The 72089-nt window shown below is 31.6% G+C and overlaps 3 protein-coding genes and 1 long non-coding RNA gene across 5 annotated transcripts; 1 reads left to right on the top strand and 3 right to left on the bottom strand.

Moving 5' to 3' along the window:
- Positions 1-5563: 5563 nt before the first annotated feature.
- Positions 5564-10324, top strand: LOC133038794 (uncharacterized). The gene is made up of 2 exons (XR_009688305.1): positions 5564-7343; positions 9810-10324. It is a non-coding gene; the product is annotated as an uncharacterized LOC133038794 (long non-coding RNA).
- Positions 10325-14523: 4199 nt separating this feature from the next.
- LOC115694798 (ubiquinone biosynthesis protein COQ4 homolog, mitochondrial) lies at positions 14524-17503 on the bottom strand. Of its 2 annotated transcripts, none has more exons than XM_030621890.2 (3): positions 17015-17503; positions 16142-16331; positions 14524-15234 (listed from the first exon to the last, which is right to left on the bottom strand). In XM_030621890.2, the coding sequence occupies exons 2-3, from the start codon at positions 16322-16324 to the stop codon at positions 14743-14745; spliced, it is 675 nt and encodes a 224-aa protein (XP_030477750.1). In that variant the 5' UTR covers positions 16325-16331; positions 17015-17503; the 3' UTR covers positions 14524-14742. The 2 variants fall into 2 exon arrangements, with proteins under 2 accessions (XP_030477750.1, XP_030477751.1); XM_030621891.2 differs by having other exon boundaries at positions 17019-17452.
- Positions 17504-32745: 15242 nt separating this feature from the next.
- On the bottom strand, positions 32746-35297 carry LOC115694951 (uncharacterized). Its single transcript, XM_030622054.1, has 6 exons — positions 35285-35297; positions 34939-35192; positions 34765-34844; positions 34359-34695; positions 34137-34253; positions 32746-33252 (listed from the first exon to the last, which is right to left on the bottom strand). Exons 1-6 carry the CDS (start codon positions 35295-35297, stop codon positions 32746-32748), a joined length of 1308 nt encoding a protein of 435 aa, XP_030477914.1.
- A 9971-nt stretch (positions 35298-45268) lies between these two features.
- Positions 45269-49021, bottom strand: LOC115725304 (serine/threonine-protein kinase PBL35). The gene is made up of 6 exons (XM_030654770.2): positions 48523-49021; positions 47386-47705; positions 47131-47266; positions 46699-46832; positions 46454-46577; positions 45269-46065 (listed from the first exon to the last, which is right to left on the bottom strand). The coding sequence occupies exons 1-6, from the start codon at positions 48680-48682 to the stop codon at positions 45611-45613; spliced, it is 1329 nt and encodes a 442-aa protein (XP_030510630.1). The 5' UTR covers positions 48683-49021; the 3' UTR covers positions 45269-45610.
- Positions 49022-72089: the final 23068 nt, after the last annotated feature.

Raw genomic sequence — 72089 nt, 5'->3', positions numbered from 1 at the left:
TGGTGACTGGCTGTTCCTTGATGATCCTCTCTTTGGACTTCTTCCTCTTGCAAGATAGGCTTCTTCTTTCCTAGTCTCCTTCTCGAGTTGCAATTCAAAGTCTTTTGACTTTAATGTCGCATGAACACCCTCCAACGAGATCCCATCCCTGCCATACTTGATTACTGCTTTAACTTATTGATGAGCAATATGATTGCTTGACTTTCTTCGTCTACCTTATGATCAATGTTAGCTAAACAAACAATTATTTCATTAAATTTATCAATATTATCATCTAAAGAAAGAGAAGAGTTCATTCTAATCCCGTATAATCTTCCAAGAATATTAATTTTGCTCCATATTGATGGTGTCATGTACATCTGCTCTAGTTTGTTCTACAATTCTTTTGCAGTTTTTTCTTGAATTAGCTTTCTTCTAACTCCATTGGACAGGTACATAATGATGGTATAGTATGTCATCTCCTCTATTTATGCAATTTGCTCTGGCTTCTTCTCAGCCAGTAACTTTTCATCTCCGAGTACCTTTTTCACCTTTTGGTGCCCTTCAAACTCTCTTGCCATAGTGCGAAATTTGTTGAACCATCGAACTTCTCTAGTTCGAACCTAGCCATCGACATCTTCCTTCAATCTGTGTTTTTGTAGAATTCCTTGATGAATTCTTGATGAGTTCTTGGTGCGAAAGAAAGTGATATTTGAATTTCCCCCTTTGAACGAACAACCAAGCTTTGATTTGTAAGAAATTTAGCTCTGATACATAGGAATTAACCTCTGTAATTTCAAGTCAAGATCACACTTAAACAAACAAATGTCAAATCAAAACAAACAAATGAAGAACAAAAAATTAGCAAACACATATTAAATCAGAAAGATAAACACAGATAAATCTAGATAGCTTCCAAACACAACAACACGCGAGAATTAAACTGGTTTCGATCTTAAGTTCAATGTGAACTTGGTTATATTCCAGTTTGAAAGCATTGCCATCAATCTTTATTGATAATGAGAATTAGAGATATCAATCTCAGGAGCTACAAGGAAATATTCACAATAAGACATCCATGGTGTAATCCCTCAGCACTCATTAACTCACTAACTCGAGCCAACATAATCGACAATGTTGCTCAATACAATTTTCCAATCCAAGCTCACTCTCTCAATTTCTCACTCTAATTTCTCTCTCTACTGTGTTATATCTCTCTTGTTATTACTCTTTCTATTCTCTAATGAAAATGAAATGAGTAGTCCTTTTTATATAGACCAAAGGATCCAAGATACTTGCTATCATATCGGTTAAGTTAGTTAATGAACAACTAACTAACCGGATCTTGATTGAGGGGTCTAAGGAATAATACCACAAACTAATATCAGTCATCCAATCGATCCAAATTGGATATTGGATTGGTTCATAACTATCTATTGGATGTATTTCATGTATATTTATTGGTTTAATTTAGATTTATCTAATATTTTAGACCTAGTATTTATTGGATCGGATCGGATCCATCCAATATTTTAGATTCAGTATCTATTGAATTAAATTGGATTTATCCAATAATAATAAAAAAAAAATTAATGTTAATTTTCATATATACATTTTTTTTGCGTTTAACAACATAAATATAATTACTAATTCAAACTAAGTGAAAATATTAATTTGTTCGATTGGATGTTTGATGTATTGTATTTTTGGACACCCCATCCAACATTCGATCTGATCAGATTGGATATTAAAAAATAACATCCAATCCGATCACAATTGGATATCTATTGTTTTTGATCAAAAAAAAACAAATTAAATATCTAATATTTGACAGTCGGTTGTTATTAAATTAGATCGATTTATGCAGACACCTAATCATATGCTTGTTTTGCTATCTATAAATGAATGTAACATTTTATTTTTTTCTCCAATTAGTGACACACTTTGCATAATATATATTTTCTGACCCCTCCTCCACTCATCCCCAGAGTTTGGTGAAGAAATTTCTGGAGCCTTTTATCTTTGTTAATAACAAACTAAAGTCCTGCATTGCACTGTGAGCTGCCAGCTGAAATATTCTAGTCAGCTTTCTTTCTTTTTCTCATTGAAGTAAATAAATTATAGGCTTTTTTTTTTCTCTTCAATTAGGCAAAGGCCCAATAGGTAAGATTGTAACCTTTGGGGAAAAAAAGAAGAAGAAAAAGAGGCTTGAATATAGAGGGTCTATTTTGCAATTTCAAATGGTCATTTTCCTCTCTCTTTCTCTGTCCTTAAAATTAAGATAGAATATATCTTGGCTCAGTCAAATTCACACTAAGTAGTCCACTTGTTGATTGGCATAATTTTTTTTTTTTTTTGAGAGTTTCTAGGAGGAAAGCCTGGCTACATGTGTGGACAATGAAGTTTCATATATGAACAGAATACTGCCTAATTGGGTGTAGCAACTCGAGTTTTCTGAGAGAGAGAGAGAGAGAGAGTGAGAGTTGTCTTTCTTGTCTCCACAAATTGACAAAGGACATTGGCCTAATTGCCTTACATGATTAAACATACCCCATCATACCCTCTTGTATTGTTAAAAAAGTTCAAACTCCACTCGGCACATTTTCTCTCTTGCTTGAATGAACTGTTTTTTCCTCATTCCATGCTATGTAAGTTTTTTTTTTTGGCTACACATGAAAGAGAAAGAAATGATAATAATCTTATTCCACCTTTTTTTATTATTATTATTATTATTACTATTGTTATTATTACCACTGACCCATTTTCCCATTTGATCTAAAAAACAAAAGGGTTATCACACAATCCTCAATTTAAGTTACTAAAAGGTCAGTTACTAACTTCTAATTTGGTTAATATAAAGAAAACAGAGATTGATATTATTGTTAAGAAAAGGTCATTCATATATAGAAATGTAGATGAAATAAAAAGTGTAATTGCTTTTCTGATAATGAAAAGGCCAACAACATGGCCCCCTCCATACATGTAGTAGCACTGGCATGAAAGAAAAATCTCATTTATTATGACTAGAAAACATTCATGTTTCTTTGTTCACTTCTTTAATCAAGAACCCTCAAGAACAAATTAGACCGTTCATTCTGATTTGTTCTTTTCAATTTCAATTCTTCATAATTATTATCCATACAAATTTGTCTTGAAATATCAAAATTTAAATATAAAATAAAATGAAGAGAGAAAGAAAAAAAAAAGTAGAGGAAGATGGGTTTGTTGAGTTTTGACCTCTTTGAGTCCAAGAAAGAGAAAGTAAGTGTCATAGGATCTGGTGAAGAAAGAAAAGAAGGGTACGTGCTAAATGGTGTTGTTTGGTTTAAGGCGTGGGGGAATCTGTTTGGGTAGTGGCACGCGAACTTATCGCCCCAAATCATGAGTGAGAGAGAAAGACTAACTAACCCAAAAAAAAAATTATATAAATAAAAAAAAGGGGGTCTTTTTACACATCCCAAAAATCATCTATAAAAAGAAGAAAAAGAAGAAGAAGAAGAAGAATAGTATGTGAGTATGTGTGGCCCTAATAGAGAGAATATAATAAAAGAAAAGAAGTGAAAATTGATGAGTAGTAGTGTATGGTGAAATGGGAAAAAGGAGTAAGCAAAACCCAAGGAAGGTGTCCCCTAATGAAGACCCAAGGCAGGCTCCTTTAGCGCCGGTGTCTCCGCTTTGGGTTGGTTTTGTTTGGTTTTGTTCCTTTTTAGTATCATTATTATTTGTGCTAATTAAGTGTGCTCTCCTCTCTTTCTCTCTCTTGTCTCAAACTCACAAATTTTTGGGTACATCAGTAACTGTAATAATAATCTTTATTAACTTATAATGTGTTTATATGTCTCCCTAGTTTCATTAAACTATTTTTTTTTTACGTACACCCTTCACACACCTAAAAATAAAAATTAAAGAAAGAAAAAAAAAACTTCTTTCTAGACAAAATCCTTTCGCTGACATTCTGCACTCCTGTTCCCAAGATTTCTCTCTCTCTCTACAATTTTTGACCACCCTTCTTTTAGTTTCTACGTATAGAATCTTAAGTAATAGAAAACTTATGGTGTACTTATCCGAAAAAAAAAGAAAGAAAAAAGAAGAAGAAGCTATAGTTACTATACCTACTTGTTTGTACCCTAGCTAGCTACAAAAGTGGTCACATTTAGGTTAAGCACGAACCATACAAGTCCACTGAATATTCAAGTAGTGGAATGAATAATTAATGGTGTCTTAATTGTTTACGAATTTGCAAGTGTTGTTATATATAACTTTCTTAATAACTGGTTTTTGTCTCATAAAACAAGGTAGGAAGTACTATATTTCCATATAATTTTTCTTTTTCTTTTTTGGCACATTGATAAGATGTAACCTTAATTCATTTTTCTTATATGAAGGTGTTTATTAATTATAGATCATGTCATAGAGACTTTCCACAAGTTTTTTTTTTTTTTTAATCCAAATAATTTAGAGTGACAAATTCTAGATTAAAACAATTTTGTTGTCCGCATATTCATTTACTTTTTTTTTTTATCTGTGTACGAACAGATTGAATTCTAATTTTAACATTCTAAATTATTCAAAATATTTCTTAATAACTTATTAAAGCAACTATATAACTATACTATACACGCCATCCTATAAAAATCAAAATTACAATTTGTGCCGAAAAGAAATAAGAACTATTTCACAATACCTGCATGTATATATAATTAAGCCCCTTCATATATAATAATGAAATTATAATTGTAATTATTCATCAAATTAATATATGTTATGTAAATTTAATGGCATTAGTGAAGACACATTAGAAGTTTCCTGTTTTAAATATATATATATAAATACATAGGCATCAATATATATATATATATGGAGGCCTCTATATTAATCATATCAAATAGTAGTTAGAAAAATATTAAATAGTTTGGAGTGGGATTAGTAATAAGAATTATATATACAGCTTTAATTGTTTATACAAGGTACACATATATAAGCCAACTATCTTATTCTCTCTTTATATATAAATATATATATAGATATTACTTTAGGTTTTTAATCAATTACTAATGCAAGCATGATATAATTGAAAAGGTGGGAGATTATAATAATAATCCTAAAAGGAGAGAGGGGTACAATCAAAAGGAGTTGTTTGGGGTTTTTGGTGGAGAATATTTCAGGTGCATGCGCAAGAGGTCAGGGAGAGAGAGACAGAGAGAGAGAGAGAGAGAGAGAGAGAGAGAGAGAGAGAGAGAGAGAGAGAGATTGATTTGTATTTGAGTACAAACTAAGCATGGCAAACCCTAAAGTTAGTGTTGCTCCCTCTTGACATCATTCCACTCACCATCTTCACCTTCCCATCCCGAGGCCAGTACTATACATTCTCACACTCTCATCCTCTAGCCCTCTACAAGATCACTCTTCTCTCCCTCTGTATAAACACACACACACACATATATATATATAGCTATATAGTTTCGCATATTATTCTTCATGATCATCACAAAGATATATACATATTTGTCACTATTGTTTTTGTTGATCCCATGTTTGTGTCTAGTTAATATATAGTTCATCTTTTGTAAGACAATGACTCTTAAACGGTTTGCATATATACATATATATCTGCCACTTTTTACTACCTTTCTCTCTTATATATCTTTTTTTTTCACACCTTCATCTTTCTCAATCTCTATTCTCTCATGTACTTTATTAATTTCTTTTTCTGTTTATTATATATATATATATGTGTGTGTGCGTGTTAATTAGTAGGTCCCTTGTGATTTGATTGATCATATATCTGAGTGCTTAATTACATGCATAACCATTGCAAACAGTAACAGTAATTGTTGTCCACTTATAATTACCACTGTTTGATATACTTTTATATATAGTTAGCTATATAGCTAATTCACTCATTATATATGGACCCCTCCGCCAGTCAATGGAACAAATTGCTGAGGGGGCATATGCTTAAATTTATCAAGTTATTAGGTTTTGGATTTTTGGTTTTTCGTTATTTATATATATATATATATATATCTTACATATATTATGATTATATATATAGTTAGGTTTAAGATTTTTGGTTTTTTGTTATCTGTATAAATATCTATACATATAACAAATTTATGATCCTCTTCAATGAGCTTGCTAGCTACTATTTTTTTTTATTTGTACGTATATATATTATAAATATGAATGATTATTATTGTAATTTTTATTTTGGTAATAAGATAATATATAAAATGGAGAGAATGATATGATTTGATTAGCTAAGATAATTTGACCCACCATTATATATTAGCTAGCGATTCCAACCACCAAATAAAGAAGGGAAATTAATAAAAAGCCACCACAGAGCAGCAGAAGAGAGGACACAGCCTTTTGATATTCACCTTCTCTACTCCTACTCCCACCAAGCTAGACACACCTTTTTCCTACATTGAAATTGAATTGCCTAAAAAATCTAACTGATTATTCTCTTTTGGTCCATGTTTGGGTCCATATTTGCTCCCTTCTTTAATTATTCAAGTAGTTTCTTTTTCCTTTTTTGTTAGGTAAGTGGCACCAACCTATAGCTACCTGTATTATAGCTCATCAAAACCCAAAATCTTCTCTTTAAAACCCCTATCATCATCACCATGCCCATCCTCACCTCCCTTTAAAACAACCACCATTTGCATTTGATCCATCTCATCATCTTCATGACCATCTATCTCTACCTCTTTTATATATATATTTGCTTTCTTTATATGTAGTAGTACAAATATATGTGTGTGTTTGGGGAATTAATTAAGGGGAAGCAAATATAAAGAAAGCGATGTTGGTGAGGTTCAATCCGAAGACGGATTTACAACGCATAGTCCTAATAATAATCTCGTAAAATACGATCTCAGATTGAGCCGCGCCAATATCACTTTCGTAGTTTTCATTATTATTATTAATGATCATGAGTTTTCATTTCTCATGTATTATCATACATATATCTATATATAAATATATTAATGCTTCCCCTTTAAACTAATTGCACACCGCATATGTACTTTCACTTTGACTTGATTTAATTTAATGATCTTCTGATATCTATTCCATTAATCTCTCTCCCTATATGTATATATATATATAAATAGTACATGTAATATGCTCCGTACTCATTATATGCTAAATATTTGCATGGTAATATATATATATATATATATATATATATTTAACCCTTCTTTTATTGTGTTCATGTCAAGTACTGTATCATTAATTAAGATATGTTTCTGAATATATGTGGCTGTCTTGCTGGTTCATCAAGGATTAATTATTCGTTTCAACATGTCTACAACTGCAAACTAATTAGATCAACAGTCACTCTGATCAGCAGATCGCTCGTAAGTGTACTCATCTCTCTATCTTTCTGAGTTTCAGTTTTCTTATATAATGATTCCTAGAAAATCTCTGTATCCTGCTAACTGATCGAACATGGATACAATAATTTAATTTCATGATCATATTGTAATTAATCTATATATATTTATGTAGACATACATTTTTTTCTAATACATATAAGTAGATATATATATATATATACATTTTCATTTACTAATTAATTCACTGTGTGTTATAACAAACATACATTAATTACGACATATATATAAACGAAACAAGAGATTTGTAGGCTTGATCGATCACATATGCATAAATAAATAAATTTAATATGTTTGGGGGTGTATGAATTAATAGTTTAGTTAATTTGCAGCATTAGTAGAGTAGTAGTACTGTTTAAGATTTCCCTTTCCCCAATCTTTTTTTTTTCTAAGATATTAATGGCTATATATTTATGGCTAGCTAGTACTAAATATATATTATATACCTAAGTCTAACATTATTTTGACATTTTGATCACCTTAATTTACGGAGCTGTGTCCTCACTTATATCTCAACTTTATGCAATTAAGAAGAATTGTGGGGATTTCATTTCATTTCTTAATAATCATATCATACCCCAACACCTTTTTTTCAAAAAAAAAAAAAAAAAGAACAAAAACAAAAAAAGTTAACACTTTTCTGTTTGCTATTGTAATTAAGTTTTAACTTTTTTTAATCTAAAAATGTGTATATTTAAAGCACGGCCGTATATATATATGTATACATACATAATTTGTCCCATATAAAAGTAATTTGTTTTTGTCACATATTAATCTTGATTAATTTCTGTTAAAAAGTAATTATTATATCATAATGTAATGAATATTAATCAAATATAAATATAATTAATTTATAATGCTAAATATAAATATAATTTTTGATATAATGTACGAAAAAAAAGATTTTTTTGATTAGCAAAACTAAGTACAAAAATTTAAATTTTCTTTTATTATCAGTATTAAAATCTTATTTTTAATAATTAATACTTTTAAAATTGATAATTAATTATAATTAACATGGATAATATGCGCAGCATTTATGTGTTATTAATATTGTATAGATTAAAAATAATGAAGCAGTACTGTTTTATTGATGTTAGTACGTACTCTTCGAAATATTGAAATAATATGTATTTGTATTTGTCTAAATTAATATATTGAGTTTTTTTTTTTCTTTTTTGGAAATGCAGTTTGAGCTATTTAAAGGAAATAAATTATCTTCATATATAATTAATATAATAATTTTTCTATGAAGTGGAAAATATTCATTGACACATGTATATAAATATCTATATTTGTATACGTATATTCACATTCTTATATATAAAAATTCGTTTGATGAAGTTAAAGAAAAGAATGGTCCCATATATATTTTCCGTACTACTGATTCCTCCATATATATTGGACTTTCCATGCACACCCAACTCAAAAGCAACACTGAATTATGATGTTCTAAAAGCTATATATTTATACATTTTGAATGTGAGGAAAATTGATGATAATCTATAATTAGTGTAAAAGTTAATAAGGGCTTTTTAAACAAGTTCTAAGTGCTGACTAATTACAATTAAGGTATCTTTTTAAGGATTTGATTGCATTAATTGTTCTATTGTTTTATTTAAAAATAAAACATTATAGAACCAAAATCATTTTCATTTATGAAGAAAAGATGAAAAAACATTTTGATTCCATATAACATTAGACAAAAAAAAAGTTTTTGTAATTGATAAAATATCAATTTACTTGTAAAAACCATCCAACCTCATATTTTGGTGGGAAAACCCTCCAAAGTACTGTTTTGTTTACATTTTTAAGGTGTCGTCTATTCAGCCTCATTAAGTCCTAATTTTGCCCACGTGGCAATGACAGGTCACTAAAAAATTATCTTACGTGGTCATATTTTACAAAATAAAAATTAAAATAAAAACAAAAAATTTAAGAGTAATTTGCGGCAAAACTCCCCCAACAATCAATTTACTTGCAAAAAACCATCCAACCTTAAAGTTTTTTGAATGATTTTTTGCAAGTAAATTGATAGTTGGGGGAGTTTTGCTGCAAATTACTCTTAAATTTTTATTTTTATTTTGTAAAATATGGCCACATAGGATAATTTTTTAGTGACTTGTCATTGCCACGTGGGCAAAATTAGGACTTAACGAGGCTGGACAGACGACACCTTAAAAATATAAACGTAACAGTACTTTGGAGAGTTTTCTCACCAAAATATGAGGTTGGATGGTTTTTTACAAGTAAATTGATAGTTGGGGGGGTTTTGCCGCAAATTACTCTAAAAGTAAAAATGTATTATAGAATTATTCCTCTTCTTTACCCATATTATAAATCTTAAGGCATCCACCATTTATCTCACTCTCTCTCTCGCTTATTTACGGTTTATCAATAGTTGAAGATGTGTTTTTTTCTCTCTGCTAGGATGAACGACGTCCGTCTGGTCATGTGATTTAATTGCTCTAATCGAGAAGATATAGGATATTTTTGCTGGTTCGTGGTTCTCAAAGACTAGGAATAGGGTTGGGATGTGGCTCTCGAATTAGGAATGGTGGGGCTATTTCTGACCGTGTGAGCTAACAATTTGGTTTGGTAGGAGGTGGTGCGACGTAGGTCAAATTTAGTTGATAGGGACTAATTGGATGGCGGCGTGAGAAGATCTGGGATTGGTGCGGTGGTTCATCTCTTTTGATGGTGGTGATTCGCTTTGCTAGTGGTATTAGAAAGGATGACATGTGGTGGTTTGGGGGCGGTTTCTCACCTATTGTGCCTTATTATTTTATTTTGTTTAATTATTTTAGTTTGTTTTTATATTTTGAAAATTAGACTCAATTAATGTTATGGGTTTAGGTGGTCTATCCTTTGTTTGGTTCATGTCATCACTGTTTCTAGTGGCTATGATAAAGATTGTTTTTTAAAAAATATATTATTGGAACTTATTTTATCAGGATTTTAATTTATAAATCATGTATGTTTATTATAAACTTTATAATCTAACATCCTAAATATGAATAATCCTAAAATGATAAATAAACATGTAAAAGTATAACATTAATTACAACGGAAATAACATGACTCCTTTCGTTCAGCACTTTAACCCTTGTTTTGTTGCAGAGTAATAACAAGTACGGAGCTTGGATCTCCTTCCTTAACCTGAAAAGGAACAGTTCTTCATAATCTTCCACAAAGGTTTGAGTATCACCTTGAATAGTGTGGGTTCATACTCAACTCACTTTTGGAACACATTTTGAAAGAGAAATAGGCAGTGTTTTCGAATAAGAGAAAGAAGAAGATGAGAGCTTTTTTGACATAGAATTAGGGTTATCTAACATTAGGAAGCTCTCTCTCATCACTTTATGTATATAGCCTTCACTTAGGGTTAAGTTAGATGAGATGGGCCAAAATAAAGACAATTGGGCTTAAAATCAACCCTAGGGTCGAATTCCACATAAGGAAACCCATGGATTTTATTTTTGCCACTCTATTTCAATTTAATGAAATAATTTATCTTTTCCTATTTTACCACTTATCTCTTCTAATTATTTAAATAATAATTTTAATTTAATAATTATAAATAATTATCAAATAAAAATAAAATTTAAATATATTTATTAATTAGACTCACAAAAATAATGTAACATCCTCGCTTCAAGCTTTTACTAGGCCCTCCCCACAAATTTATGGCTCTTATACACGACTACATCACTCTGGCTGCTTCATGGACTGACGGTTGGCCCTACAGACCAACACGAGACTTTCCAGCGAGCTTTATTCTCACTCGCCTGCTTCTTGGGAAAACTTCCTAGAAGGTCATCCATATTAAAATTACCCTTGGTCAAACACGCTTAACTGTGGAGTTCTTTCGTGATGGGCTACTAAAAAAGAAGATGCATCTTGTTGATATAGGTAGTACCAATCAATTCATTTAAGCCCTCTTCAACTGTGTAGTCCCATACCTACACAGTCTTAGAATCATCACACTTGACCTTCCCCAAGCGATGTGGGATTACACAACTAACCCGGCGGTATTTCCCCTTACGGATCACGGGACTACTGACTGTCATAGTCACCCCCTTATGGGGTCCGACATCCTCGACGACCACACTACCATTTTGTAACATCCCCACTTCATGCTTCCATTGGGCCTTCCTCCATAGATTTATGGTTTTTATACACGAGTGGGTCACTCTGGTTGCTTCCTCAACTAACGACTGGCCCTACAGACCAATACGAGTATTTCTAGCGTGCTTTGTTCTCACTCGCCCGCTTCTTGGGAAAACTTCCCAGGAGGTCACCCATCTTGAAATTACCCCAGGTCAAGCACGTTTAACTGTGGAGTTCTTTCGTGATGGGCTACTAGAAATGTTGTACCCTTTAATCCACAAGTACTGGTAGAGAACCAAGAAATTACCTGCCCCCGTACATCTGTAATGGTTACAATAGTATTGTTGAAACTTGCTTGAACATGAATAACTCCCTTTGGTATTCTACGTGCATTTTTACGTGAACCCGCATGCCTATTCTTTTACGTGAACCACTTCTGGGTATAGCTTTTCATATTTTCTGGTAACCCATCACAAAAGAACTCCATAGTTAAGTGTGCTTGACCTAGAGTAATTTTAAGATGGGTGACCTCCTAGGAAGTTTTCTTAGGAAGCGGGCAAGTGAGAACAAAACATGTTGGAAAGACTCGTGTAGGTCTGTAAGGCTAGTCGTCAGTCCAGGACACAGCCAGAGTGATGTACTCGTGTATAAGAGCCATAAATCTGTGGGAGAAGGCCTAATGGAAGCTTAAAGCAGGGATGTTACAAATAACTAATTAACAAATTAACCCCTATTTCTCTTTTCTTCTCAAAATTGCTCAAACTTGGTGAAAATTCTCAAATAAGACATAGTTTAGTTTCAAATTCTAATTGACTTATTAAATAAATTAATTGAGTCTACAAGATGTTATTATCCCAAAAAATGTGGGGAATATGGGCCTATGTAACCATGCTCCTAATAAGTAGATCCAAAATTTACTAAGTAAATTTCCTAGCTTATTAATTCCTCCTGACACCACTATAGATTTGGAATTGCACTCTTGATTACATAGAACGCTCTATACACCAAATATAGATACGCTATGAATTATCTATTGTTTCAATCCAAACAATCAATGATCCTCTATAGACGTTTTACATTGAGTAGGGAAAAATTACCTTTTTACCCTTTAATGTATTTTATCATTAAAACACTTAGCTAATTGTAAATGATATTTTAACAAACTAATGTAATTAGTGAAATGAGCGTTCTATCATTTATCATGTTTAGCGAAGCTCAAAGGAAACCATCATTTCACTTCTAAATAATTGTAGAAGCTATAAATTTCATATCTATAATTAACCTCCCACTCAATTGCACTACCGAATTCCTAAGATGTAAGTATGGGCTAGTCCTACAGGTAAGCAGGTAATGAACAAGTCAAAGAACCCATATAATATAGTTAAGCTAGAACCTAACCATTTCAAGATTGAGATCATTTGACCTAAGATCAACTAAGTGACATCGACTTAGAAAAGACTTAACAATATATTTATGATATATTTCCTACTTTCAATATTGGTCAAGTTTGATGTATAGACAATACATCCAATACAAGTTTACTTTCTTAATACCCTGAAAAGCACATTTCACTTATCCAAATATAAGTAAACTACATCGTAAATTATCACCAGTACTACAATGATAAATCCTGGAACTAAACAGTTTGAAGCATATAATCATGATTATTTTTCACTATGTTGACAATACTATAATCACGAATAACAATATGTTCAGAATTTAATAGAATTTATATATTGAACATATAATCATGAAAGTAATCGTGTAAACCATGAACATAAAATGATTTCTAATCTTTTATTAAATAGTAAATGAGATTATATTGAAACAAGTTTTATTTGGGGCATAAAATCTCAACATATGTATACATATATTGCTAAGGATAAAAATTATTCTATCTTTTTCTTTTCATTTCAAAAACAAATATTCTAAACTAAAATTACTTTATAACAAAAGTATCTATTATTATTAGTGTTTTTGGTAAGGTGACAGGTGTAATTCCAAGTATTCTTAGTCAACTTATGGGCCCATTTACTAAGCCCAAGCGAATCGATGGATTGACCCAGAAACAAAGCCAAACAAGAAGTTCATAACCAACCTCAACTGTTCCATGAGTAAGCCAGATGTATAGATCCAAAAAGATGATTCTTATTCAAAATTAATAAGTAATCAAAGAAATGAAGACGGATGCCTGTGTGAGCGCCGACCGTCTGGGATCAATCTTACATGGAACATCCCCAAAAAGAATCTAAAGAATCAAGGGGTTGTCCCTTGTGTCAGACCTTGGAAAAGTGCACACCAAAAAGGAAACCACCTTTTTGCCAATGTCATCTACTTTGACATCCACTCCTCACGACCGATAGCTCATGCTTGGTTGTTTATTATTCTTTTTTTATTTGTGTTGTTTTACGGTTGTTTTTCATAATTTATTTTTTTAAGTTGTGTGATTCTTTTATGTTTTTCTAAGTGACAGTATAATATATATATATATATATATATATATATCTGCTTATTGTTTTTATAAGTGGTTATATTTACTCTTTGTTTTACATTTGTTTTTGTGTTGTCTTAGTAGTTTTTTGGTTCTGATTTTTTAAGATTGGGCTTACAAATATAACTGCTATTGCATTGATTATTGAGGATGTGCAGAACATGTTGTAGTTTTTTTTAATCATGTTTTCCTTTCTTTTTTTTTTTATTTTTGATTTATTTTAGTGTTGTTTTACAGTTGTATTGCCATGATTATTTATTTGACGTCGATTTCACTTTGTTTTTTTCTCAATCTCACCGGAATTAATGGTTATTTTCTGATTGTTATGGTGTTCCTGTGGTGGTTCTGTCCATGAATATGGAAGATAATCGCCTCATTTTTTATTTTTTTGGTATTTACAGTATAAAAGAAAAAAAAATTGACAGTATAAAAATAATTTTTGCCCTATGGCAGTATTTTTGTAAAGATTGGACCAAAAATCAGTAATTTTGTAAATCTCCCTTTAATAATGTTAGATGTTTAGGAAACAAAAATACTAATCACTTCTCAAAATAATTAAGCTTAAATATTTTAAGAGTCACTTCGGGCGTGCAATCCTACTAGTATCTTACAAAAGGACAATTTAAGTGTAATTATTTATCGAAGTCCAAATTTTATTTCCAAGCAGGGGACTTTGATATAATACTAATCCTAGTCCAATGAGTCCAAATGAACATTAAACCATGGGGCAACCTAGCCAATTAGACATCATATCTTTGTTGGTCAGGCTTGTTTAGGAACAGGGACTATGCCCCATTTTCTCCTCACCTCCTCCAAATCCTCATGAAAGTGCTGCTCATAATACACACACATAAGATCGGTTGCCTGAGCACCAGCCCGAATGGCCCAAGGAAAGTAGTGCTGGAAGAACAGGTTCCTTTGCTTCTCATTGAATCTAGCTGTACCCCCAATGACTGACATTAGACACATTGGAAGGCACATTTGCTCAAACTCAATCACCTTGAGGGCTGACTCACCAATCAAATTGGTTGGAAGATCAAAAAGGGTGTGCCAGAAGTCATGCACCTCTCGAGCTCGCATGGCAACATATGCAAGCTCATCTGTCTCCATGAACCGCACTGGTGGTCTATCATCAGGGGAGAAGTTCCTTGATCCCATGAATTTTGCATAGGCTGCACCAAATGTGTTTTCTGGGAGATCCCAAGCGTGCCCCACTTTTGAAGATATGACTCGCGGTTGGTCGAGAAGTATTGCCTGTAAAAAAACGACAAGCATTATCTAAATCTGCAGTAAAACAGATAAGAAGAGAAAATTAGAAAAAACTTGAGAAAACAAAATCCTATAAGCAAGATATTTCAGTGTATCCACTTTACTATTGCAAAAATTTCTCAGCAATGAAGGGATCTTATATTGAAAACCAAAGGATAAAACTCTCATTGTCAAAATAAGATCAAATTATGGACAAATTTGGAAAAAGATTAGTTTTTACTGTGAAAACAAATTATTGCCAACTCTATGACACCACTCTGACAAGTTTTCTCAGCATTGCCCTTAATTTTAACTTAGAAGAATGGGATTATTTCAGAAATACCCAAAAACAACAAAAAATTTACGTTTTTTCAGAATACTATTTTTTTTCTTACAGGTTTCTAAGTTGTTCTAAAAAATAAATTTTCACATTGTGAAAATATAATATAATGTTGCGGCAACATGCAAACAATATTTTTTTTCCTCCCTCTGAAACAATATTTTTTTTCCTCCCTCTGAAAAAAACACTAGTCCGCAAAAATGTAAAAAAAAAAAATCCGTAAATACATAAAAAAAAAAAAAAAAAGTGTGAGTCTAGGTATTTTGTGTAACAAGAATTAAAATATTAAGACTGTCAGTCTTTAGAGCATGACAAATATAACATGTTTGTTAATACATAATTACATATCAAAATCCTTTGAAAGTTCAGACCTCCGACTTTTTTGTATTGCATTAACACAAACCAAATGAAATAGTAGCCAGAGTAAACCCCAACGACAACACAAATTATGGATTATACAAGAAACTAAAGTGAACGATTGCAGAAATATCAGGTAAATATATTTTAAAAAGTTATAATGAATTCATCATGATTGACATAGACAAATGAAAATAGATGTGGGTAAAGGGTTACCCTGCCTTCTGGGATTCGCTTCATTCTTTCGAGAACTCTTTCAAAAGCAGGTTTCCCTGTTGTCTCGCCGAGAGCCGCAATAAGGTCTGCTCTTCGTGGGTCTAGCAATGCTCCAACTGCAGAACCAACTGCCACAGCTGCCTGCTGCCACCCATTGAGCCGAATTCGAGCACCTCTTATCATGGAACACCTATACATTGATATAATGACACACATCAAAATCAAAATCAAAACTAATACAAATTATCAAAGATTATAAATAAATATCCAAATTGAATTAGACAATCAAGCATTTTAACAAGTAATTAAGTGAATCATAATAATTTGTGAAGTAAACAACTAGCCAATTAGATCTTAGGATATAGATTCTTTGATTAGATAATTGACACTGGGAGCATAGTTGTGATTGAATTCAGTTAAGTATGAAATAAAATACAAAATGAACAAATAGAGTACGTTTGAAAAGTTTTCTTTAATTTTTTCAGAAAACAAACACATTAGTTTTATGCAATTCAACATAACTACATTAATTTTTATTTTGCCGAAAGGCAATTGAATTTTCAATCAAAATATTCAATAGATAGAAATTCACAATGTTTCAGTAAAACCACTCCAATTCAGTATCATTTTCAAGACTTTTAAAGAATGAAAATTGATAGAATCAAACAAGTCAACTTATGAAGATTAATAGAATCCCAAACTTATAAAACCAGTTTATAACACACACACATATTATACAATATCACAGAGACAAACCCGATTTCACAACAGTAGATAAAACCCAATAAAATTTACAATCGCATATATCAATTGCCTAACTCGCAATTGACTTTCACTAATCAAACAATTTAAAACGGTGTTACGAAAATATACCCACACGCTCAGGATGACAATATTGGCTCCGGATGGGTGTGTAGGGTGAGAACCTCGTGGTTCAGGGATTTAAGAGCCCTCGAGGCGCGCGGTGGTCTCGGACTATGAGACGGCGAACGGAGATGGAGGTGTGAGAGAGAACAAAACGGATCAAGAGATCGGGTTAGAAGGAGAACCTCGAGCTAGACGTTTCGGAATGCAGGGGAGCCCGGTCCGTGGTCCGCCTCGTCCGTCAATGGCAGAAATAGCTCCACCGGAGCTAGCGGCGGTCGCGCGCGGGGTTATCACGGTGGTGGTGAGGTTTTGCCGATTGGCGACCGGAAGTAACCGATCATAGATTGGGCAGAGGCTGCTAAGAAAGAGAGAAGAAAGGGGTTCCCATTCCTTTCCTGTTCTATTTATTTACTCATTTCTGTTGTGTCGCAAGTAATTAATGCCGCCAAAAATAAACTTGTAATAAATGAGTTTTATATAGTTTTTTTTTTTTTTGAAAAATGTATTTATAAATAAAATTAAAATTAGACCTCATGGTCATTATAAAATATATTAAAAGGTATAGTAGATATCTCTACCATACCCATAACATTGTTGGCAAACGCTCATTTGGCCACATTATGGTCCGCGTAGTTACAGTTTCTAGCAATACAAGAAAAATTACAATTAGTCATAAAAGTAGAGAGGAGCTTGCAATGACGCACATAGTTCTCAATTCCCCAAATAGAGTCATCCCCTTTTAAGTTCTTGATAACAATCTTTGAATCACTCTCCACCAAAACAAAAGGATGATGCAATGAGACCGCCGTCTCCATGGCTAAAAGACAGGCCGCAGCTTCTCCAGTGAGTGGGTCAGAGAAGTTTAGTCTTTTTGCCACTACCCACAAAACTGATTCACTATGGTCTCTCGCAATTGCTAGGGCTGCACACAAGTCAGATTTTTGGGTTTTCGAGTGTTCGGGTTCGGGTTTTCAGATGTCGGGTGTCTAAAATGTGCAACCGAACCCGATTTTCGGGTGGTCGGGTCCAGCAGATTTCGGGTCGGATATGGCGGGTTTGCTGTGCTCGGATTCGGATTAACACCCGTATCAATATTTGCATAAAAAAATCTATACTGAACAGTTTAAATGTCTCAAGCACTTTTAACGAAAATAAAATAAAAAGTTTGACTCCTATTTACTGTGGATGGAAAGTACAAATAAAAAAATAAAAAATAAAACAAACCAACAAACTCATTTCCCAAGCAAAGTGATTTCAATAGACATAATATTGAATACAAAATAACTATGTGGCATGAGACTCTCGTTTCCCAAGTAAAGTGACATATTGAATAAAAAATAACTATAGCCTACTCTAGTAGGTGACACAGGTGAAGATAGACTCTCTCACACCTTTTTATTTTATAATAAATATAAAACTGTCCCTTCAACTTTTGTAGTACAAAAATTTGTACCTAATTTTCGAGTTTCGAATTAACACCCGAATTAATATTTGTCTTTTTTTTAAAACCCGAACTCGAGACCCGTGTGGAGCATTTTCGGGTTGGACCCGACCCGACCACACGGGTTTTTAATTTTTTGGCTTTTTTTGGCAGCGGGTCGGGGCGGGTGGCCGGGTTTTCGGGTTTGCGGGTGTAAATGTTCAGCCCTAGCAATCGCCACAGCACACATAGTTTCACCTTCGACTTTGACATCGCAGTTGATTTTAACCCAATCTTCCGGCAGCGGAGACCAAGCCTGAGTCCCAACAGACTGTGGAGGGGAAAGGAGGCAGGAGCCATAATCTGTGTAACAAGAAGAAATAGAGTCAATATAGTCTTTAATGTTACCCATTGATTTATTATGTACCTTGTCGTTGAGGGCCCTCCAAATCGTATCTACCACAATCGAGGCATAGAGGAACAGCTCATCAGTATCAGCTCCTCTGGATTTAAGATTCCATATAAAAGTAACACAGTCCCACATTCAGGCTCCTGAATCCAGAACAGGCATAACCCCCCCAAGGAGAAGATCGCCAAAGGTGGAAGGCAAAGTTGCAATACAGGAACAACTGCTCTGTGGTCTCCTCAGCCTCCCCACAAATAGGGTAGGAAACCTCCTCAAAACCCATTCTCTTAGCAAGAGGGGCTCTTAAGGATAGAGCATTGGAAAGGATACTCCACCAATGGACCTTGTGACGCTCCAAAATCTTTGAGTTCCAAAGTTTGTTCCATAGAGCGGGCGCAATGTTGCACAAAGGAGCCCGATCAAGGGCTTGAATAAGATAGGCAGACTAGGTTGAAAACAGATCATTTGATTCTTTTGTCCAGACCCATCTATCCCTTCCCTCGCCACTCGGATTACCGCCTCTTAAGATGTTACTAATGTTGGGAATTATTTTACCAGGATCTTAGATCTACTCATAAGTATGTTGTTTAAACACCCTAAATATGAACTTTCTAAAACGATAAATTAAACACATATAAAGTTAAGAAAACCTTACATTGATGCAGCGGAATTAATGTCTCCTTCCACTCAGATCTCTAACCCTTGATTCCTTTCTGTAGCAGAGTATAATCAAGATCTGAGCCCGAATGTCCTTCTTCTTCAAGTTTTGATCCTTCACAGTCTTCCAATCTATGATTGAGTTACTGCTTGCTGTGTGTGGGCACTTACTCTTTCACTAGGGTCACGAAAAAGATGAAGGAGAAAAGAGAGAGGGTTTCGGCCAAGGTGTAGAAAGTGGGGAAGGCTCAGTTTTTCTGAAGAGAGAAATTTCTGTCAGAAAGACTTGTTGAAAACTTGTGTTTTGACTGAGCCATCACTTTTTATTTATAGGCAACTACTAGGTCTAGGTTAGGATTTATTTGGCATTAAAATAATGAAAATATTAATTTGAAAAATCAACTTAAGTGGCCTGCCATGGTGTTGTAATGGGCCTCACTTAATTTTGCAATTTTATCAAATTTTATCTCTATTTTCTCAAAAACGCCAATTTTCCAATTCTAACCTTTTAAATGCCAAAGCTAATTATTTAATAACTAAAATAGATTATTAAATAATATTGTCATTTAATTTAATTATTAATTAGACATATAAAGTCCATTAATAAATAAATAAACCTAGAAACTTTTTTCTTTACAATTTTACCCCTGAATAGTGAAAATTCATAAAATTAGACATAGTCTAACTTTAGAATTATAATTGATCAATCACGAATCAATTAATGAGTCTTACAAGCAGAATGTTCTCAACTAGAATGGGGACCATGGATCTATATGCTGAGCTTCCAATAAGTGAACCAAATTTACCAAGTAAATTCCTACTTATTAATTCTTCGTTGAATCCACTCTTAGAACTTAGAATTGCACTCTCACACTTATATAGAGCATATTGTATGTTCCACAATATCAATATACTATCTCATTTAACCATTGTTATAATCTTATTGTGATTTAAAGATCCTCTATATAGATGATCTACATCGAGATGGGATTTCTTTACCGTTCTCACCCCTCAATGTATTTTGCCCCTTAAAACACTTAGCTACCTGTAAATGGTGTTTAGTGATCTAATAATTAGTCAGTTAAACAAGAGCTCATCCATTTACTTCTATTTGCTAAGCTCGAAGGGAATCATCACTTGACTTCTATACACCAGTAGAAGCTATAGATTCCATATTTATGTTCAACACTCCCACTCAATCATACTATCATGTTCCCAAAATATACGTATCACCCTGACCCAAAAGTAGGCTTAACTAATAAATCAAAGAACATGAATAGCACTCCTGAGTTGAGCCTAAGCATATCAAGATTTAGATTCTTTTAATCTTAAGATCAACTACTGATATTGACTTGGAAAGATATGTATAACGGTAAGTTTGTAATATCTTAACTTAGTTGCAATATCGGTCCAGTCCAATGTATACTCCATACATTCGAAACTAGTATACTTTACTAATGTCCTGGAAAGAACATAACACTTACTCCAAGTGTAAGTACACATCATCGCTGATTATCACATTAGTGTAAATCCAATAACACTGATGAAACAGGGACCAAAACTTTTGATTCATATGATCACAATCACATTCCACTGTGTTGACGATACTGTAATTGTGAATAAACATATGATCTGGATTTGACTGATTTTGTGTGTATGAATGTAATAAACATATTAAACATATTAAACCATTTGCATGTAAAATTCATGCAAACATCAATCACTTCAAATTTCTTATGTTGATAACTAATCAGATTGTAAAGAGTTTTATTTAGGGCATAAAACCCAACAAACTCCCACTTGCACTAATATAAAACAAACTGTGCAAATAGGTCAATCTGATGTCTCGATCTTCAGATCAAGTGTAGTATATTTGAATCCACCCAAACTTCTGGAAACTAGTTCATAAATACTCTTATGAAACATCCTTTACTATATGCTTTACTCATCAAGGGATACTGAAATCTTTACTGTTTTAAAAGTACATCTGGATTAACAGAAGACATATCTCTCATATTTTAAAATATGTAATTGAGATATTACAGTGTAGACTTTTCTTCAGTGATATAACTTTCTGGTATTTTCGAATAGACCAAGTTATAGTTCTTTTCTGGTAGAGCTTGAATTATTTTACAATAATTCCTCCACCCCCAAAGTAAGCACCATCTTATAGAAATCGAAATTAGATGGTGAGATACAAAGACAACTGATACACAGTTCCTTAATATCTGACATATAGATCACTTTCATAAATCCTTCTTGAATATCTTCTAATGTTCCCTATTTGATTACATCTCAGGTAGCTCCCACTCAATAGCAGATGTCTGGTTAAATAATACTTTTAACCTCTGATTGTTTAGAGAGTTACCTAGTTGTGACTTTTGTATTAGTCTGAAACTTTAAGTCAAGACTAAGTCATCAACATAGCAGACTAGTATTTGAAGTGAAAAATACATGCCAGAGATTAAAGTAATCAAAATTAAGATACCATCAAATTTTATGAGGATTAAGAATTCTTGGTTCAAGTCATTCGAATGGACTGAACTAGAGTTCTTTATCTTATTCTCATAATTCTGATAAGCTATTCCTATCCATGTGAATGGTTAGATTTGCTTTTCAGTAGTGTTCTTAAGTACCTATCACAATTATCAACCTAATGAAAATGGGTATAGAATTTTAAAATTCTCCCACTCAATTAAGGTAGTGTGAAACTTTAACAAAGAACTTTCAAAGGTATCAAACTTTTACTTACAACAGTAAAATCGAAATGGAACATACAATCAAGATCAAGAATTTATATTGACAATAGCTGACTCATTATATTACTTCCATGTTTAAACAAGATATGTGTTTCATAGGGAATTGTGGAATAGACTCCACCCCTAAGAATATACATGTAGGGTACTATGGATAACCTCCACCCCTAAGTATATAGAGATTATGATCCACCCCTAAAGGTTGTAAAGATCATGATTCTCTTAGTGTGATAGAGTTTATGTGTAGTTGAATACTATCCAGAGTTCATTAGATATAAAAGATCGTTGAACTGCATAGTTTTCTTAACTTTTCTCCACCCCTATCAGATCATAAGATCCTTTTATTAAACAAATTCTTAATAATTGTATGAGAATGAACAATTATTGATAAACATAGAAATAATTTCTAGTGTTTATATAATATAACTCTATGAAGAGTTGTAAATATAATAGAATTTGCATCAATAATAAAAATACTTACACATACAAACATACAAATATAATGTGGTAATAATTGATGAAGATAAAATAAATGAAGCTCAATCTCATAATTTGCAATGGTGATTTCGAAAATAAAACTTTATTAATAAAAAAAATGTATTGCAACAATATGAGATAAACAGGGATTAATATCCCTGACTAAAATTTGAAATCCAAATTGTCTTTAAACTAAAACAATTAATTCAAAAAAAATTGAAGAGCTTCATCTTCATCTGGACGATTTCACCCTTGGTCCAGCTTTCTGATCCAACTCAATTGAGTTCAAGTAGCTTGGCCTATAAGAAGAAGAAAACAAATAAACAAAGTTAGTCCAGAATCATAAATCCAATTGGATAACAATTCACTAAACTCTTAAAGTTTATAATTTGAAATACCTTGTTTCTTTGCAAGAAGTTTAGGACACTGGGGTTTCCAATGACCTTTCTCATCGGTAAGAGAAACACTTTCCTTTAAGTGTAGCATCACCAGAAGGAGCAGCCTTTTTCATGGCTTTTGTTCGCTTCTTGGTGTTCTTCCACTTCTTCTTCGATTTGGGCTTTGAAGCAGAGGCAACATTTGCTTCAGGTTTCATCGTTCCATTACCATTTCCAAGATTATGAGGTTTACTCCCTTTCTTCTTGGGTCCTCCAATCAAATTTTCATAAGTTTGAAGGTCATTGACTAATTCATGAAAGTCAATTTCCTTCTTATTCATGACATAATTTGATGTATATGGTAGAAATGCTGGAGTCAGGCTATTCAAGATAAGACTAACTTGAGTAGCACTGTCCATTTCAGCACCATGATCCTGGGCTTCTTGGAAATAACTGGACATGAGGAGAACATGGTCACGCACGTTTTGATGAGGTTCCATCCGTGCATTAATGTACTTCTTAGTCGCGTCAAAGCGTGACTGAAGTGATGCCTTACCGAATAGCTCATTCAACTTCGTCATAACTTCAACAGCCTTCTCGGTTTTAGAAAACCGAGTTTTGAGGGTGTCAACCATGCTAGAAAGCATAAAGTATAGAGCCTTGTCATTTGCTTTCTGCCAACGCTCATACTTTTCTTTCACAGCTTTGGATGCATTATCCCCAGGCACTTCAGGTGACGGCTCAGTTAAAACAAACAAGGCACTTTCTCCTATGAGAGCAATATTAATGTTCTCATTCCATTTGTTAAAGTTAGATCCATTCAGCTTATTTTCAGTCAACAGTGATAACATGGGATTCATTTTGACAAAACAGGATACTACAAAATAATAGAAATCAACAAATAGAAATTAATAATGGTTTAACACAAAATCAATTCAGAAATTATAAGCACATAGCAAGTAGGAATGATATGAGAAAATACTTAAAAAATTCAATCCTAAATAATTTCCAAGGTTTTCAACAAGGCGATATCGTTGTCCCGTTTAGGCGAGAGTCAAAGCTACCATCCATTGAATAGAGTTGTCAGCTCATCTAAAATGTTAAACATTCTAGCAACCTTTTATTCGATCAAGATTGGAATCCAGCGTTGTCCCGTTTAGGCGAGAGTCAAGGCTATTCTATCTTATGAGCTTCTACCATTGTTTCGCAATTTGCAAGTCAAATATGGTCGCCACCATTAGGGTGATCTATACCATATAAAACACTTACAAACCACTTATCATGCGAGATTAAACGGTGCGAAATTGCTAATGAACGTTCCTCCATTAGGGAGGATTACTCACTAAAACAAACGCGGTGTAAAACCCACAATGGAGATCGAATATCTTAATAATAATAAAGCTCATTATTTAAAATGTATTTTCTTTATTATTCTAATAAATAAATCTCATTAAATTCTATTTAAGAATTAAAATTCAAAAAATAAGAATTTAATATAATATTTATAAAATTACACTTATATGGTGATTGAAATGAAATAAATTATTTCCATCTTAGTAATAATCTTAAATATAAATATTAAGGAAATTAATTTAAGTTGAATTAAATAAATAATTAGCAACTTAAAAATTTCCTTTGAGAATATATTTATTGGGTTCGAAAATTTAAAGTATATAAAAATACAATTTTCGAAAATAATAAAAATAGAAAAGAAATACTTCAAGCAAAAATATCACCTATCTAGATATTCTTTTGACTAGTTAATTCAATTTCTAATAATATATATATATATATATATATATATTAAATTCATTTATTTTAAATTAATCAATTAAATGAAAAAACCATTGATTGTAGTTGGTCCAAGAATTAATTAAAATAAATAATTAATTTACAACTCAATCTATTTTTCAAAAAAAATTCGAAAAATATTGCATAAATAAAATACAATTTTCGAAATTGATTAATAAAATAAAGAAATATATATATTGAAAATTATTTAAATTTAAGTTGAAAAATTAAATTTCAACCTAAAAATAATTTTCTATTTAATTAAGTGTCAAGAAAGATCAATAAATATTTAAGTATCATGATGAAAATCAACTTAGATATTTAGATTTTTCAAGTTAATTAAATGTATTAAATTCAAGAAATAATAATTAAGTGTAGAGAGGGCTTAATTATTTATTTCTAGTTTAATACTAGGAAAAATATACTTAATAAAATTGTACCAAAATTAATTATTTAAATAATTAATTTCACAAAGTATAATATTCCTATTTAAATATTAGAAATAATAAGTAGTCTAGAAATTACTATCTAGAAAATATCTTATTTGACTAAGTATCTTTTCAAAAAAATTTGAAAAATATCTAATTTAAGTTAGATAGAAAAAATCTAAAACTTAAATAATTTCAAATTTAGATTTAATTAAATATCAAAAATTAAGTTGTAACCACTTAATTTGAAGATATCTTTTTAAAGTTAATATTAACCAAAAAAAAATATCTAAAATATTCCATTTTAAGTTAATATTTGAAAAGATATTAACTTAAAAAATATCTTAAGAATCTTTAATAACTAATGCCTAGGATTCCTCAACTTGATTTAAAATTTAAATCAAATATTCAAAATTAAGTTAGATAAGAAAAATCAGTTGATACAACTAATTTATAACTTAAATATGAATATTTAATTAAATAAGTTCCAGAAAGAATCTTAGTTAGTTAAAATTCTATATTTAATTAAATACAAGAAAAATACAAATAGTTTGTCTAGAAATAATATCTAAACTAAAAGTGTTTTTCTTAAAATTAACTTTAAAATATTAAAATGAAAATAAATTTTCATATATTTTAAAAGTTAATTATGTTGCTAATTCAATTTTATTAGGTCAAACTAATATAATTAACCTAGTACAGTTATTCAAATCAGGCAAATGGGCCTTCACAATTGGGGTAATTCATGTGAGGGGGTGCTGGGTTCAGTATGTCGTACTTACTTCTATGGCTCCCAACTCTCACACAAAGCCCAAAAGAGAGGAATTTAACCTTAAAATGAATAACTCTTATTAATTGAATAGATCCATTAACTAGATGGACCTAAATAAAATCTATCATGGTGTGACATTTTATTTAGCAACAACCTATATGCATCTATATTAAAAAATAAACATATAGGCTCACACAGGCACACTTTGGATGGATCCTATCATGTTGCTAGGTCATACACAGATGAAAGAAGATTGTAAAATTTACCTGTTACAAATTATTAACTTGACCAAGTGAGCCATCAGTTCATTAGATCTGGCAAAAAGTAACCATGGCTATTTGCAATCAAGTAATAATAGGTTTTTAAAAAACTTACACACAAGCTAAAACCATATATTCCTGCAACAAGGTTAGCTGGATAGTTGGAAGTAGGGTTTATTTAATTTTAAATAAATAATTTCGAAAAATAAATAATTAAAAAAATATATTTTAATTTTCGAAAAAAAATAAAATTTAAAAAAATTTCGAAAATAAAATAAAAAGTAAATTTAAATTTCAAAATTATAAAAAAAATAAATATTTAAAATTAAACCTACTATTTTGAAAAATTAGGTTTCAACCAACCTAAATATCATTTCAAAATTTGCTAACTACTTTTAAAAATTAAATGTTATTTTAAAAATAAAAATTAAATAAAAATTAGAAAAGATAAAAGAAATATCTTTTCAGATTTTAAATTTAATTTAAATAAATAAAATAACAAAAATTTAAAAGTTAGCAAAATATCTTACATCTATTTAAAATTACATGATTATAAATATCTTATTTTAAATTTAAATAAGGTCAAAATATCTAAAAAGATTTGATTTTTTAAAAAAAAAATCTTAAAAGATAAGATATAATTAAAAATATCTTAAAAGATACGATATCTTAAAAATATCTTAAAAGATTTTATAAATATCTTATAAAATCTGAGCTTAAATTTAAAAAAAATAAGATATAATCAAATTTAAAAATAAGATAGATATTTAAGCAAGAAGATAGATACTAATTCTATTCAAATTCAAATTACACTAATATCTTGAATTAAATTTAAAAAATATTAAATTAATTCAAAATGATAATTAGAATTGAATTAGGAATAGTAATAGTATATATACAAAACTATACAAAAAATCGGAAGTTAATTCCATGAAAAAGCATGAAAAATCGAAGAAAAACAAAAAAATTCGAAACTGTACGGACAGATTTGCGATCGCAGGAAAATATCAATTTCCCGATTTTTCAAATCTTCAAAAAATCATAACTAATTCAAATAAAGTCCAAATTGAGTTCTGTAAAAGGCTAACTTGCTTAATGTTTTCCATACTATCCAATAAAAATAATTCCAGAAATAAAATCGCAATTATTTTTCACGAAAATTTACAAACATCAATCAATCATCAAACAACACTCAATACAACATGATACCATCCAAAGAACATACAAACAATCGTTTTAAAGTCCAAATTTCAAGTAAGTAAATCAATTACCATGGCTCTGAGGCCAGTTGTTGGGAATTATTTTACCAGGATCTTAGATCTACTCACAAGTATGTTGTTTAAACACCCTAAATATGAACTTTCTAAAACGATAAATTAAACACATATAAAGTTAAGAAAACCTTACATTGATGCAGCAGAATTAATGTCTCCTTTCACTCAGATCTCTAACCCTTGATTCCTTTCTGTAGCAGAGTATAATCAAGATCTGAGCCCGAATGTCCTTCTTCTTCAAGTTTTGATCCTTTACAGTCTTCCAATCTATGATTGAGTTACTGCTTGCTGTGTGTGGGCACTTACTCTTTCACTAGGGTCACGAAAAAGATGAAGGAGAAAAGAGAGAGGGTTTCGGCCAAAATGTAGAAAGTGGGGAAGGCTCAGTTTTTCTGAAGAGACAAATTTCTGTCAGAAAGACTTGTTGAAAACTTGTGTTTTGACTGAGCCATCAATTTCTATTTATAGGCAACTACTAGGTCTAGGTTAGGATTTATTTGGCATTAAAATAATGAAAATATTAATTTGAAAAATCAACTTAAGTGGCCTGCCATGGTGTTGTAATGGGCCTCACTTAATTTTGCAATTTTATCAAATTTTATCTCTATTTTCTCAAAAACGCCAATTTTCCAATTCTAACCTTTTAAATGCCAAAACTAATTATTTAATAACTAAAATAGATTATTAAATAATATTGTCATTTAATTTAATTATTAATTAGACATATAAAGTCCATTAATAAATAAATAAACCTAGAAACTTTTTTCTTTACAATTTCACCCCTGAATAGTGAAAATTCATAAAATTAGACATAGTCTAACTTTAGAATTATAATTGATCAATCACGAATCAATTAATGAGTCTTACAAGCAGAATGTTCTCAACTAGAATGGGGACCATGGATCTATATGCTGAGCTTCCAATAAGTGAACCAAATTTACCAAGTAAATTCCTACTTATTAATTCTTCGTTGAATCCACTCTTAGAACTTAGAATTGCACTCTCAGACTTATATAGAGCATATTGTATGTTCCACGATATCAATATACTATCTCATTTAACCATTGTTATAATCTTATTGTGATTTAAAGATCCTCTATATAGATGATCTACATCGAGATGGGATTTCTTTACCATTCTCACCCCTCAATGTATTTTGCCCCTTAAAACACTTAGCTACCTGTAAATGGTGTTTAGTGATCTAATAATTAGTCAGTTAAACAAGAGCTCATCCATTTACTTCTATTTGCTAAGCTCGAAGGGAATCATCACTTGACTTCTATACACCAGTAGAAGCTATAGATTCCATATTTATGTTCAGCACTCCCACTCAATCATACTATCATGTTCCCAAAATATACGTATCACCCTGACCCAAAAGTAGGCTTAACTAATAAATCAAAGAACATGAATAACACTCCTGAGTTGAGCCTAAGCATATCAAGATTTAGATTCTTTTAATCTTAAGATCAACTACTGATATTGACTTGGAAAGATATGTATAACGGTAAGTTTGTAATATCTTAACTTAGTTGCAATATCGGTCCAGTCCAATGTATACTCCATACATTCGAAACTAGTATACTTTACTAATGTCCTGGAAAGAACATAACACTTACTCCAAGTGTAAGTACACATCATCGCTGATTATCACATTAGTGTAAATCCAATAACACTGATGAAACAGGGACCAAAACTTTTGATTCATATGATCACAATCACATTCCACTGTGTGGACGATACTGTAATTGTGAATAAACATACGATCTGGATTTGATTGATTTTGTGTGTATGAATGTAATAAACATATTAAACACATTAAACCATTAGCATGTAAAATTCATGCAAACATCAATCACTTCAAATTTCTTATGTTGATAACTAATCAGATTGTAAAGAGTTTTATTTAGGGCATAAAACCCATCAACTAACAGTTTCTCGGTCAAAAAGGTTGCGTAGCTTGTGTGTGTCCCAATTTCCGTCAGGTAAAAGTAAGTCTGACACTTTCTCCAAGCCCTGCTATTGACGATAATTGGATTTAAGGTAAAAATCCGTACCATGGATAACCCAAGGGTCATCCCAAATACTTGTCTCTCTCCCATCGGCTATTAGCTTGTACGCCCCTTTTCTTAAAATCTCTTTATATCGCACCACATTTCTCCAAAATCAAGAATCAGAGCTCTTAACCTCACAATCAAAAAACTGTTTACCCTTAAGGTACTTAGATTTGAGAACTTTACAGTACAGCGACTGTTCCTCAGTAAGCAGAGCCCAACCCCACTTGGCCAGCAATGCCTGGTTTATCTCCACAGCCTTTCTAAAGCCAAGCCCCCCACGGGACTTGGGAAGGCACAACTGATCCCAGGCTTTAAGACAGATTCCTCTATTACCTTGTTCACAGCCCCACCAAAAGTCCCTCACCATAAATCCTAGATGCAAGCTTTTTAGAAAGTTTTGTCATCTGCATCGTGTAGACAGGCAAAGCAAGCCCCACTGATTTGATCAACGTAGCACGACCAGCCTTTGATAACGATTTTAATTTCCACCCACGGAGTTTTGACACCAAGTTATCAAGGATGAAGTTAAAATCCGCATCCTTTTGACGAGATCTAAAAAGCGGGAGGCCCAAATAGTTTATGTTACCCATTTCACACTTCAATCCCAGAGCCTGTCTGATGCCTCATTTCATACCTTCACTTGTGTTACCGCTAAAGAAAATGAAGGTTTTGAGCTTATTAATTCTCTGACCAGACCAATCACAAAAATTTTCCAGGCAATGCCACATACCCCTTGCTTCTTCAAGGTTTGCCCTGCCAACAAGGATCAGATCATCGGCAAAGAAAAGATGGGAGAGTTTGGGGCCCTCTCAGCTTAGCTTTATACCACTTATGGTACCGTTATCAAGGGCATGCTCAAGGATGCGCGAGAGGATTTCAGCAGCCCAGATAAAGATGTACGGAGATAGGGGGTCTTCTTGTCTAATGCCACACTCTGGGGTCAAACTGTTAAATTTCCTCTCGTTGAGAAAAAGGTTGAAGGAAGCTGTTGTGATACACTGGCGTACCCAGTGGCAGAACTTGTCCGGGGCCTTGAAACTACGCAGAACGTGGTCAATAACTTGCCAACTAAGTTTGTCGTACGCCTTAACCAGGTCAATCTTAATTGCAAAAAACCCCTCTTTCCCTTTTTTCCTCTTGAAAGAGTGTATGATCTCCTGGATTAAAACGTTATTATCTTGGATGTTCCAGCCCGGGACAAAAGCTACTTGAGTAGGACAAATCAATCTGGGCAGGAACACTCTGATTCTATTTACAATGATTTTCGAGATCACCTTATAAATCACATTGCACAAATAGATGGGTCTGAACTGGGATACTTTTTTGGGGTTAGGGACCTTAGGAATGAGAGTAATTTTTGTAGTATTAAAGCCTCTATGCATATTCTCTGACTGGAAAAAGTCTACAACTGCATCATAGAATTCTTGTCCCGCAGAGTTCCAATAGTGTTTGAAGAAGAGAACTGACATACCATCCGGACCCGGAGCCTTCAAGCTTCCCATAGAGAACAGTGTTTGTCTAATTTCCTCGTAGCCTGGGATCACCTCAAGCTCAGACTGCTCCAAAGGGGAGAGATAATCATGGATTAGGTAGTCTAAGCTTTCTAGAGGGCCCTGAGGTGGGTTTTTGAAAATGTCACCCAGAAAACCAGTAAACTCATTACCAATCTCTTCTTTATTAGTTATCCACACACCATCCTTGTTCAAGATACTATCTACCGAGTTTCTTCTATTACGAATCGTGGCGGAAATGAAGAAAAAATAGTACACTTATCACCATCCCTAATCCAAGAAACCCTGGATCTCTGTTGCCAGTAAATTGCTTTCCGCCTTAAAGCCTCATTAAGCTCTTTCCTCACCTCAACCTCTGTAGCCCAATTTCTGTCACGAGTAGGCAAACTTTGGATAACTTGTAATTGACCCTCCAACTTAGAGATGCAAGAATCCAACTTACCAAATTGCACCCGGTTCCAATTACTCAGGGCCAAGCGGGTCGCACCAACTTTCTTAAACACTCTAGCAGGGGCCTAATCATGGGAAACAGACCCCCACGCTTGATCCACCACCAAGGAACTACGAGGGTTGTCCACCAAGCTTCAAAGCGGAAAGGCCTTTTGGCATTAGAGACCAAAAAGTCGGTATTAATAAAGAGGGGTCGATGGTCAGAATTACAGGTAGTGAGAGACCGAACGACCGTCATAGGAAAGCAAACTATAAAATTTAATTCTATTTGCAATGATTTTCGAGATCACCTTATAAATCACATTGCACAAAGAGATGGGTCTGAACTGGGATACTTTTTTAGGGTTAGGGACCTTAGGAATGAGACAAAATCGTTTTCTTTTTCTTATCTTAAGAAAAATACATCACGAGATAAAATCGTGTCCCTATATATATAAGAGAGATTTATTCACTGGTATAAGAAAATAAAAAGCAAACCGCAAAAGTAAAAAAAGAAAAAACTATTCACTTTTATAGTCTTTTCTTCTCTGTTAAAGTTGGAAGGAAGCTACCCTTATATTACGTATCACTATAGTTGAGGTATTTATATTAAATCGTATGTATATTATATATATTTGTTGGATATGTGTATAATATATAGGTGTATATTAGTGATCTAGTTAGGATTAGTTGTTTAACTAGTTTGATTGGGTGAGCAATCCCTGGCCCCGCCATGCCCCGTTTACGTCCCTATGGGTATCCGATGGGAATCTTTTCCCCGTCGGGTAATCCCCGCCCCGTCCCTACTTTAATTTAAATGGGTGTTGGAGCGGGTATGGGAGTGAATTTAAAAGGCGGGTTGGATTTAATGGAGAGTTGAAACACACTTGTTCCAAACATACTCTTCATTTAAGCAAGATTTTGTGCAAATTTGTTGTTGCTTATGGGTTTATAATGAATTGTAGCATTAGGAAAAGAGAACAAAGAGTCAATGACTTTCCAAACCAGGTCAGACAAGGCTGAATGATCTTAAGTCTTTTTAAAAATTATTGAGACTAAAACTTCGCAATCAGAAACCACAAGGTTGATGGGAAAGTGGACTGCCTTACACCAAATTAAAGCTCAAAGAAGAGCCTCAACTTCAGCAAAGATTGGAGGAACACCTGAAGTTGTAGAAGAATAGATTTCTGCTATGACTCTGTCATTCGAATCTTGAACTACAACCCCATATCCATGTTTGTTAACCTGCCTTTTTATTGCAGCATCTACACTAAGCTTGTATTGCTCTAGAATAGACAATGAGGAAGTTGGTCTCGATTGAGCTGCCTCTTGGTTTTGGGTGGAACTATCTGATTGGAGAATGATCATTGCTTGGGCTACTTTGTAGTCTTGCAAATAAGAAACAATAAAAGGTTCTATATCCATATAAACATGCTTCTTATCTGCAAACAGAAACTTGTTACGGTGGTTCCATATAGCCCATAAAATACCAAAAAACACAGCCAAATTGTCTTTCCGAAAAGCATCAAAACCTCTTAATAGAATTTCTTTAATATCACAATTCTTCTTATTATGGAAAAAAAATTGAGAAACTAGTGTACTTCCAATATTTACATGCCCAAGAACACTCTAAAAGGGAATGGGAGTTAGAATCAATACAGTTTAAACAACAGGGGAAATAAGGGTCGTGAAGGATCTTTCTTGAGAAAATGTTAAGTTTAGATGAAAGAAGGTGGTTAAAAGCTCTCCAAATAAAATGTTTTATTTTATGAGAGATATTTAAAGACCAAACAGATTTCCACCATTGTTTAAAGGCATCAGGATTAGAGGAGCTAGGGTTGGGGTTGTTTTAGTTTGCAGGATAGTAAGTAGAGTTGACAGTGAGAGTTCCAGAAGGACTATGTCCTCAAATGAGACAGTCCTTGGTGGTGGGGTTAATCGGGATCAAGGTCCTCATCAAATTTTTTTTTGAGTTTATTAATGTCCCAAAGACCATCTTCCTTGATAAAATATGAGACAGTAGGCTCATGAGAGGTAGAATTATTTTTAAAGTAAGTAAAGTTGGACCCTGGAACCTAATTTGAGCTAGTGATTTGGACAAATTTACCATCCCCCACTTTCCAAGCTAAGCCTTTTTAATGAAGATCCCTTCCCCAAAGAAGACTTCTCCAAGAAAAGGATGCAAAATGACCTAATTTGGCTTGAAGAAAGTTATTATGTTTGAAATATTTTGCTTTTGAAAGGGAAACCACTAGGGAATCTAGATTAGTGTATGTACGTCAAGCTTGTTTTGCTAAAATAGCTTGGTTGTGATGAACAATGTCACGAAAGCCTAAGCTCCCAAAAAATTTAGATTTACAAATAGTGGACCATTTTTTCCAATGGACCTTGCGTTCATTATTACCCAAAGATCCCCATCAAAAGTTTTCCATCAGTTTCCCAAAGTGTTTGTAGATAGATAGGGGAATTCTATAGCTGGACATAGCGTACGAAGAAAATGCTTGGATAACTACCTTGAGCAAAACTTCTTTACAAGCTTTTGAAAAGAGCTTTTGATTCCAAACAGAAAGCTTACTACTAGCCTTTTGAAGAAGGAAAAGAAAGGAAGATTTCTTAGAGCAATGAAAACACTGAAGGACACCCAAGTATTTGTCAACAAAAGGTTTATCTTACATGTGGAGAGAATGGAAGAAAGAGTTTTTTTCCTGGGGCGTAGTGTTAGGAGAGAAAAGAACAGAAGACTTGGCCAAGTTAACAGATTGACATGTGGCTTTATCGTAGATGTTGAGAATATCATTGATAGCTTTACAATTTTGGGTGTTAACAAGAGTGAAAAGCAGGCTATTATTAGCAAACAAAAGATGGGGAATTGAATGAGCCAATCGACATATAAATATGCCCTTAAACAGATGATCTTGAGTTTTGGAAGGGATTAGGGTAGAAAGACCTTCAGCAACTCGAAAGAACAGGTAAGGTGAAAGAGGGTCGCCTTTCCCAATTCCTCGAGAAGGAAAGATATGAGAGGATAAACTATTATTAATGTAAAGTTTGGGAGAAACAGTGGAAATGCAACTGGAGATAAGGGAAATGAAATTGGCAGGGAAACCAAGGTGAGAAAGAATGTGATTAAATAAACCTCACTCAACTTTATTAAAAGTTTTCTCCATGTCAAGTTTAAGAGCTGCCCAACCAACTTTTCCACTTTTCCTATAGGTAATGGCCTTAATAATCTCATTGGCAATAATAATATTATCAAAAATGATTCTATTGCTAAGAGAGGCTCCTTGATTGTGAGAAATGAGATGAGACGACTACCTTCAATTTATAAGCTATGGACATAGCAACAACTTTGTAAATGGTAAAACAAAGACTGGTGGGCCTAAAATCCTGAACCCTGATATCATTGTTTTTCTTTGGGATAAGGATAACAAAAGTCTCATTTATGGGAGCAAGGTTGGCCCCATTATTTAAGACATCAAGAATAGCATGACAGAGATCTTTACCCATAATAGGCCAATTTTTCTGATAAAAAAGAGGGTTAATGCCATCAGGACCAGGGGCCTTATCCCCTGAAAGCTGAAAAAGAGCAGTCTTGACCTCAGAGAAAGTGAAAGGGTTGGCCAAAAATTGAACTAATAATTATCTATGCGCTTAGTAATACCCCTAAGAGCCATGTTGATAGGGCCTAAATCCGTGCCATTAGAGGTAAAAAAAATTAGAGTAGAACTGAACAAAACTATTAGTAACGTCAGTACGGATACTGATAGTAGAGTTATCATCAAGAGTAAGACTCTTAATGATATTATTTCTTCTTCTAGTAGAGGCTTTATTATGAAAATATTAGTGTTCTTATCACTAGCTTTAAGCTAGTTAACCCTAGATCTTTGCCTCCAAAAAACTTCCTCCTTAAGCAAGGGAGCATTAAGAGAGGTTTGGTAATTATCAACACTTCTAATGTCATGTCAAGAGATGAAGGAGTGAGAGTAAATCCTATCAATGGCAGATTGCATATTATTGATTTTATTTTTTTAATTCATTTTTATCCTTAGACCAAGACTTCATAGCCTGAATACAATTATCCTGCTTACTAAGAAAAGAAACAAGAGTGGGGATAACACTGCTACTAACCCTATTAGATGACCAACATTCTTTAATGAGATCAAAAACCACAGTTCTATTATCTAATAATTTTCAAAGAAAAATATTTTATTATTTTTATTAATATGTGGAGTAGAATTGTAAACCAACTTGAGTGCTTTATGATCAGAGCCATAGAAAGGAAGATGGAAATTGTTAGCAGTGGGAAAAATATCGTGTCAGGCCTGGTTAATAATGCCTAAATCCAGATGTTCAAGAAGACTACCATGCTTCCAAGTGAAGTGATTACCAGTAAAATTTAGAGGAAACATGTTGTATTTAAAGATAAAATGCTAAAAAAATATGGATAGCGTGCGTAGGGACAAATTATTACTGTTGCGATCATTATAGCCTAAATAATCATTAAAATATCCTAAAATAAGCCAAGCAGAAAAAGAGGCAGCATCAAAAAGACAATCCAACAAGATCCAAGAGTTAGACTTATCATTATTATAAGGAGATCCATAAAAATATGAAAGATGATAATAAACATGGGAGTTAATAGAAATAGTACAGTTTATATGACATAAAGAGTAAGATAAAATATTAACATTGACAACATCATTCCAAAAGAGTAATAAACCACCTCCTAAACCATGTCTAGGGACCTCAAATACATTATCAAAAGACAGTCTAGCTTTCAACAGAATACTTAAACTAGCTGTCAGCTTAGTCTCCATCACAAAAAAAAAATTGAGGTTGATGTTGCTTGACCCAGAAGGAGAGATTTTGGAATGCTCGGGAACTCCCTAATCCATGAGCATTCCAACTGATAATACTCATTTTTCTAGGCAGGTTGCTGAGCAACACCCGCCTATTCATTAGAGTCGGATAAAGATGGGACCACAACAAAATCAGAGTTGGAAGATCAAGCTCTTTTCAGAATACTTCTAACAGAAGAACCCACTTGACAATTTTGTCTAGTAAAAGATCTCTTTGTTCTTGACTTGGTACCTGAAGCCACTTTAGCCTATGGAAGGGGTGAAACAAACGATGGAGTCTTAGGCAACTCAGGGTACATAGGGCCCCTGCCCTTAGAGGTAGCAGTAACAACAGTCGAGACCAAGATATGGGTGGGGGCAATGAGAGAAGTAAGAGGGTTTGTGACAACTTGGCTCGAGACTACAGGCAAGATGGTAATTTGGGTGGTGGTACTTGAAGAGATAGATATAGGGTGGCAAGCTGTGGGGGGTATTAACTAAAGTCGTATTGGAAATACTAGGGACAAGGAATTGGTCAACAACATTTCAAGGCCTTAGCTGGAAGTGTTAGCAAGTGATGACTGTTCTTTAAAAGGGATGGAGTTGGATAGTTCAAAAATGCTTTTTTTATAGGCAGATTTAGCAAGAGCCCTAAGAGAATCTTTTTTTTGTGCTTTTAAAACTATAAATAAAATTACTTTTAAAACTTATATACATTAATGTTTATAATTTTGATATTGGAGGAGGTTTCAATTGTTACATCAAATACGTAATCATCATGGTTACATTTATTATTATTTTTTTTAAAGCATGGTTACATTTATTTTTAGTTATTGGATTATTGTTGAATGGTTGTGATTAATTTAAAAATTAAAATAAATAAATAAATTAATAACTTGTAACCTGATAGTAACAAGATACTTTATTTCCATATAAAACTTTAATTAAAATTAATTATATTTAAAATTTGTTATAAATATTAATAATTATGTGGATCTCCAAATCTTTTATTTATTACCATTAATTGTAATCAACATTCCTCTTTTTCTTAATTTCTTAATATGTCACTCTTGTATTTGTATAAATAGGGGTTCACCCCATTGGAATAAACAACTTATAAATTCTCATTCACTTTCTCTTTCTCTCTTCATCTTCTTCTTCTTTCCTCTCATCTACTTTATATTATTTTATAACACGTTATCAGCACGAGTCTCTGCCTAAGCTTCAAGCATGAGTCTCTGCCCAAGTCCCAATGTAAGTATCTTGTTAAAGTTCTTGAATTGTTTCAAAGTCAAAATACACTAAATATATATTTATATATATAACTCCTCTGACTGAAATAATTTCAAGAATCATTTGGTTTCTTTTTCTTTTTATCTATATATCTATATATTATATATGTATGTATATGTTTTTATATATTTATTATTGATTTCATATATATATATATAATGTTCTTATCATTCATAATATTTACAATATATGTGTGCCTATGATATGATAGAGAAAATCTATATAAATTATACATATATATCCAGAAGATTATGTATCATCGATAAAATATTGCATATATCCTGAAGATCATGCATCATCGATAAAATATTGCATATATCCTGAAGATTATGCATCATCGATAAAATATTACATATATCCTGAAGATTATGCATCCTCGATAAAATATTGCATATATCCTGATGATTATGCGTCCTCAATAAAATCTTGCATATATCCTGAAGATTATGCAAACGTAATATTCATTATATAGTTGATGGATATATAATGAAAGAGATGAATACATATTTATATATATGTTCTTGTATTCTTTGAGGACAATGAAAAGTAATCTAATATCGATATAGATTTTGACAAACATTTCCTGAAGTAAATGTTTTATATTTATCGAAGAAAAAAAAATGATTGTATTTATGTGAATACAACTAAAGAATCATTAAAAATGATCATTATTGATGCAATTTTATAGTGGGTTTTGAATACCCAAAAAGAATGTTAAGAAAATTGCATTGAAACATTAAAGTATAAGAATAACAATGAGCATGACTAATGTTATTTAAATACATGAGGCAGTATTTATTGTTCATCATTCCCTGTAGAGAATGATACGAATTGAAGTCAATCACTTTTAAAGATTCCTCGTATTAGTCATGTTATTATACATTGTTATTACTTGCAATGTTGGAAATTATTGAATCTGACATATGTTAAAGATTAAATTTTGCATACATCTTGGAGACTATGCAAAAATTGCATTCATATATTCTTTGAAATATCGTAAAAGAAATTGTTGAATGATTTCTTATATTTTTTATGGATGAACAAGTAATAAATTTTTACGAAATTTATAATAATGTTCTACTTGTTCAACGTCATTCCCCGAAGTGAATGTAATGATTTTAAATAATCAATGACATTATTTACTACTCAAATATTTCCAGAAAAAGTGGAAACAACTAAAAGATGAGATACCACACATAATCAAAGTGCATGAAATTTATATATCATGTGTGGAATTGAATAATAGTGGTCGCGTACCTGTAGTACGTACATACTTATAATCAAGATAAAAGTATACTTGATTATTTAATAGAATGTGAATTGTACAAACTTATTGTACATTTAGAATATTTAAATACCATTACCTAAAGAGAATGAATAGACATGAAATTCTATTTCAAAGAATATAAATTTCACATATATTGGTAATGCCAGAAGCAAATTAATATATACATATTTTATTATTTCTTGAAATCAATAGTTTCAAACTATTGTTAGTACAAGATATGTATATATATAGCTACTATATAATTCAGTTTGCATATTCCCAAAAGTGGATATATAATTTACTAATATTTGTTAGTGATCCAATATAATCAAAGTGATAAAGAATCACAAAATGATTATTTGAAAAGCTTCCTGAAGAAGTCTTACATACAATTGCTACTTTGAGTAGTAAAATATCTTTGTATGTACCTAGATGTATAACTTTTATCTAGTTATGAAAGTGATAATAAATAACTTATTATATGTACTTGTTGTACATTTAAATATATAATATATCAAGTCATGATAATTAGACTGATGAATAGTCTATTAATAAATTAGACGACTTGTTAAAAAGATACCAGGAAAAATGAATGATATATTATGGTTATATCTATTTGACCATTACAATAACATGATGAAGTTGTCATGTATCTTTTAAATTATACACATCATTGAATTGATGATAGTGATTTCTGACGAAATATAAAGTTTGATAAACGTAATAGTGACTCCTAAAGAGTATATGTTTTGGAGAATAATATAATTATATTATTCGTGTATATAAAAATGAAACTTGTAATGATTATGTTGTAATGAATTTACATTACCTTTTGAAAGTTTCATTGAAATACAAATTATAGTGAACTTGAAGTTCATGAATTGAATTATTTTGACATGATCAATCATATGCAATAAATTATCAAATGATTTGACTAAATTTTGTTGAAGAACCAGAAGATTCTTCTCATTGTTAATTTATAAAGCTCAAAAGAAGAATGTGCATATATTTGCACATAGAAAATATTTAAATTATATTTCTTTAACAATCTTGAGCCATTGTTATATTTTTATTGCATAGTTTCTTATCGATGTGATAAGATTATATGATCATGCATTTACAAAATGTGTAAATTAATGTATTTCTAATTATACACGTATGACTCATTCTTAGAAATGAATTAAGTTCATAAGGATTGAACTTAAAACTGAAGTTTATTGAACCTGAAGTTCAATGTCATATAGTATATATGAGTTTAAATAAATATTGATTCATTGTGATATATTGAAATCCCTACAGGTATATGAATATTAATAGATATCACAATTTTTTAAAAAAAATTCTCTCGATCAGGGGGAGAGAAGCAGTTGGGATCGATGATAATTTTTGAAAAATGATCCTTGCACAAAGTATATAAGAACGATATAGTTCAAAATGATATATACCAACTGCAAATCAATATTATTCAAAGTTGAGTTAGAATGAGCTGAAAACGCCTGAAGCGTAAATGAACAATATAGAAATTATTAGTACATGTTCATTTGATTTGCCCTGAAGTTGTTAAATCTAGAGGTACTCATGGAGATACCTTAATGTTATAAAGTATTAAAATGATAACCGTGATGAAAACGGTACTTGAAGAGACTCCCAAAAGAAGTTAGACATAACACATATTATCATAATTGAATCCTTGAAGTGATTCTATATAGGTACCTATAAATCATAAACATATTTGAAAAATATGTAATTTAAAAAGATCTCTATAAGTTATGTCAATATGGGAGGAAATTATCATTTATTGAAATTTTTGTCGACAATAAATATTGAATGTGTGCATATGCAATAAACTAACATGAGATAGCAAGGATCATTGTATTAGATTTGTCGAGAATTATCGACATACATTTTGATTTTTGGCCAAAATATTATGACGCAGTCCAGGCAAATTTACTCACATAAAGTGAAGTAAGACCTGTAGGGTGCGCAAATAAATATTTCTAATGAGAAATTTGCATATATGTATTTGTACATAATGAATTGTTGTACAAAGTTTGCATAGACATGAGATTGATTGAAGTAAGGCTTAAATATTGAGAAAATATAATCATGATTTGATTATAGCCTGGAATATATTTTATGAGAATTTATAAGCGTCACATAAATGTTGCAACAAAAGGTTATTTATTTGGAGCTCCTAATATAGTGAGAATTTGAAATAAGCCTTATCTAAAAATTCTAGAAGAATTTATTAAATGTCTTAAGTGATATAAATTCTAAGTCGCGCGCACTATATGACAAAGATCTTTGTATGAAATAAAGACATGTAAGTAAATTATTGTTTGAAAAATACGTATGGTTGTCTATGCAGTATAAATACGTAAATTATACGTTGTGATAGACTCTTGAAGAGTTTTTGATTAATTGCAAAACAAACTTTTATTTCTTTTGTATATCGAGAAATATTAAATGTATAAAGTTTGTTCATTAGTATTGAAGTCCTGAAGTACTTCATATGTATTAAGAATTATAGATATATGATCATTTGATATGGAAATTAAGATCATACAACAAGATGGAACAAATATATGGTCTTGGAGTACCATCATTGTTACAAACGAAAATTTATATTATCATTAATGTGTTATGTTCATATCTACTTGAAATGTTAAATTTTAGTATGAACAAAGTTGTGTACACACATGAATGATACAATTGCTTGGATAAAGACTAATGTTCCACGAACCCCTCATCTATAATTTAGAAGTCCATACATACTCTGAAAGAGTTATAGAAAATATATGATCAAAGATTGTATATGGTAATATTTTAAAAGTGATAACAATAATCTTATGAGATCTATTATCACCAAAAGAATTATGGATCATATGTGCATGAGGGGGAGACATATTCATGTTGCACTCTTTTCCCTTAGTTCAGGTTTTGTCCCACTGGGTTTTCCTGGCAAGGTTTTTAACGAGGAAACTTGCAAATAGTTATGAATATGAAATATATGTTGTACTCTTTTTCCTTAGCTCAGATTTTGTCCCACTGGGTTTTTCTGGCAAGGTTTTTAACGAGGCAACTATAAATCATGTTAACATACTTGCATTTTATGAAGCAAGTAGAGAATGTGTGTGAGTGAGATCATTGACATAGCATATTCGTGAAACATATGGATTGCACTCAATAAAGAAGTATCAACCCAAGCAATTCTCTATGGATAATATTGCTTGCATCGCTCAACTAAAAGGATGGTACATTAAAGAAGATAGAGTTAGAACACATTTCACCAAATTCTTCTTTATACGTTTCAAGAAAATGCATATTGGTGTTCAACATATTCAATCAAGTGTCAATCTTGCAAACTTATTCACAAAGTTATTACCAACATCAACATTTGAGAAGACGGCAGACAAGATCGAAATTCGTCGATTAGAAGATCTCCACAAATGCCTAAATGAGGGGGAGTTAGTTTACACTATACTCTTTTTCCTTTGATCAAGTTTTCAGCAAGATTTTTAATAAGACAGTTATTATGGACATCCAAGGGGGAGTGTTATAAATATTAATAATTATGTGGATCTCCAAATCTTTTATTTATTACCATTAATTGTAATCAACATTCTTCTTTTTCTTAATTTCTTAATATCTCACTCTTGTATTTGTATAAATAGGGGTTCACCCCATTAGAATAAACAACTTAGAAATTCTCATTCACTTTCTCTTTCTCTCTTCATCTTCTTCTTCTTTCCTCTCATCTACTTTATATTATTTTATATTATTTTATAACAAAATTAAATTACTAATAATTATTAATTAATTTTTTGTAATTTGTTACTAAATAAAAATCTTTTAGAAATTAATTTTTTTTGCACTTAAATTATTAAAATATTTGTAATAAAAATCTTTATAATTTAAAATTATTACACCTATAACTTTAATTAATAAAAAATAGTAAGAATGACCTCTAATAAAATGTAATTCTACACCAATCTTATTATCAATACTTTAAGTGCCAAATAAGTGTATCAGTCCATGATTAATTCAAGTATTTATTTTTTTTCAAAAAAAATTAAAATCTAATATCAATTATAAAATTTAAAATAATTTTTTTGCCGCACTTGGCACATCTATACTTCATTCCACTTCTATCATGTAATTCTATTTTCTCAGAGAGACGAAGTCGCTTTATTATTCCTTCTTTTCAGTTCTAAATATACTATATATGTGTCAAATGATGAGAGTGAAGTTATGAAAAAGAAAAATTGCAAAAGTTTGAAAATTATTGATCATTATTGGTTATTGATCTTGAATATATAAATTATTGAAATGTTTGAAAGTTACTAATTGTTATCGGTTATTGATCTTAAATATGTGTTATTGAAAAAATTTAAAGTTAATAATTGTATTGGTTATTGATCTTGAATATGTATTATTGAAAATATGAAAGCTATTAATTATTATTGGTTATGGATCTTGAACATGTGTTCCTCATAAATTTAGCAATCGATGTTATTGATTATTAGTAATCATTGATTTTGACTATGTATCGTTAACAAAGTTACTACAATTTACTGGTTATTGATTTCGAATATATTGATAAAATATACATATATGAAGTTGTTGATTATTTTCAAGTTGTCTCTAAAACATGTAACTTGAAGATATGCAGATTAAATGGGAGTTTAGATAATATGTATAAACCATGAATTCTCATATTCTATTATATTGCATTATTCTCGGACTTAGTGATTAATTATTCAAAAATTTATTTTCGAAGGGGTAGAAGTTTATTTTTTAAAAAAAGAAATAAAATTTTATTATAAATATTATAATTAAATGGCTTAACTGTTAAAAAAATTATAATAGAGACTTATTAATATTAATTGCTAAAAAGAATCTTATTAAATATTTAAATTAAAATTAATTGTTTAAAAAAATAATTAATTATAGTTTATTTAATTCTAAAAAAATTTACATGTAACTGCTAATATAGGTCAACAAAAATATAACCATCATAGTTATAATAAAAATATACCCATTTTAAATAGTCACTCGTATATATATTTTCGTGTGGACCTATCATTACTCATATTATAATACTTATATATGAAGCATGCTAGGTAGAGAATATTGTGCTAAAGTTGCGGCCTAAATTTAGTATAGAAAGATATAAAGCCTATATACGCAAATGAGTGCCAACACATTGTGCTACTGCAAAATCAGAGTCAAGAAAGCTACAAACCTATAAAAACAAAGAGACCTAAGCTTTTTGGTCCTCTTTAAAATACTGAATGAACCAAAATTGATGCCAACAAACAAGGTTGTCTAGCACCAACCATGTATAGATTATGCTTATATAGCTTTAACTACCTCATGAAATTCCTTTTGAATTGCTTTATTCAATTTTAGGCAAATGTGTCAATAATCTACTTATTATTGTTAGGAAAGTTAAAAGAGGTGTCGCTTGAAAGTATGTCGACTAATTAAAATCCTGGAAGGAAACTATACAGATTTCTTTCACTTATTATGATTGAATAGATTACATGTGAATTTCTAAATAAAAAATCCACTTATTGATAAATATAAAGAAAAATTTACATAATAACAGTCTTGTAACTTATGACAAATAGTCTTTGCTAATGACAAACAACATATACTCTAATTAAGGAATGGTATATTATATGTAATAACTTAGCACTTACTACAAGTTAATGGAAACTAAAATTCAAACCCTTTTTTAATATACCCTTTTGAAGAAATGGGTTATGGAATAAATTAAAGCTAAAGATAAGATTCGAATTAAGATGTGATATATATGAAAACAGTCAATTGTGAAATGACTGTCATAGATACTTATGCCAAGCAGAAGCCTCATACTTGTGTAAGCTTTGTCAAAATCATTTCAGGGAAGAGAATTTGCTGATTTTGATGGAAACTTGCTGAAATATAATTATGGTCTTGTATGACCTTGATTGATAGAGGCTAAAGGGCCTCGTGGGCCAGCCTAGAACAAGGTTCTCCAACAAAATGAATGGATTATTTGTTATATGTTGATAAATTGTTCTATGACACACTAGTGAATATTAAATGTTTGTAGCTGAAAAATGGAGATTTATTAAGAAAAAGTATACTCTTAGCTCATTTAATAAAATAATTAAAAAGAAAAAGGTATACTCTTAAGTTAACATGAAGAAAGATTGAAGGAAGAACATATGATAATGAGAACTGGAAAACAGTAATAGCATTCAGGAAGAAGCAAAAATGAAAATTGAAAAGGTTTTAATCTAATTACAAGAGATATATCTCAATTACAACACAGGCAAATCGTGAGCAATGTTCCAATTGATGGTTAGCTCTCTAAATGTAAGGGTCTAAAGAGAAAAAGGAAAATGCTGTAGCATATTCCTTTTCCATTGTCCCAAATCTCAAAACACCCAAAAGAAATTATACAAGCTTGAAATACTCTCTTCACACAACCCATTAAACCAAGAAGTGACTAATCTCGATTCCCAATTCTCAAGTTCCAATATTTGTTTCATTTGATGTATTTGAGCCAGTCAAGAGAAGGGATTTTTGACTGACTTTTTCATCTTTTTTGCTGCTTTCCAGTATTCCTTGGTGAGTCTCTTATGCTTTTGGATTGAGTGTATGTGATCTGCTGAGTTCCATCAGATTTCTTCTTGCGTCTCCCTTGCTGAGATAAACGGGAGTGATAAGATAAGATAGCAAGGTCATTGAGATCAAGCAATGGAGTAAGAACCTTCACAACTTCATCCATGCTAGGTCGCGATTTAGGGTCCCTACTGAGGCAGTTGTAAGCTAACTGAGAGACCTTCTGTACCCCTTTAAGGGAGTAATTCAGCTCCAACCGAGGATCCACTAGTTGGTAAAGCTTTCTCTTTTCAGCCAAGTATGGACGAGCCCATGCCACTAGGTTCTGTTCCCCACTAGGACGTTTCTTGTCCATTGATCTTCTTCCTGTTAAAATCTCAAGTAGCACTACTCCAAAGCTATAAACATCACTTTTAGATGTCAAGTGTCCTGACAAACAGGAAGAGAGGTCCCATTTTATACAACTAGTTAGATCTAAGATTTTTAATGTAAGGTAAGCATTGGAATGTTGAGTAGGAATTCCAATAAGATGATAGTGAGAATTGTAATCTGTAACAACATAATGACAGGTTCCACATAGATGGTTTGTGCATTGACTTTCAATGTTATCTCTTTAACTAGCTAGCTAACTATTTAAAACTGGATTCAACGTTAGCTAATAAGGATTACTCATAATGCAGATTTATTATAGATCAAAATTGAATTCAAGTGCTAGCTCTTCCAAAAGGGTAAGGGACTAGTCAAAACTACTACTCTCTATTAAAATATAGGAGAATGGTCCCAATGAACCATGGACCGGCTGCAATGATTTTCGTACCTGTCATAACATATTCTGGAGCAGCATAACCGTATGTCCCAACCACTCTCGTGGAAACATGTGTTTTGTCTCCTTGTGGCCCAGCTTTAGCTAAACCGAAATCTGAAAGCTTTGCATTGTATTCCTATAAAAGGAAACCCCATTGTGTTTAATGATTCATTAAAGCCAAGAAATTTATGGTAATAATGATGAAATGAACAAAGTTACTATATTTTCTACTAGTTAATAAACTTATGAGCACGTACTGAATCCAGCAATATGTTGGACGTCTTAAAATCTCTGTAAATGACTGGTTCTGGACCATTGTGGAGGAAGGCCAATCCTTTTGCTGCTCCAAGTGCTATTTTAATCCTATTGCACCATGGAAGAGGTATATTCCCTTCAAAATTTGGGAATATCAACATTTATTTTAGAAAACAATGGAGTACTAGTAGGCAAACACTAACAAGCATCATAGTATATATACATGAATTGGGAAGATAAGGAGAAGAGAACAGTGAATTAATGGAGTTTTCGGGTCGTTGCATATAATGTGAAAAGAATTATTATCTTCAGAAATCCAAACTGCCACACTTAATGAACAAAAAAGTAGGAAAAACTGTTTTTACTTAATGAACAAAATATATCTAATAGAAAGGGACAAGAGAAAAAGAAGTCAAGATATTAGGTACACTCACTTCTAAAAAGATGATTTTCAAGACTCCCACGAGTCATGAATTCATAAACAAGCAGTCGTTGATCATCTTCAATGCAATACCCAATAAGCTTAACCAGATTGGGATGGTGAAGCTGTCCAAGGAAGTCAACTTCAGCCTGCATCAAAGAAAGTATTACAATTCACATGTTAGCATAATATGTTTTCTTTAGTGCCTCATGGACAGTCCCTTTCAGTATCAATCCTACTAACCCAAGTCAGATATATTCTTACTAACCACCCATTCTCTGTGACCTTGTAGACCATCTGGCTTTAAGCTCTTAACAGCTACTGTAACTCCCGAGCCAGGTTTCGCCGGTGCCGTCCCATTTTCCTCTATCCATCCTTTGAAGACAAATCCAAATCCACCCTCACCAAGTATGCTATCCGGCCTAAAGTTCCCGGTTGCAGATTTTAGCTCTTGGAAAGAGAATTGAAGCAACTGGCAATTGGATTTCTCATCTGAGGGTGGTGGGGTGGGATTATCAGAAGATAGATGAGCTTCATTAGGTGGGCATAGCTCTCGGTTGCTTGCGTTTAGGTAACGTGTCTCAGTGGCTGCAAATGAGAATAATCTTTCTTAGAGTAAAGAAAAGTTGTTAAATCAGATTTCCTTTCATGTATCCAGAAAACATAATAGAGTCTAATCACTTACTGGTTCCTGACATTTTAAGAAGAAAATAAAAATCATAAAACTGTTTGCAACAAAAGAAGAAGAAGAAGAAGGAGAGATTTTTCAAACCAAGCTAAAACATAAAAAAAAAAATAAATAAATAAATCATCATTGTCAATTATTAAGAACAAGATAAAGCTGAAACAGCTACTGAGAGGCATATAGCATTAGAAAACAATAAAGTTTTTTTAACTTTAAGAATCATCAGATGACAGAATTGCATTTTCTGATGCTTAGAGCACTGAAACTGGTATTGGTAAGAGAAACCACAAATTGCCCAGCTTGAGATCTGTCCTTGAAATTACAAGAAGTCCAGTGAGTCAGTTATGAAGATATGATTGCAGACCTTTTTTCCTTGAAAACAAAGGAATACTGAGCCAGAAGGAATCACAATGGATTGAGGATCACAACATCATAAAAGTTGATTAACTTTGATTGAAAATTTAGAAACAAAAGAAAAGGATTTATTAACATTTTTCTCAGAGTGTAGCAAAACAAAAAAAAAAACATTTTTCTGAGAGAAAGAAAGCAGAAGAAACACATGGTACCTACTTTACCATAAACCATATAACTCAGATCAACCTTATTGATTTAAAGTCTTTATATGAAAACTAAAAGCAAGAAATTCTGACCCAGATTGAGAGCATCCACAAACATAACAAATTGACATAGATATAGATATAGATACATATATATATATACCTGCATCGTAAACAAGGCTAGTACGAGGAATAGTGTTAGGAGAGTCTTTGGAAGTAGAAGTGTTGCAGGCACCAGTAACGCTGCGTCTAAGGACAGACCAGCAACCGCACTTGGCAGCCATAGGTGTATCGAGTTGCAGGGATTCATGGGAAGTGGCCATAAAAGTAGTTGAGTAGTAAAGTAAAGAGAGGTGAAAAGAGAGAGAGATCACCCATGGTTAAGAGTTAAGGCTAAGAGGGTAAAGAAGAAGAGAAGAGAAGAGAAGAGAAGAGAAAGGAATTTTTGTTGGGTGGTGGTGCTGGGTATTGGTGTTGCTGCTGCTGTTGGAGATTGCAGGCATCATCATCGCCATCATCGCAGTGTGTACAAAAAGAACTTTTTTCCCACCACCTTTTGTGTGGGGATGCTTTTCTTTCTCTCTCTTTCTCTCTCCAATCACCTCTTTTAGACTCTACTCAAAATTTACTAAAAACAAAAGTAAATATTTAACCCTTTCTTTTTCTTCTTAATTTATTCAATTAAATTAGGATATTTTGATCACTCCTCACCATTTGTGGCGAAGCTGGTAACCACTTCTCAGAGATGTTGCTGTTTTATAAAAATAAGAGACTCAAAACTCTTCATTTCTGTGTGAGCTGGAAATGAGAAATGCAAAGTTGTAAATTTTACTTCTCTGACTTTATAGATCTTTGTTATTGTGAAAAACTAGATAGATGGTCAAAACAGAATCAGAATTAGAATCGAATAAGCAGATGCCAGCGCACTAGTCCTTTTGTCAATCTATGTGCTAGGTACTTACTCTCGAACTCCTGTGATCTCATTTTCGATACTTCTAAGGCTTCTAAACTTTAGGATGAGTTCTCTCACCTTGTTTTTGACCATTTTGAATTCAATAGTTTCATTAGATTTGACATTTGAGTAATTGAAGGCAGCATCCCAAGTTGATTGTCAACCTGAGCAATGGGCCCCATTTCTAAGGGCTCGAGTTTGTCATTTTTCTCCGAGTTTTCTTGAATCTTCATTACTTACGATGATGGAAAAAATTCTCGGAACAATTTTTGATGAAATGGATCAGAAACAACCCAGGTTGACAATATATCAACCTAGGTGATGGGCCTAGTCCCAAGTATCAACCTGGGTACCAGGTCCCAGTTTTGTCCCTTCAGAAACTCTGTTTGGTCCTCAAAAATAGTTGAATCTCAATATTTTCTAAAAATAGAGAAGATGCTCGAAAGGATTCTTGAAAAACTCTATTTAAAATAGCCCAGGTTGACAAAATGTCAACATGGGCACAAGGCTAACCCTAAGGGTCATCCTGGGAACTATGCCCTATTTTTTGTACCCAGTTTGTGTTATTTTTTCTTCGAAAGGACCTATTTTCCCATTTTGATGAAGACAGTGAATATGCTAAATTCGAATCTCTAATCTGATACTTGGAATGCGCCCAGATTGACAGATTGTCAACTTGGGCGCTGGGTGCTTGGGGCCCTGGGTGCTAAAAAATAAACTTGCTCCGATTCTAATTTTGATGCCTCATATGTGTCCGTGATATGTCTAGTTTACGTCCCAATATAATTTTTGACCCTTTTGCACTAAGACGATCCCAAAAACTAAAACCCTAGTTGGATATGTCAACTTGGGTGCTGGATGAAACCCTAGGTTCCCAAGTTGGCTTTCGGGTTGCAGGTTTTGTGTAATTTTAACTCCTATGACTTGGATTAGGTTGTTCCACGTCTTCATGGTATAGAATAATAAAAGATACTGAATTAGATTCAAGCTATTAAAGTCTAAGCTTCCATCCCGGCGATCTTGAAGTCAACCTGGGCGCAGGGCTAGGGCCCCCTCCCAGGTCAACTACTATGACTCAGGTCTACTCAACTTTGTTACGTCATCCTTCATTCCAAGTGTCAAACATTGATGTCTACATCACCATGGAATGTTTTTGGGTTAGCATTTGTCCTCCAAGTCAACTTTACACATTTGTGAAGTTGACTTGATGATGTGAACTGAGCTTGTTTGCTTGAAACTACCAGATGGGCACCAATTTTAAAATTCTTAGGCATTTGTATATGTTCTTCAAGCATTCTCAATTGAATTAGGACTTTGAGCACTTTTGCTTAGTCCTTGAGAATTTTGAAAATTAATTAACAATGAAAAAAAGGAAAAACTTATTTTTTTTCACTTATCTTTTACCTTTTTCTTTGAAAATTTTGAAATTTGCTTATTTTTGTCATGGCATTAGGATTAATTAGATTGGAATCTTAATCTTATTAGTAACTGCCATTAGAAATTAGAGAGAGAAAAGAAGAAGAGAAAATATTGTTAGCCTTTTGCTTATCATTTATCTTTTTCTTTTAATTCTTTAATTTTTCATTAATTTTAATACCATTAGAATTTCATGCTACATTTCTATTCCTATTTGCATAGGAATTTTGAAATTAGCTTAAAAAGGAGAAGAGAAAAGATATTGTAAGGGTTGTACATAATTTTTTGTAAATCGCCCAATCTGAACAACCCACCCAAACCAAACTGAGATAACCCGATGAAAAATGCAAACCGAAAAATCCGACGAAAATATAACCAGCTCAATCTTTATATTGGACGGGTTGAAAATAATATCAATCCGCCCAATCAATCCAAACTAACCCGACCAACCCGATTAAGACAGTGTTTTATACATATGTTTTTATTATATATAATGTATATATTATATAATTTATATACATATTTTTAAAATAAAAAGTTCAAACTACTATATTTTTTTATGACGGATGATTTGAATTTTAAATTCAATCTTTATATTTATCTCGTTATCACAATAACTAAAATATAACAATTGAATGTGAAAAAGAAATAAATATTAGTGCTAACCCGACTAAACCGACGAATTCATTGGGCAGGTTGAAACTTTTTTTTTCTTAATTGGATGGGTTGCACTTAGATTTTTGTAACCCGATGTTTATATTGGATTAAATAAAATGTAACGTAAATCGATCAAACCGACCGACATACACCCCTAGTAATGACCACTTAACCTTATTTTGAGAATTAACAGATATTTAAGGCTTATTATCGAAGTAGGTTTTAATATTATTTTTGCAGTTATGGAGATTTATTTGAATTTTAGGTGTATTAATTATGTCAAAGATAAAATTTTATGATTTTTATATTTTATACCCGATAACAGTGAAATACGACATTTGGCCTATATAGTCACTTATATATTGTTTTGAACCTTAGAAATAGCAAGAAAATATACTTAGACATTTGGAATGTCAAGATTATTCGGGATTGTGGTTTTGGACTATGTTTTCCAGATTATTTAAATTACTTCATATTAAAGGAAGGGGTAAATTGTCATTTTACCTTAGATTTTTAGTATTTGATTTTAAGTGGCTTAATATTAATTATTTAGTTGTTTATTATTAATTAATTTAAAATAGACAATTGTTATCATTATCTTATGTTTATGAAAATCAAGAAATAGAAAAAAAAAAAAAAAAAAAAAAACCAATTTCTCTCTCTCTCTCTCTCTCTCTCTCTCTCTCTCTCTCTCTCTCTCTCTCTCTCTCTCTCTCTCTCTCTCTCTCTCTCTCTCTCTCTCTCTCTCTCTCTCTCTCTCTCTCTCTCTCTCTCTCTCTCTCTCTCTCTCTCTCTCTCTCTCTCTCGGCATCACCCTAGGACAAAAGAACCAAATTTTTCTTCATCCTTTTCTTAGCGATTCAGAGGAGTTTTGGCTAGGAAATTCATAGGATTTAGAAGATTATAGCTTTAAATAAACTTGTTCTTCTTTTTATCTTTGAATTTTCAAGTTTGAGGATAGGTTTGCATGCAAGTTTGAATTTTTATTGCTGTAAGTTTTAAGTTGTGTTGTGGTTTGATTCTGAGGTTGCTTATGAGTTGTTTAAGCTTTTTTTAAGCTGATTTTGTTGTTGTTGAGGAAGACCAAAGTTTGAGATTTCAAGCTCAAGCTTATGTCTTTAATGGTGAATTTGTATCCAGGGGTTTTAACTATTGTTTTTGGTTGGATTATGCTTATTATGTCTTGATTAGGTGTTCTGGAAGTTTTGGCGCGTTTTAGGATATATTTGACTTAGAATTCAAAATTTGGTCTTTTCCAAAACGATGAACTGGTTTTTCTAGCAGAACCCCAAAAAATGGCGAACCACTTTGGGTTTTCGCTTAATTGGATTTTTTAGATTTTAGACCTTAGTTTTTTGTGTTTTATCGATATTTAGGGTATTTCTACGCTATCTATCGATAGGGAAACTTAAAGTTTTGACTAAAATCCCTGAAAAGTTATTTAGCGTATCACTTATCAATTTTACGTATGTTGTGACTTAAGGGCCTATAAATTGTTGAGCAGCAGTTTCCAATCAGATTGACCAGAACACCTAAATTCAAAATCAAGGTAAGACTAGTATAATAATTTCATATGTGCTTACATGTTTAGCATGCATGTTTATGAATGTCTAATAGATAACATATCATTAAAGGTGGTATTAGTACATAGAGTTGCACTGAATACCGATGGATATATGTTTGGCAGAGTATAAATTGATGCTATCACATTGGTATGATTAGAGTACCAAATATAGGTTGATATTATGGTCAATCGTACTATTGTACGAACGTTTCAAACTCATTATGCGTGGGACGCGGGATAAGATTGTAATTGGGTGTATGGGAACCTAATTATAATCTTGTTTATATTTATGTTATGGTTATGCTTTTCTTACTGAGTTAATCGACTTACAGATATTGCTTATATTTGTAGGTAAAGGCAAGAAAAAGGTTGAACAATAGTGAGCTCAAGCTAATGAATATTGTACATATTAGGGTGGTTAGACTTAGAGTGTTCGATCTTTGGGACATCAAGCTTATTTTGATAGTCATTGAGTGATAACTTTTGTAATTATAATATTTGGTAAAACATATGTAACTTTATAACTAGATCTCCTAATATGTAAATTATAATATATATATATATATATATATTTATGATTAAAGTTTAATTATGAAATTTTTTATTATTTACGTTTTTCAATAGATCCCTCATGTGATCATCACTTTTTATTGACTTTACTAGCATATCATCAACATAAACTTTCATATTTTGCCCAATCTATTTTTCACACATCCCATTAACTAGTCGTTAATATGTTGCCCCATCATTTTTTAAACCGAAAGGCATGACTTTATAACAATAAAATTCCATATTGGTTACAAAACTTGTGTGTTCTTGATCAAGGATATGCATTTTGATATGGTTATATCCAGAATATGCGTCCATAAATGTCATTAGATCGTGTCCTGTAGTTCCATCCACTAACTGGTCAATCCTTGGTAGTGGGAAACAATCTTTTGGACATGCCTTATTCAAGTCTGAAAAATCAATGCAAGTTCTCCAGGTTGTGTTTGGTTTCAATGACTTGCAAGGGTTGTGAGTCTAACTTCCGTTAGCTAGATGAAGCTATAGGAAGTTTTCTCGTGGCGAGATGGTTGTCTCGTATTATTGTACTCCGAGCTGGTTTGACTTTTATACTTAGTCTGCGTATTCCTGAGCCGAGGTATGTGTTATTCTTCTCGCGTGCCTCGTTATTCTTTTTTAGCTACTTATGGTTTCTCGTTAATACTCTAAGTACCAGTTCGTACATTGATTCCTCACCTAAGACTTTACAGTCAGCGGGTTGCAAATATACTCTAGTACTTACACAATTAATGAGTTATTCCATAAAAAAATACGACACTGATTGACATTCTCTTTATCTTGACACGTGTCCTCCAGCTAAATTTCGGGTATAACAGGTATAATAACTTGTTACTTACAAAACTATATTTTGAAGCTCAATAAGTATATTTGAATAAGAATATGCAAGCTAAAAATTGTCAACCTTGCCCGCTGGAGATTCCATAGGGTGTACGAGGATTAACACTGATGTTGAGCTAGATTATAAAAGAAAGAAGCATAGTTTAAGTATTGTGGTTCGAGATGATCATAATAATGGCAAGGCTAGTATAACGCCCTAATCTATAGGGACGCCACGTGTGTGATTTTATAAACTAGTTTAATACTAGTAGAATAATTAATTATTAAAAACCGTAATAATATTAAAAACTTGACTAAAATAAAATACTAAAAACGGACATTATAACGACATAAAAAGTGTGTTTCGGGGATCCCTATTATAAAAAATTTTGCTAAAGAAATATATACGATTATAAGTATTTAAACACAAAATCAAAATACACAGCAGATACAGCCAGCCCAAAACAACTCTTGGCAACTCGGCACGCAGGTCGGTGAGGTCAATATGTACATTGCTGGAGAAGACTGCCACCTCATGGTTGATTTAGCTTTTCTTTGTCTTTACCTGCACCACATAGCACCCATGAGTCACAAGGACTCAGCAAGAAAAGTAATAATAACAATCATATAGTTTATTATTTGAATATTGTCATTCATACACAATAAGAATCAAACCATCACACATTGTTCATAAGATGAAATCCAAATCACTACTGGTATTTGCCACGAATAAACATCAGTATACAGATATTTGGTAATACAAAACCATTATACCAATAATAGAATTCATATTCATTTAATCATATAAATAATATATATGTTACCTTATAAAGCAACCATCTTCATAACATCACATTGCCTAATCAGGAAAGTCGATGCTTTAATCTGATAATCTTGTATTGCATCGCCTAATCAAGCAAGCCCGTGCCATAACTTGACACCCATATGTCGCATAACTGCATCACCTAATCAGGTGAGCCTGTGCCAAAAACCTACACCCATATATCATATAATTGCATCACCTAATCAGGTGAGCCCGTGCCACAATCTGGCACCAATATATCGTATCGTCTAATCAGACGAGCCCGTACCTACGTCCAGTACTTATCATATGTCACTGACGCTCGTACTTACAACAAGTACGTCGCTAAGAAAATCGCATCACCTAATCAGGTGAGCCCGTACCTACACTCGGTACTCATCATATATCACTGATGCCCGTACTTACGGCCAGTACGTTGCCAGGAAAATCACATCACCTAATCAGGTGAGCCCATATCTCACATGCATAATATTATCACATTATCATTACTCAACCAATTTGTCTTTTCATTATATAACAATATTAACTATATCTCAATATTAATCAATTCATAACAATACTAATTGTATTACATACAACGTATTATGCAGTATAATATACTTTTCTTACCTTTAATCCAAGTTCATACATTTTGGCCAATGCAAGTGGAGAACTATCCCCGATGATCTTGGCCCTATGTCACAACAACGATAAACCAATAAGTGTTTATCCCAAAACACTGCTTATATTCACATAAGACAATCTAGGGTTTTCTACCAAACCCCGTGGTATAAATACACTAAAATAAAACTTATATTTTGGCTCTAAAACATACACCATATTGTAGAGCTTGTTGCAAGCTTCGAAACGGTATATAGAATGTCCAAAACGGACACCCGAGTCAAAAGTTATGACAAAAATACGATTTCTGATCTCTTAGGAATTTCTAAAAACTATAAAACTCGAAAATCCCAATTTTCATACTCACCGAAACACTATCAAAACTTATACAAATTACTCCAAACTTCACAGGGCGCATATATACCATAAATATTACCATCCTTGCGTAACAGAAATAAAAATCGACCCCTTAAATGAAAAACGCCATTAACGTTCGGACTAAGCTTTTAAAAGTTCCAAACTCGATTTCTAACTCAAAATCACCTCAAATTCAACAAGTAAACATATAAACTAGTCCTATAGTTAGCAGACAACAATTCTACGAAGTCAGAATCTCCATAACCTTTTTAAATCATAAAGTCCCTATATAAAACTAATTGTTTTTAGCTTAAAACGTAATTAAACCATACCTTAAGCTTTTTCTCTTCAAGGATTTGCTATCCTGATACTACCGGAGCTTAAATCGCTAAGTTTCAAGTTAAAAATCAAAGAAAATGAATATAGAGGGAGAAGATTTTGTGGAAGGAGGAAGAACGAGAGTTTCGTTCTTCGTTCTTCTCTGTTATATCTTAAAACTTAATATATATATATATATAGAGTAAATCTACCGTGGGTCCTCTTGTTTTGTCCTCATGCTATGAGGAAAGAAAATAGGCCAATTACAAGTTAAATAAATGTGTGTGTAGATGTATTTTGTTAGATCATGGTAGCTGATTATTCACATATTATAGCTAGTGGAAAGGGTATGTGCAAATTAGCGTTCTACATAAACTTTTTAATACTGTCGAATATAAATTATCTACCTAAACTAAATCGAGATAATTTGATAAAAAATACAAACTGAAAAATCCGATGAAAATATAACCCACCCAATTTTTATTTGGGCGGGTTGAAAATAATACAGACCAGCCTAATCAATCTGAACTAACTCTACCTACCCGATTAAAAGGGTTTTTTTTTTATATAAATTTTTATATTTTTATGATTTACATTTATATATCATATAATTTATATGACTACTTAAAAATATCAAGTTGAAACTAATATGTTTATTTTCATGGTAGTTGATTTGAATTTTAAATTCAATTTATATATATATTTATCTCATTATTACAATTAACTAAAATATAACAGCTGAATATAAAAATAAAAAAATTAACAAAAAATTTTAGTGGTCAGTTTAGACCGGTTAACCCGACTAAACCGACCAATTTCATTGGGCGGCTTACTATTTTTCTTTCTTAATTGGGCGGGGTTGCACTTAGATGTTTACAACCCGATCTTTACATTGGGTTGAACAAAATATAGCATAAACCAACCAACGTACACCCCTATTTCTAGCCATGCATTTCGTGCAAGCAGAGGAGCTGAGGGCTCGCCACCGTGCCACTCGGGCTGAATTTTGAGATTTTATTTGGGTTGCAATTGCAAACATACCTATTTTGTTTGGGGCTGAGATGCAATATGCTCTAAATTTAAAAATTAAGTTAAAAGTTTTAGCAAAATTGCCAAATATAATAAATTAGCTAATAAAAATTATAAAAATACATTTAATACAAATTATTTTTTTTAAAAAAAAGTTATATAATAATTAAATTAAGTTATATAAAATTTTAAGTATTCTATATTAATATATTATAACAAAAACGCATAAATATATTAGATCATTAAATATATACATACAATAGTAATGATATATCGTATTACTAAATATTAATATACTGTCGTAATAAAATTATATGCCACAAAAAAATTATAACAATACTAAACCTAATATATTAATACTCAAAAAAATATATATCATGCTAACAAAATTATATATACCACTATTAAAATATGCATATATCATACTAAAAAATTTATATTTAATCATTATATATAATAAAATAGAAACTAAATATCATCTTAAATAAATGATATACTATACCTAACAAAAAACATATACCATACAACAAAACATATAAACGAACAATAAAAATAAAATAAAATAACGTAATATTATTAAAAAAAAAATTATATATACCATATTAACAAAATTAAATACAACCATAAAATAATTATATCATACTTAAAAAATTATACACCACCTTTATATATAATAAAATAAAAACTAAATATAATTTAAAATAAAATGATATACTACACAATAAAACTAATATAACATATTAAACTTAAGAACACCTACATTATGTTTTATCCACCGCTTAGAAGACAGAACAGTAGAAACTGTTCTAACAGTTCATTGAATCTCGTAGCATGAGAACTCAATTATTATATAAGGTACGTAACTGCACTACTAACAATCCATTTAGTCGCGTAGAACTTGTTATTCTCAATTACTAACAACAATTTGATAAAGAGTCATCGAAGAACAAAGAAGAACTAACAATGAAACAAAACAAAACCATGTCACATAGATAAGATTAACATTCAAAACTATGTCACAAAAAAAAGAGTAAAGCACTCAAAATTATATTACAGAGACAAAACTAATTGCAATAATAAAAATTGAATTGCAGTAGCAAAACACAACCTCGACCAAGACGCACCTAAGCCCAGAGAAGGCCGACAGGCTTGACCGAAGAAAAAAAGACGACCCCAAATAGTTATAGATTTAAGAACGAAAAACCCTAATTTTTTTCCCACTTATTGCTTTGGTCAAAAATTATTTTAATCATACAAAAAAAAGTTTCAAGGACAATACAATCAAACTCCCTTAATGAAATAAATAAATAAATGCTTTTAAAAAATAATCAAAGACAAATAAATTTTATAAATATATATATAAAAGAAAAAAAAAGTAGCAAATTATCTAGTGCCCTAACATTTATAATACTAATATATAACCTAGCCCATTATGATCGTCAGATGCACAATCAAAGGTTCAAAAACCTTCCTTACCCATAGGGACATAATGGCATGTTGTACCGTAGTCCCACCCTATCAATATTATATATATATATATATATATCAAAATTAACGGAGCTTACCGTTTTTTTTTATATATATATATATAGGGAAATTCTATAATGCACCCCTTAAAAGGGATACATCGATACATCTCTATTTGTTTTAGTATCCGAAATAATTTTTTAGTCAAATTTTTTCTCATGGCCATGTATATTATACTTATTTAAGACATCTTGCAAAATTTTAAGAAATTTGGAAAAGTTTAACACGTCGAAAATTGCATTTAAGTAGTGTGTTGCACACGTGACTGTTTTATTATATACGCGTGTAAAATAGACTGTTTGAACATTGTTTTCTATATTGTAAATTATTCCGAATTTCTTAAAATTTTGTAAGATATCTCAAATAGCTATAACGTACATGAATATGAAAAAAAATTAGACTAAATTTTTTTTCTGAATGCCGAAACAAGTAGAAGGTGCATCAATACATCTATTTTAAGGGGGTGCATTGTAGAATCATCCATATATATATAATAATTGGTGATTCTATAATGCACCCCCTTAAAATGGATGTACTGATGCACCCTTAACTTGTTTCGGCATCTAAAAGAATTTTTTAGTCTAATTTTTTTTCATATTCATGTACGTTGTATCTATTTAAGATATCCTACAAAATTTTGAAAAATTCGGAATAATTTACAATATAGAAAACAATGTTCAAACAATCTATTTTACACGCGTATAAAATAAAATAGTCACGCGTGCAACACGCTGTTTGAACGTAGTTTTCAGCGTGTTAAACTTTTCCGAATTTCTTAAAATTTTGCAGGATGTCTTAAATAACTATAACGTACATGACTATGAGAAAAAATTTGACCAAAAAATTATTTCGGATGCTAAAACAGATAGGGGTGCATCAATATATCTATTTTAAGGGGGTGCATTGTAGAATTTTTCTATAATAATAATTATATAATATTAATAATAATATAATAATAATAATATAATAATATAATAATAATATTAATAAAAATTTTATTATTAATAGTTATCTTATCATTTTTAGCTACTAAGAAATCTCTATTTTAGCGTATTTGGCCAACTTAGAGTATCGTAAAATACCCTAATATTTCTAAAATCAACTTATTCCAATAATTCCATCAATATTTCTAACTAAAACTGTTGTGACATTTTTGGCCTCAAATCGGGTCTCCAGGGTCGCCGAACTTGAAAATATTTTTATTTCACAACTAACTCATATTATATCCACGTATTTCAAATAAATCTCCGTAATTAACAAATTACGCTTATTTATCCACTAATCAGGTCTTCAGGGTCACCGAACCTGATAATATTTTTATTCCACATATAGCTCATATTACATTCACACATTCTATATAAATCTCCGTAATTTATAAATTACGCTTATTTACTCACTTATAGCAAAATTTAAATTTTATGCTGAAATAAATTAGTAGGATCATAATCTCACTTATTACCGGATTAACACATAATATAAATATAAATCCTCATTATTTACTATTAGACTTATCAGAATATTAGAGCTAGTGTTGTCAAGCCTATGGTGGGAAATATTTCTCTGGAATAGCTAAAGCAGAAGTTATTCTTCTTGCTATTAATTGGGCTCAACTACTTTGGATACATGCTATTATCATCGAAACATATTGTAAAATATTATGGATAAACTTAATAGTAGAAGCAGGTTTAATCCTGTTTTTGGTGATGTTTTAAATTATATTCATAACTCATGATTCTTTAGTTATATTTCTTATGTTCCTAGAATGTAGAATAAGATTGCTCATAACTATGCTAAAATAAACCTTAGATTAGATGATGAGTTAATTTGAAATGATTCTTTACCTTTCATGAGTTAATTTGAAATGATTCTTTAGTTAATAAGTTGTCAAAAAAAAAAAAAACTAGAGAAGATTAGTACTGCTCTTGATCTCCAACCCAAGGTTGATTTTACTAAAATTATATGTGAAATAAAAATAAATTAATGGGTTTTAGAATTTTTGTTAGAATTATTATTACTACCAATGTGCTTTTTTTTTTTTTTTTTTTTTTTTTTTTGTATCGGTAAAAATTTACTTGAAGTATTTACAATATTAAAATATAAAACTTTTATGTGGTATTGTTACATGAAATCCAGGTGTAAAATTAAAATTTAAAAAATGTATTTTTTTATCAACAAGAAAAAGTTTAAAATTATTATACTTTTATTTATTGATAGTAAATAAAAGGAAACAAATTTTTAAAACTCTATTTAAGTTGTACATATAGTGCTGGTATAACAATAACACATAAGTCATATTAGTATTTTGTTAGCCACAAATGATAAAACTTAACAATAGTCTTATATTTTTCAACATTGCCAATAGCTTGGAAAATTTTTAACTAGGAAAAAAAATTAGAAAGTATAATAATTGTAATAATTCGGAGTAAAATTTCTAAACATTTGCTAACCTAATTATCCCATACTTTTATGGTGACTAAGTTTATCTATACAAATTTTAACTGATTTTTTATTTTCAATGATTACTATTACATATTTCTAAATTTGGGGTCCAATTTCTGACCCGACTATACCAACTCTGCTCAAGAGAAATAATATTTCAATTTCACTACGAATGGCCTACTTTTTCTAAACGTTGATGTACCGATGTAGCAACTTAAAACTTTGGCCTGAAAAATGAATCTTGAAAAAGCAAGAAACATAAAAATGAAGAGGATGAAGAATGTGATAAATATAAGTTAGACGTCATCCATTTTCAAAATTATATTTGCCCCATAGCAATGTTTTTTTTTCAAAAGGAAAATACTAAAAGACATTCTCATAAGATGTAATATTATTATTGGTACAATTTAATGTAGTTCTACATATTTTATTTAATAAAGATTATAGAGAATCTTAATGACTCATAGTAATATTTTTTTTTCAAAAGAGAAATGCAAAAGAACACTCATAGTGTCTAATACTTTTGGGCCCGTTTGGTATGCAAGATTGGATCTGTGTGGAATTTTATTTATGTTATCCAGCAGGGATGAGATTAATAATCTCATGCAGGTGAGATTTGTTTATTGTTTTTAATTTTAATTTTGTCAATATATTTTAAATTTAATAAGAATTTAAATGAAAGAATTATTACAAATTTATTTATAAATTCTTTTTATCAAAAATTTATTCATAAAAATTATTAAAATGTATAATTTTAAATTATCATACATAAACTTTCAAATTTTAAAATAATATTAATTAAACAATAGTTACTTTTTTTATAAGCTTCCAAATTTAAATATATTATTAATTAAACAATAGTTATTTAAATTGATTCTAAGAGAAATAATATAATAATAAAATTATATATTCTTTTTAAATTACTAAAAAAAATTTATCAATATTTTAGAAAATTAATATTTGTATTAAATTACGATTTAGCATAAATAATTTTATATCATTCAAGTATTTTTATTTTATTATTTTAATTATTTATTGAATAAAATATGATAAATTATTTTATTATATATTAATGATATATATTTGATTATATATGTTTTATTATTTTACTTTATTTTATGATTTAATAATTTTTATTATTTATTATTTATCTTTTGCTGCGAATTATTTATTTTATTTATTTATTATTGTATATTTTTATTGTAATTTAAGTTTTTTTAAAAGGAAATAAATAAAATAGTCTAGTCAATTCTTAAACCAAACATAAGATTACTTTCAACATAATTCAATCTTGTTCAATCCTTTCCAGTCTAATTATGCGTAGGTATAATAGATATTGGTGCAATGTAATATTAAATCTCACTTATTTTAATTGAATAAAAATTATATAAGGAATTGCTAATTAATTATAGTAATAAAATGTTATGTCATAGAAGTGCTAAATACCTTAGCGGTCCATAATATAATTTTTAAAAGTGTTTAGTTTATGCATGAATTAATTTTATTATCCTTTTCCACTAAATAAGAAGATATTTGGTTTTGATTCGAAATCCTCAATAGTGAAAGCATGCAAAAGGAGTTTTTTTTTTTGAGGGGGCCTCCAAAGTTCGGCTTTGTGTTAACTCCCACACCCACTTAATAAAGAGGATAAACACACTTGAAAATTCACACCCCAAAAGATCTTGTGAACTTCTAACTAATAATATATAAATGTAGAAATAATTGGGAATAACTATAAAAGAGCCAATTGAACAAATAAAAGGTTTTTTCATGAAATTTTTCCCAAGTATGCTTTTTTATTCTCATTACGAAATTAACTACAGTCAACCAATTTTGATCTTAGAAAAGACAAGAAATATAGCAATATATATTCGTTTTAACAGGAGTGCGCCATTAAATCATTTCCACATTATGTGTAAGTGAAATTTAATGGAGAAATAGATATTTGGGAGATTTTATTGGTTAAAGTTATATACTTTTAGGCTATAACTTCATAATATAATAAAGTATAATTGTCTCATATGGAGACTAAGACCCTATAAACTAAATTATCAAAAAAAAAAAAAAAACCTATAAACTATGAGCAAAATTTCTCTATCACAAAGGCATAAGGACTTGGTATTGACCTATATTAGATATAGTATAATAGCAATTTGGCAGCATCTTGACACTTGGTACCAGATTATTTATTTATTTATTTATTTATTATAGACCATCAAATATGAAAGAGTTAATCTTTTCAATAGAATTTTTTTCCAATCAATGTTGTGAATTAATAAGTTTTTGTGTTACCAATTCTTGTGGTGTAATATTATTACTTGGTCAAAGCCAAAGAGAAAGAAGGTGAAGAGCATATTTGAGTGCAATCCCATCAATTATTATAAATATATTCCTCAGTGGGTGGGAAACTAAGTTTAATAATAATAATAATAATAATAATAATAATAATAATAATAGGGAAGATGATTTTCATCAAAATGGATTTTTATTTTAAATATATATAAATATGTATATTAAGAGAAGGAAGGGTTATGTGAAAGGCAGGCAGGGGTATGGGTTCTTGGTGAGAGGTCATTCTATCAACCAACCATAAATATAAATGTATTCTATGATGCTTTGGGTGAAGAAAAGCAATTAGACAGAAGATCCTATTTTCTTTTTTTAATTTTAAAATAATATAATATAAAAAGAAAAATTGCCCCCACTATCGATATGGGTCCTACAAAAGGGTTTCACCACACTGACTATGTAGCCCAGCCCACTCAAGGCCATCATAATTGGTGTAACAGAAAGCTCCATATGTTTTATTACTCATAATAATAATAATAATAATATTATTATTAGCTTTTTTTTTTTTTTTTTTTTGTACCTTTTAAGTTTTGGTTGTAATTTTTTATTGGGGTTTCTATATGATTTTGTGTTGTAATTTAGGTTACAGCGCTAGTTGCAATAAGAATTTTTATGTAAAATTACAAAAAAACTATTTTAAAGTGTAAAAATGAAAAATGCTCTTTTTTATTTTAATTTTTTGTTTACAGCACGTAACGTTTAGTTACGAGTAATAAAATAGAAAAAAAAATCCTTAATAAAAGAAAAAAAATCGTTTTTATTCAATTTTTTGTTTTATTACATTTTTAAGTATCTAATTATTTGTTTTTTCCAATTTTGACAAAATAAGTATTACCTCCAAGGGAAAAGAAGTCATTCCAATACTAAATGTCTTTTTTTTTTTTTTTAAAAAAAAAAAAATATTTTTTTTTAAAGACACTTTTTTTCTTGTGAATAAATATTTTTATCAATTTGTGTAGGGAAAAAAACAGGAAAATTTCAAAAATAGTAAAATATTACAATATTACTATGGGCCAGCCCAATTAACATTTATATAGCCCACATTGAAAATATTACAAAAATACCACTTGGCCTATACCTTCAGCCGCACGTCACGAACGGAGACAATGAAGAAACCTCCATCGTTCCAATCTGCTACGCAACCAGAATGAAACCAGATCGAGCGTAGAACAACCATAAATTCCGGCGAATTTTGATTGGAAAAGAACAACTCCAATGATCTAAACAGAAAATTAAAAAAAAAACTAGAAAAATCGTGAAGAAACTAAAATTAAACATTTGATTTCGGTTTTTATCATTCAAAATCACTCAATCGAGCCTCAAAAATCCAGATTGAAGCAATGTAAATCCGTATTAAATAGATCTGGAGCTCCCCCTCGAATCCAAAAAGAAAGTATGAAATGAAATTTTTTTCAACAATGAATATACGTCATATACAGTTGCATTCTGGTTGATTCACTGGTGTACAACAGACAATTCAGATTCTTAAAAACAAAAAACAAGATCTGATTCTAATTAAGGAACCACATGTTACGAATAAGGCTTTTTCTAATTTTTTGCGTTGCCTTACAGTTGCAATATCGTTTTAAAATGGTTTACAAATTATGAAAGAGTGTCACTTGACGTGTACCAAAAGCTAGCAGATATACAAGGTACGATTTATGTAAATGGTGGCAAATTAGTTTTATAATAGTTGGAAATTGATCTGATTCAAATAAACATGATGAAAAGTGACAATGAGAAATAACTATGTAATTTTGAGTAAAGAGTTGTGGTTTTTAAGTTGATTTACAGTTGCATAATCATTTAATAATAGTTTAATTACATTTTTTGCAGGAATTTATTTTGGAAAAGAGAAAGGAGAAAACAGTTTGAGAAATGGTTAGTTTCTAAAATATTTGTTGAAGTTTCTTAATAGTTTTATTTTCATTTCCTTATAGTTTATTAACAGCAAAAAAAATAAATAAATAAAAATGGCAAAAGCAGGAATCAGGACAAGAAATGCAATGCTTGAACAAAAGGACAGAAATAGAAGTAAGTTTGTACTCTATTTCATAACAGAATCAAACCAGTTTTAAATTTGTTGCCTTGCACTAATAACCATTTCAAAATCACAGGAAAAAGAAAGACATTCCATTCCTAGTCTTCTACAATGGACAATTTGATGATCGAATGAATTATGAAAATTATAAAGCCAGTGGACATTACATCTCAGCCAATTGTAACTATGAAGATTTACAACAGAAACTCAAAGATGTCCTGGAATGCAACCAAGAATACATTGTTTTGCAACTGAAATATCAAGTGAAGGAAGGATACCAACCATTGAGGATAAAGGATGATCAAAGCCTGCATTTCTACATACAACTCAAACTGAAGGACCCCAACTTCACAACGTACCCATTGTGTGTGAATGTCATCAACAACCCAACAACAACCATCAATGCATCATTCTTGGGAAATGACAATTCATTAATTACACATACAAGCGCCTTCGAACCGATCGAATACAATGCAGCAACAACAGAAGACTCAACAAATCAACAACATACAATTGAAGCTACAGAACCGGAAGATGGGGGAGAAAATTTTGACTTCATGGACTATGCAAAACTTGTGGCAGAGGAGATGGTTGAGCAACTGGAAAACAACAAAAACAGGGAACCAGAAATCACAGATTATGACGAACTACTAATCACAGATCCGCAACATCCTGAAATAGAAGAAGCACAAATATACAAAGACAAAGAAACACTCCAAAGTGTGCTTGGTTTCTATGCAATTAGGAACAATTTCCAATTCAGAGTGAAAAAATCATGTGCAAGAACATACAAGATTTGTTGTTTGGATCCAAAATGCAAGTGGGCACTAACGACATCCAGAAACGGGCCAACAAAGTCATTCATCATTCGAAAGTATGACAGGAAGGTGATACACACTTGTGATCTAAACATAAGATTTGCCGACAAAAGACAAGCTACAACGAAATTGATTGGAAACTACATCAAGCCACGGTTTACCAACATAAAAATAACTCAAACGCCACAAGACATCAGAGGAGAAATGAAACACAAGTATGGGGTGAGAATGAACTACATGAAAGCATGGAGAAGCAAAGAGCACGCGCAAGAAGAATTACGAGGAAAAGCCAACGAATCATACAAGCTGCTGCCTAGTTTTTTGCACATGTTGCAAAAAACAATCCCGGAACAATAGTGCACATGCAAACAGAGGATGACAACAGCTTCAAGTACTTGTTTGTCGCACTGGATGCTTCAATAAAAGGATGGAAGAAGTGCAAACCTATAATAGTTGTTGACGGAACTTTCCTTAAATCAACATATGGAGGTACATTGCTCTCTGATTGTACACAAGATGCAAATGGCCACATTTTTCCACTAGCTTTTTCTGTTGTGGATTCAGAAAACAACAACTCATGGCAATGGTTTTTCACAAAAGTAAGAGAAACATATGGGATTAGAGAGGAACAGTGCTTGATCTCAGATAGACATGAGAGCATAATTAAGGCAGCTGCTCATGTATTTCCAGAAATCATGCATTGCTATTGTGTATACCACCTGTTAAGCAACCTTAAAGCAACCTTCAAGAAGAATGCAAGCAAGCTGGATAAACCATTCTTCGCTGCAGCCAGAGCATACACAGAGAGGAAATTTGAATACCATATGAGCGAGTTGGACAGCTTGGACATCCGTGTCAGACCATATTTACTACAAGTTGGATACCACAAATGGTCAAGATACCACTGCAAAAACAACAAGTATTCAACTATGACTTTAAACATTGCTGAATCTCTAAATGTAGCAAACTTAGCAGCTAGAGAGCTACCAATCACAACACTGATGGAGTCATTGAGAGCTTTGATACAACAATGGACATACACAAACAGGAAAAAGGCACAGAAAACAACAACATTTTAACACCTACAGCACAGAAGAAATTAGTCAACAACTTTGTGGACTCATTGACAGAAAATGTAAAAATCTCTTAAATTTTTAAGTTGCATTACAGTTTCTTGATAGTTAATTTTCCGTTTTATATACATAATAACAATTTTATAAATTTAATTAATTCGCAGGTAAAGCCAATAAACAAGACCATGTTCGAAGTCGTAGAACTAACCAGATCATGGGTCATCAACCTCAAGGAGAAAACATGCAGTTGCAACCGATTCCAACTTGACGAGTTACCGTGTGCTCATGCGCTTACTGTTATAAAAGAGATGAACTTATATGCTTACAACTACTGTTCAGGTTATTACACGACAAGAACATGGCTTGAAACATACAGCGGCTCAACATATCCGGTACACAATTACACAACATGGGATGTACCACAAAACATAAAAGATCTCATTGTTCTTCCACCAAACCAGAAAATAAGATCCGAAAGACCAATGAAACGAAAGTTTTTATCTGAATGGGATACAAAAAAACATAACAGGTGCAGCAAATGTGGTCAACACGGGCACAACCGAAAGACATGCAACAATCAAGCAATAAAATAGATACAGTTGAATTATTTGAATTGTTTAATTCTGTGTGAGAATTCAAACAGGTTGATATGTTATATTCTATACACATGGGATTTTATTTTTTAAAAATTTTAAACAGTTTGGTAATAGTTGCAAAATCGTTTTGTTACAGTTTTGACACTTCTTAAATATTTAGTACAAAAATAACTTCATTATTAAAGTTTTAAAAAAAAGTCAGATAAGAATTGATAAAACATAATTAATTAAAGGAAAAAAGAGCAATGGAAAAATAGGGAATTAAATACATTGATAGTCAATTTTAAAATACAAGTACATTGTTTGTATATAGTTGGAACATAGTTTCTATATAGTTGTGCGACTATATATAAAAACTTGAACAATTAGAAAACCATACAACTTCTGCTGATACAAACATATAGAATAAACATATCCTAAAAGTTTAAAACCAGATCTAGAGTATAAAACCAAATATGATACCTATATTCAACCAATAACACTAACTATTGTCTGATAATAGAATCAACCAATAACACCAAATTGTCACCAACTTAAAAGACCCTACTTTTTCAATTTAGAAGCCTTAGAAGACTTGCTTTGCTTCTCATCCTCGTTATCAATGCTTTCATCAATTTTCCTTTGGCCATATGAGAAGAAAAGGGCAGCAAGACGAGTACGATAAACTTCGATGTCAAAATCCGCAGGAACATCTTTTCCATAAATGAAGAACTCGGCAAATGCAGCCACATAGGCTCCGCAATCACTATAAAAACAGAAAAAGGAAAAACAGTTTAGCAACTAAAAAACAACATAAAATAAACTTAAAAGAAACAACTCACTTTTTCTGCTGAGACGGCAGACCACTAATCTCCACAATTCTTAGAGGAGCTGTAGGGTCAGAACCTAAAGCAGAAGCATGTGACCTATTCTTCCAGAAACCAAGGAGATCAAAAAACAAAGGGAGCAACACAGAATAAGCCTTCATGGCATTCCTAGCTGTAGCATTTATTTTCGCGGTCCTCAAAGAATTATACAGAAACAGAATCACTTCATTCAAGTCAAGACGACCAAATACCCAATGACTTTCCCTCCTTAGATTGATGATGAATAACACATGATCGACTTCATACCAAGGCTTAGAATACGGAATGCGCAAACCTCGAATGTAATGCGCTATTGGGTGGGCAGCGTGAATGTGCGACATCTTAGTCTTCATTGACTTGGCTTTGTTAAATTTATGGTACAAAGCTTGGATGGAATCATCAAAGAGACAATCAGTTGTCGCAAAATTCAACGTCACAGCGGAAGAATGTTTACCTTTTTTCCTAAGGTAATAGAATATGGTGTTCATATGCTGAAACAAAAACATCACAGAAACACAAATCAAAAGGTTGAACAACTGTTTAAAAACTTTGATACAGTATCTAAACTTAAAAACATTTAAAAAGCAACTGAAAACCAACTATCATAAACTATAATGGAAAATGGAAACTTTACCGAGTCGTTTATAAACATGTCGCAGGTAGCCAAATGATAAAACCATGTTTTATCCTCCACATAATCAACACCTAACTTAAAACCCGAGGAAAATTTCTTCGCACCATCTACATAACAATTGTAATGCCTAAAAGAACAAACAAACAACAAAAAAATAATAATTAAAACCAGAATAAAACTGAAAAATAAAACAGAATACAAATACAGATTTAATAAAAAACAGTCACCTAGGATGTTTAAGCAAGCCTTGACCAAACTTTGCCTCAATCTCAGGAGATACGAGATCAGCAAATGAATCATTAAGAGCATAAAGACCCTTCACATAAGTAACCATTTTAAAATCCCTATCATCCCCAGCTGATTGAGAACCTGAGGACATTAACTCCATTGGAGTGCTCCCCACATCAGCCGACCCGAAATCAACAACAGGAGATTTCAAGGCCGGAGCACGCTTCCTCTTATCCAACAGAGGTGTATCAGAGACAGTGTCCTCAGTTTCTTCATCAGTATGAAGGGCAACTGACTTTTGACCAGCAACATCAGGATTGGGTTGGGGGACCTAAAAAAAAACTCAAATTAAATAGTTGGAAAACGAACAGAAAACTATTAAGCAACCAAAAAGAAACCTAATTTTCTTGCAAACAAATTAAGATACACTTACATGGATTTTACGAACAGCCTCCAAGCCAGCCAACACAACTTGATCATCATCTATTTCAAGCTGGCTTAACCCATCAAAAAAATCGTCCCCCTTTAATCCAGACTCATTGCCCCTTCTCAACATCCATAGCCTTCTCATCACTGCCTCCAACAGCCTCAGATGGATTCACATCAGAAGGAGGAACATCATTAGAGATGAAAATTTATACCGCGGGGATGGGTAACCGCGGGGACCTGCCCATAATAGAGTGGGGATTCCCCGACTTAGCGGTTAATGGGGCGGTGGTGGGGAACAATTTCAATACCCGAAGCGGGGATGGGGCGGGGACGGGGATAATACTATCCGCACTAAATCTGACCCCGATATATAATTTCCTTTTTATTTTTCACTTATATATAGTATATATATATATTACTCATAATCAAAATTATTAATTACAATTGATCTTTATATGGTTATGAATCTATGATCTTTCTATTATTGCTATGATTTAAATGCTCTTAAATAGTATATTTTCATATTAATTTTTGTTATATACGGTTTCCTTTTTTTTTCAAAGAACATATTATATATATTACTTCTCTCTAATAATACATACATGTATTGATGAATTTTAGTAAGTATAATCGAAAAGCAACTAAGCAAGTCTTTTCTAGTCAAAGCCCTTCTATATCTCTCGCCAAATTCTTGACATTGACAATACTCTGCTACTACTAGAGAGAATCAGAAGCAATGGGTTGCTTAATGTAAGTCTTTATTAACTTTAATTTAATTTTAGTTTCAATTTTCATAAGGGTATATGTTCTAGAGTTTGCATATATGTATATGAGACTATTGTCAAATAATAATAATATTGCTTTTGTTTAACCATATGATAAAAATTTTAGTGTTAAAAAATGTGTAAAATGATATGAAAGCAAACTTATACTATATTAAATCCCGTAATGAACCATTACATATATATATATATCATATTAACATATTATTACATAAGTCTAATGAAATTGAAAGTCATTGTCAATGACTTGTGAAAGCAGCCATTTACCAATACCATTGTTCTTCTAGTGATTTACTCTCGTCACTCGTCACTTGTTACCGCCATCTTTTTCAATCTCCTAGTAAGTTCTATATAAATATATATACATATTTATGTACGCATGTTTTCAGTTATATATGTGTATAACTATATATATATATAGATTTCCTTATAGGAAGGTTGTCATACAAAAAAAATATGTAGTATTATTGTTTATTTATCTTTTTTCTTTCTAAAAAGTTAATAGTATTTTTGTTCTCAAATATATAATGGTTAATTTTAATTATTATGTGAAAGTTCCAGTAATTAGTTTACGATTATTTATAATAATTTTAATATTTTTGTATATGTATGGACTGAAAACGAGATATCTATTTTTATAATTTTAATAAATATTTGTGAGAATATTGGTTTAATTTAAATTTAAATGCTTTTTCAATTATTTTAAATTATTATATTTTTTTTTTCTATTTTGCCTTAATGGATAACCGATGGGTTCCCCATAACCGATGGGTATTCCCCTACTCCGAATCCGGTGGTTATTAGACGGGGATGGGGCAGGGATGGGGGCATAAATAGGTAGCGGGGATGAGGGCGGGGATTGCATTCCCC

This window comes from Cannabis sativa, chromosome 6 (genome assembly GCF_029168945.1).
Source record: "Cannabis sativa cultivar Pink pepper isolate KNU-18-1 chromosome 6, ASM2916894v1, whole genome shotgun sequence".
Lineage (NCBI taxonomy): Eukaryota > Viridiplantae > Streptophyta > Magnoliopsida > Rosales > Cannabaceae > Cannabis > Cannabis sativa.
Note: the sequence above shows the minus strand (reverse complement) of the source record. Positions and strands in the feature narration are given on the sequence as shown.

Coding starts and splice junctions, on each gene's coding strand:
- LOC115694798 (XM_030621890.2), bottom strand. CDS start 16,324: ATGATAAGAGGTGCTCGAATTCGGCTCAATGGGTGGCAGCAGGCAGCT. Junction 15,235..16,141: donor AGCGAATCCCAGAAGGCAGG/GTAACCCTTTAC, acceptor GTTTTTTTACAG/GCAATACTTCTCGACCAACC.
- LOC115694951 (XM_030622054.1), bottom strand. Junction 34,845..34,938: donor CCATAGCTTATAAATTGAAG/GTAGTCGTCTCA, acceptor GAGATTATTAAG/GCCATTACCTATAGGAAAAG. Junction 34,696..34,764: donor AAAACTTTTAATAAAGTTGA/GTGAGGTTTATT, acceptor CCTTATCTCCAG/TTGCATTTCCACTGTTTCTC.
- LOC115725304 (XM_030654770.2), bottom strand. CDS start 48,682: ATGGCCACTTCCCATGAATCCCTGCAACTCGATACACCTATGGCTGCC. Junction 46,833..47,130: donor TGAAAATCATCTTTTTAGAA/GTGAGTGTACCT, acceptor CAAATTTTGAAG/GGAATATACCTCTTCCATGG. Junction 46,578..46,698: donor CCAACATATTGCTGGATTCA/GTACGTGCTCAT, acceptor TTCCTTTTATAG/GAATACAATGCAAAGCTTTC.